Source organism: Lactuca virosa, chromosome 9, assembly GCF_052849685.1.
Source record: "Lactuca virosa cultivar CGN04683 chromosome 9, Lactuca_virosa_CGN04683_v6, whole genome shotgun sequence".
Lineage (NCBI taxonomy): Eukaryota > Viridiplantae > Streptophyta > Magnoliopsida > Asterales > Asteraceae > Lactuca > Lactuca virosa.
The window spans coordinates 40,850,977-40,923,065 of NC_136434.1; the positions used below are offsets into that span (position 1 = coordinate 40,850,977).

The 72,089-nt window shown below is 36.1% G+C and overlaps 2 protein-coding genes across 2 annotated transcripts; one reads left to right on the top strand and one right to left on the bottom strand.

Moving 5' to 3' along the window:
- Positions 1-23,926: 23,926 nt before the first annotated feature.
- LOC145137498 (putative serine/threonine-protein kinase PBL10) lies at positions 23,927-26,725 on the top strand. The gene is made up of 7 exons (XM_079071626.1): positions 23,927-24,111; positions 24,414-24,533; positions 24,762-25,084; positions 25,188-25,323; positions 25,419-25,561; positions 25,870-25,993; positions 26,075-26,725. The coding sequence occupies exons 2-7, from the start codon at positions 24,482-24,484 to the stop codon at positions 26,518-26,520; spliced, it is 1,224 nt and encodes a 407-aa protein (XP_078927752.1). The 5' UTR covers positions 23,927-24,111; positions 24,414-24,481; the 3' UTR covers positions 26,521-26,725.
- Positions 26,726-38,508: 11,783 nt separating this feature from the next.
- LOC145137403 (expansin-A4-like) lies at positions 38,509-39,965 on the bottom strand. Its single transcript, XM_079071528.1, has 3 exons — positions 39,672-39,965; positions 39,253-39,571; positions 38,509-39,146 (listed from the first exon to the last, which is right to left on the bottom strand). Exons 1-3 carry the CDS (start codon positions 39,820-39,822, stop codon positions 38,837-38,839), a joined length of 780 nt encoding a protein of 259 aa, XP_078927654.1. The 5' UTR covers positions 39,823-39,965; the 3' UTR covers positions 38,509-38,836.
- Between the last annotated feature and the right edge of the window lie 32,124 nt (positions 39,966-72,089).

Consider the following 72,089-nt stretch of genomic DNA (forward strand, 5'->3'; position numbering starts at 1 on the left):
TCGAACTATCTCTCGGATGTAGATTCTCGTGAGTCTCTCCATTTTGAAGTTTTCCTTGATTGGCAGGAAGTGGGCGGATTTAGTTAGCCGGTCGACAATTACCCAAATGGCGTCGTGCCCACTCGGAGACTTGGGTAGTTTGGTGATAAAATCCATAGTAATTCTCTCCCACTTCCACTCAGGTATCTCCGGCTGGTGGAGTAGACCTGAGGGCTTCTGATATTCGACCTTCACCTTGGCGCACGTCAGACAATTGCTCACGAAGGTAGCGATCTCTGCTTTCATGTTCGGCCACCAATATAGTTTCTTGAGATCGAGGTACATCTTGTCCGAACTTGGGTGGATGGAGTATCTAGTCTTGTGAGCTTCGTTCATTAAAACCTCTCTGTAACCATCGAACTTTGGGGTCCAGATCCGGTCCATGAAATAATAGACTCCGTCTCCCTTGATCTCTAGGTTCTTTTCCATTCCTCTCAAGGCTTTACCCGGCATGTTCTCTGGTTTTAAGTCTTCCAATCGAGCCTCCTTGATTTGTGCGGACAAGTGGGATTGGATAGTCATGGTTAGTGCCTTCACTCTATGACCTGAGTACTCCTTCCGGCTGAGGGCATCTGCCACCACATTGGCCTTGCTGGGATGGTAGCAGATTTCACACTCGTAATCGCTGAGTAGCTCAACCCATCGCCATTGTCTCATGTTCAGCTCCTTCTGATCGAAGATATGCTGCAAACTTTTATGGTCAGTGAAGATAGTGCACTTGGTTCCATAGAGATAATGTCTCCATATCTTCAATGCGAAGACCACTGCTCCCAATTCCAGGTCGTGCGTTGTGTAGTTGACTTCGTGTGCTTTCAACTGTCTTGAGGCATAAGCAATGACTTTTCCCCGTTGCATGAGCACACAGCCTAGACCCTGATTGGATGCATCACAGTAGACAATGAAGTCCTCCGTCCCTTCGGGCAGAGACAAGATAGGTGTGCTACATAGGGCCTGCTTCAACGTTTGGAACGCCGTGTCTTGCTTCTCACTCTAACAAAAGGGTACGCCTTTCTGAGTCAGAGTGGTTAAGGGTTTGGCAATTCTGGAGAAATTCTGGATAAACCTGCGATAGTAGCCAGCGAGACCCAAGAATTGACGGATTTCTGTGGGTGTCTTCGGTGCTAACCAGTTCTCTATCGCTTTGATTTTGGAGGGGTCCACGTGTATGCCTTCCTCGCTTACCACGTGACCTAGGAAGGTTACTTTGCGAATCCAGAATTCGCACTTGGAGAATTTCACGTTTAGCTTCTCCGTCCTTAGGGTTTCCAGCACCGATCTCAAGTGCTGTCGATGATCTTCCTCACTTCTGGAGTAGACAAGTATATCGTCGATGAACACGATTACGAACTTGTCCAGGAAAGAACGGCACACCCGATTCATCAGGTCCATGAATACTGCTGGTGCGTTGGTTAGACCGAAGGGCATCACTACAAATTCGTAGTGACCATACCGAGTCCGAAATGTTGTCTTAGGAACATCACTCTCATGGAATCGTAGCTGATGGTACCCTGATCTTACGTCTATTTTGGAAAAGTAGCTGGCTCCTTGAAGTTGATCGAAGAGGTCGTCGATTCGAGGAAGAGGGTAACGGTTTTTGACTGTGAGCTTGTTCAGCTCTCGGTAGTCAATGCACATCCGAAAGGATCCATCCTTCTTTTTCACAAATAAGATCGGGGCTCCCCAGGGTGAGGAACTCGGTCTGATGAAACCTTTGTTGAGCAGCTCGTTGAGCTGACTGGATAACTCCTGCATTTCTGTCGGCGCTAATCGGTATGGAGATTTGGCTACGAGGGTAGCTCCGGGGATTAAGTCGATGCGAAATTCGACTTGGCGTTCGGGAGGGATTCCCGGGAGATCTTCGGGAAAAACATCGGGAAAGTTTCAGACTTCGGGGATGCTCTCGAGGTCTTTAACTTCCTGCTTCTCGTTAATGACGTGGGCTAGGGATGCATAACACTCCTTTCACAGGAGTTTCTGGGCTTGGATGCAAGAAATGATACGGAGGTTCGAACTGAGTTTATCGCCGTAAATCATGAGAGTTTCATCAGAGGAGAGATTGAGGCGGAAAGCTTTTTCGTAACATAGGATATCAGCATGATTGGGGCTCAACCAATCCATGCCGATGATGACATCGAAGCTTTTTATGGAGACTGGCATAAGGTCGATGGGAAAAGAATGATCGTTTAGGGTAAGAGTACAACCTACATATATATCATTAGTGCTCTCTTTCTCACCGTTAGCCATCTCGACGGTAAATTTTTCAGTTAATGGTTGAGGTTTATGCCTAAGAAAATGTTTGAATGCATGGCTAACAAAAATTCTCTCCGCACCAGAATCGAAAAGAATGCATGCATAAGAGTTGTCGAGGAGGAACGTACCCGAAACAACGGTGGGGTCAGCCACGGCCTCCTCTTGCCCCATAGATTGTACTCTCCCGGTGTTACCGGTTGTTGTTGCCTTGGGGCAGTTTCTCTTGAAATGCCCGACTTCCCCACAGCCATAACAGGCTTTATCGACACCTGTTCCAGAGGCCTGATCGGTTGGTTGGACTGGTGTTCTGCAGCTTTGAGCCATGTGACCCTTCTTGCCACAGTTGTTGCAGATCATCTCACGACATGGACCAGGGATACGATGATGATAGTTGCATTTTCTGCACCAAGGGAGGGTACCAGTATATCCACTGGTAGGTGCTTGAGTGGCAGGAGCAGCGGCAGGAGTAGTAGCAGCGTGGACTGCCACCGTGTGCTATTTCTTCGAGGGATCTTGAGAAGACTGGCCCTTTCGCTGCTTCCAAAACTTTCTTTTCTCACCACTCCCTTTAGCTGGCTCAGGAGCGGTTGCCACTTTATCCAGATCAACTCCGTGATCTATGAGAGTTTGCGCCAGACACTTAGCGCTGTCAAAGGTGGTTGGCCTTGCAGCCAAGACATTTCCCTTGGTGGGTTGTGTCAGTCCCCAAATGTATCTCTCTATCTTCTTGCTTTCCGGGGTGACCATTCCCGGGCAAAGAAGCGCTAGGTCTTCAAACCTAGAAGTGTAGGCAATAATGTCTGATTCTTTCATCCTCAGGTTCCAGAGTTCGTGCTCTAGTTTCTGCATCTCGCCTCGTGGGCAGTACTCGGCTATCATGAGTTCCTTTAAACTTTCCCAACCCATAGCATTTGCCACTGGTAGGGTTAGGGATTTGACCCGACCATTCCACCAGGTCAGTGCCCTGTTGGCGAAAGTGCAAGCGGCGAATTTTACTTTGTTGACCTCAGAACAGGAACAGATTTCGAAAATGGACTCAATTTTCTCGATCCATTGAGTCAGGGCAATAACTCCTCCTTTGCCATCGAAAGATGTGGGTTTCGCGCCCATGAAGTCCTTATAGGAACACTCCTTCTGGTGTCCCTGACCACCTTCATGATTTTGGGGATGCGTACCACCTCCCTGACCACCAGATCCACCAGGATTCATCTGTGACATCACGGCAGCCACAGCAGCAGTAACAGCTGCTTGGAACATAACGGGATCGAACTGAGGGGGCGGTGGTGGTGGCGGAGTGTCGTCGTTTCTTCTGACGGGTCTTTTTCGGGGAGGCATCTCGTTCTAAAATAATCAGGAAGAAGATGATGGTAAGTCCTCAAGATATATGAAACAAAATATATCTCGTCCTGAAATAAAGTGTTCTACCAAGCGATAAGCAAAGAAAGGTTACTAACGCAAGTAATTTATCGCTAAGAAATGAATAAGTAGCAACACTTAGAAGTGAATTTCTACAATGTATTCGGCTCTGGCTAAAATACTCCTACAGTATTTTAAGTTGCACGTTTTGTTCTTTCGATACCTTGTTGAATGGATATTGGGTAAGTTTTAGGCCTGTTGCCACACCAAAGTCACTCCCAAGCACATGTTGGTCATGTCTTGAATAAATATAGTTGATCAGGCTATATTGACCCTAGACATGATTACATAACTGCCCAGGTTTAACCGCAATGTTCAACACCCAAAATACTTTTGTTTTGTTCTACTTATGATACTGATTCTGGTACGTAGGTATACTTGTACACTTTTTGAGAAAATACTTGTATTTTAAAAGTATACTTTTAGTTCAGAGCATTTCAGCCCCTTAGTGTTTATAGTTGTATACCATGTAAGGTTCGGTATACTTAGTTCACTATAAACAATAGCTCTGATACCAATCTGTCACACCCCGAAACCGATGGCGGAAACGTTCCGGGGCGGAGGACGTCATGTGTAGTATCGCAACAATTGTATCATAGTAAGCGTAGTAAACACAACCATTACATTATAATAAGAATATTCACATTGTTGAAAACATGGTTTATACATAACAGTATATATAGCAAAAGTAAAAGACGTGACTTCAGAATGTTCCGTCTTCTCCAAAAGTTGGCAGGAGTACCTGTCTATTGATGCCCTGAGAATACAAGCAGTTTTAAAATATCAGCATAAAGCTGGTGAGTTCATAAGCGTTTAGATCAGGTGAAAGAAATGTTTCTTTAATCCTTTGAAAAGTATTTCCCAAGAAAATCCTATATTTTCTTATGATAGAAGTTTGATTATCCATTAGTTAAACAGCCTGTTTACGAAAGATTTAGTTATCCCAGGAAAATCCTATATTTTTCTTAAAAGTTGATAGTTGGTTATCGATTCTGAAATGAGGTGTACAAGTATCTACCATACTTGTATCGTTAGATGTAATTTCCTTGAAAAAACCTGTTTACTCTCAGTGAGATGTATTAGCCTTATTACATAAATAAAACTAATAATTAAGTAGCGAACTAGATCCTAAGAGCATTGCTAATGCCCTCTAGTAATCAAATCGGTTATTACTCTGAGGTTAGTTCACTTGTTTCATTATTACAAAAGTAAATCTCTGTTATCTTGGTTGCGAGGTTTATAACCATACATTAAACTAGATATGGCACGAAACGGGGCCAGTATCCTTCTATACACAATAGTCACGCTCTCCCTACAAGAGATTTTGGTTATAAGGGCTAGTCATACACTCACGAATCCGGTGGAGTGTTACCAAGGACGTGTCTCCAATCCTAAAATAACAAACTTACAAGTAATAGCATCGAAAATCCTGTTTATGTTTTGTATAAATCCTTTAGAAAATATCACATTCTATGAAAAGATTTACAAGTTCCTTGCTTTAGTTTTGAAAATTGTTTCTACGAGTTGATTTCTTAATCGATTGGTAAAACGGTTTTCTGAGTTAAAAGCACACTGAACATATAATTATTTTAAACAAAATAATATACTTGAGCATAAGTTTCCTTGTACTTTCGCTTGTATTCCCCCCCCCCCCCTGAAAACATGAAAAACTCGGAAAAAGCGTAGGGGTATGAACTCACTGTTTGACGTGGGATTCGAGTGTAAGTTGCTAGGAGTTGCTGAGTGTCAAATAGAGCCTCGGACACAAACGGATCCTATTTAGCATGTAAAAGTACATATATACATTAGGTGAGGGCATAACACTATTTGTTATGGAAGGAAACCACCTTAGGGACTAGGAAACACTTAAAATTAAGTGTTAGAATCACATGAGTTTGAAGAGGGGAGTTTGCGGCCGTAATCAGGAGTTTACGGTCCCTGGGTTTACGGTCCAAGTGTTTACGGCCGTAAACACTTGGCGAAAAGTGCGATTTTTGATGTTTCAAGGTCCTTTCTAGCCTTCTGGAAGTGTTCTAAGCCTCGTTTCTAAGCTTAGGAGGGTGTTGTGGCAACTTTGCACCCTATAAATAGAGTTTACGGTCAAGGGAGATTGCATTGACCGTAAACACTCTTTTGGTCACGATTTCTAGATGTTCAGCAAGAGATTCTTGTATCCAACAAGCTGGGGGTAGTGTACTTACGTAGTGGAAGCTTGAGATGAGGTTTTTAGCCACCAAGAACTAGTGTGTGTTCTTGGTGTTCTTGGTGAGAGAGAAAATCTAGAAAAAGATGAGATTAATGAGCTAAGAACATGGATTTGCCACTAGAAATGGATTTGAAACAACATTCAAGGTGGAAAAACACTTACTTCTTGAAGATCTTGGAGAGAATTCGAAGTTTGTAGAGAGAGAAAGAGAGAGAAAGCTTCTGGAGTGTGTAAAGTGAGAAATGAAGGCCACTCATCCCTTATATAGGGGTGAGTTTACGGCCAAGGGGTGGGGTGGAGGGTTTACGGCCGTAAATAGGGTTTACGGTCGTAAACAGAGTTTACGGCCGTAAGCTATGTTTGCGGCCGTAAGCTCCTCTCGAAAACTCGTTTGGCCCGGATGCTATGCTTTGACTTAGAAAACCTCGTTTTTGAATACGAAACTCGATCGAACTAAGTTTAGAATATTCTGTTAGACCAAAAATAATACTAACGTGAACGGAAATAAATAAAAAAACCCCAAATTTTATAAACGGAAACTGGGTAAGGATAACGGAAAAAGTTTCGGGTTGTCACATCCATGGACATAAAGTTGCTCACTTTATCTAGTCTTAGCCTTTCTCTATGCCCCCAAACTTTGTATAAACCTTAGTTTTGAGTGTTTTAGCCTCTTAAGGCCTTGCATGCATGTAAAGCTGGCAACTTTACGTGGTAACTACACCCTAGGGGGCTGGATATGTAGTTTGGAGCCTTGGATTCCACTGGAAAGGATTGAACATGAAAATGGCTGAAGGGATCGACGAGTTGCTTAGCCAACTCGACGAGTCGGGCAAGGTTTATCCTTTTTTGGGATCCAGAGTGATCCCAGTGAGCTGATTAGGGATTTCGGTCTAGAGATTTCGGTTTAGAGTTTTCGGCCCGTGGACACTGAAGAACTCGACGAGTTACTCGGGTAACTCGGCGAGTTGACTCGGGATTTCAGTTTTATGGACCTTGAAGGAACTCGACGAGTTGCTTGATGCACTCAACGAGTTGGGGTCAACATGGACTGTTGACCTTGACTTTGACCAGGGTTTGACCAAGTTTGACTTTGAGGGAATTTATGGTATGTCGGGATTTTGACAAGTTAATCACATGATGGTTATAGGCAGTTGAGTTGGAGTTGCGCGTTCGGACTTATCTGATCTTATCTTATCAGTTCAGCATTCTTGAGAGGTGAGTCTTCTCACCATACCAATGGGTCTAAGGCACCAAGGCTGGCCCATTTTACGATATGTGGATTGTTGATTGATTATGCATTATGTTGGTATGACTCTTGCATGGAAGACCCCGGGGGGTCCCGTGGCAGTAGATTGAGACCATGTAGGGGTTTCCATGGCATTAGTGTAAGACCTTGGAGGGTTTCCATGACATCCTAGTATATTCGCATGTTTAGCTTGTATGATATTTCTTGGTAGTAAAGACCTTGTGGGGGTTCCCATGGCAGGAAGACCATGTAGGGGTTCCCATGGTAGGTAGTTAAGACCACGTGAGGGTTTCAATGGCACTAGGTGTAAGACCTTGGAGGGTTTCCATGGCATCCTTATATGTTGTATGCATGGCTTGTATGGTTTATGTAGCTTTTACAGCTAGTATGGATTATGTGATTATGTGGATTGTGTGGGGTATGCTCTGGGGAACTCATTAAGCATTAGCTTATAGTTTGTTGATTGTTTCAGGTAGATTCTGAGCCTAAGGGCAAGGGCTAGGCTTGATGGCGCGACATGCACTCTCTTAGGCGTCTTATGGGACACTCTGATATTTGAAATAAAAATGTTGATATTATGAATTTGAAAACAATTGTTCTTGGGATTTTGTGGTTTATTGGAAATGTTTTGATTATTAAAAATGAAAAAAAAATCTTTTGAAAATTTGGGATGTTACATCGTTGAGTAGGTTCCATAAACCACACGGCCTGATCCGTCTCTACACGACGAGTTGGGGCAGCCAACTCGTCGAGTAGGTCTAAAATATGAATATATAAAGCTTTAAATTTTATACCTGGGAGTCGGGATGTTACAAGATAGTTACCCAGATGTGAACAAACCGAAAAGGTAAGAGTAAATTACACGAATGATCCCTATGGTTTGGGTAATTTGTGTGTTTGGTCCCTAACTTATTTTTTAACTCGGATGATCCCTACTGTTTATTTTTATTATGCGTTTGGTCCATATCTTACCTCAAAAGACTATTGTGCCATTTTTAATTAATTTTCTTATTTATGTATTTAGTTTTTATATATTTAAAAAAATAATAGACCCCACATATCTATATATCCTCACTCTAAACCTGAAACCACATTTGGGTAACTATCTTGTTTTTGTACACATCTAGGTAACAAACTTTTTAGAAGTGTTCACATATAACCATTATGACCGGTTATGACCGAATGTAACATGCTACAGTCGGTGATAATAGTCATATGTGAACACTTCCAAAAAGTTCGTTACCTAGATGTGTACAGAAAAAAAAAGATAGTTACGCAGATGTGAACAAATCGAAAAATTAATTATCTTAATAAGTCTATTTTCTTAATTTCATTCTACGGCTCTACGTACCCCGTGTTTATTCATATACTATTTCATTTTCTGTTTCCAAAAAAAAAAAAAAAAAAAAAAAAAAAACTTAAATTATATAATCTAAATCGACTAATATGGAATATCATTTTTTTTAATCAATAGGAGAACATTTGTAGATCAAGAGTGTGAAAAGAAGCCTGGCGGTTTGTGAAGTCTTCGCTTTTATCAAACCATAAAGTACTTCATTTTTTTCGTGGCAACATTTCCCGCATGCTTCCATCATAACTCCATCATCTTCTTTTATTTCAAAATCTCAATCGTTTTTGTCAATTAACTAACTTAGTAATTTAGGCATGTTCTCCTTTTCATTTGTTGTATTCGTTAACGTAGTTTTTGTTTGAAGATTTATTATTTTTTTATCAAAAAACCAAACACTTATTTATTTTTAATATATTTATTCAACTCGTATATGACAATGCAAAACACGATAAAAATCTTATGTTTGAGTTTTTTTTACTATCATCTTCTATTTTCTTTAAAAGGTGTTTGTAGTATTAGAAGACATTGCTTGGGTTGATTCTATGTAACAACATATTTATTAAAGCATTAAAGGTGTAGGAACTCAAAAAATGTACGGAAAATAACAAAATTGATAGAAAATGGTTGAGGATCGTGTTTATTATTACGGTATACTAGAAGCAAATTCGTCTATTATCTGGTGTTTTGTCCCAAGTTACAACGAACTTAGAAATTGTCTAAGACCCGTATTTAATAAAATACTTTTAAAACAAATTCGTTCGTTATTAGGTGTTTGTTTTTCAATGGGAAAATGACGCAACGACCCTACTATGTATTTCGATTTTACTCTTTTAGTCCATAAAGTTTTTTCCGTGTCTTTTAAGGGAACAAACTGTTTTTTGTCGGGTCGATTTGGTCATTTTTTACAAAATGAAGGGGTAACCCGGTTACCCCTTTGCCACATAGATCTCTCTCTCTCTCTCTCTCTCTCTCTCTCTCTCTCTCTCTCTCTCCTTATTAGGAACCACCGTACAACTCATCTTCACCAGCTATGGCTCTGCCCCCACCAAAAACCACCATCCCGTTCATCATGGCCACCATCGTCTCCGACAGCTTCCATGGTGCTTGATTCTACAATTTTCACAGGATGAAGCTAATGAATATCAAACCAAAACAAACCCCAAACAAACCCAAATCAAAATTAACTTGTAATCAAAACCGAACAAAATCAAAGTTAAAATGTTGAAAATCAAAACCTGATGAAAATCCTGATTCCAAAATCAAAATCAAAGCTAAAAATCAAGACCTAATGAAAATCCAGATTCCAAATGGAAAATCAAAACATTGTGAAGATCCCAATTCCAAAGCAACCACCGGTTCCAAAGAAACCAACGATTTTAATATCTCAATTCCAAAATCAAAACCAAAGTAAAAAATCAAAATCAAACCGGAGGAGCTCGTCTCGAGGAAGCGACCATCGATTTCAAAGCAAGCTGAGTCCAATTGAACACATCGAACACCCATGAATACCCACTTCAGAAATCAGAGTGCTCAATCGATGAGATGATAGAAATAAGGGATGACAGAAGAATCCATGAATACCCACTTCAGAAAAAGCCTCTCATCCTTATCTCTCTCGTCGAGAAAAGCCACCTCCGCTCTATAGATTCCAGTTCTTAAGAAATCATCAACGATGGGTTCTAGTGTGAGTAATAGAGACAGTTCTTCGTTAGTAACGAAGACGGATCATAATCACCTTCCTTTATCCATATCTATCTTCCACAAAGGTTGCAGTGGTGTTGATATGTGATAGTGAAGGACAGTCAAGATTGTGGCCTTCGCTGATGGAGAATGATTTGGGTCTATGATGGGTGTATGAAAAATAAGATGAAGGTAGATTGTGGAGGATCGATATTGAGAATGGAGGCACAGGCGTGGTGATGTAGGATTATTATGATGAAAGTTTGGTGGGGGTTGTGATGGTGAATCTACCTAAATCGATGTAGGTTTCAAAGTTGGGGAAAAAGATAATCAGCCCGAGAGAGAGAGAGAGAGAGAAAGAGAGAGAGAGGGAGAGAGAGAAAGAGATAGATAGAGAGAGATGACTGGGCCCCAAGTTTTGTTATTCTTTTTTTTTACTAAAAAAATGCCAAATCATATAGAGAATGAAGCCACATCAACTTTAAGTGCTTACGTGGCTTATGTAACCTGGTATATTAGGTCGCATTGACCATAATGGCAAGTCGACATCAACTTTTTTCCCTTAAAGGGCAACAAAATAACTTTAGGGACTGAAAGAGTAAAGTCAAAATACAGATTAGAGTCGTTGTGTCATTTTCCCTTTTTCAATATACAACAATTAAAAGCGGCTCTTTAAAACTGTCGAACTTGACAAAGGTCCGAGTTTGCCTTGATAGCAGCAAGAAAAACATAAATTAATCACAAGAGTAAAGCAAAAAGGTCCCTAAAGTTTAAGTTTTTGTAATATCCATAAAAAACAACAAGAAATTTAAACTTTTTAAAACAATCCCAAATCATATAATGTTTACAAAATCATTGTTTTCAAAGTATTGTTCCATATCAAAGTATCCCATAGATCAAAAGTACATAAAATCGAGGATGTGTACGGTTACACCTTCGCCTTCCCGCGATCATCAGAAATACCCGAAACAATAACTAAAAAACCGTAAGCCAAAGCTTAGTAAGTTCCCCTAAAGTACCAACACATAAACAAATAACATATACAACAACATGTCGGGTCCAATCAACCATCGGGTTGGAATACCCCAGGCCCAATCAACCTTCGGGTCCAGTCATCCTCGGGATGGAATACCCCATGTTGGAATGCCAATATATAATGGGTATACTCAGTCATTAGACTGGAATACCCCCAGGCCCTCAGTATGATTCTTGCATGCCAACGGGCCCTCAGATCATATCTGGAATGCCCCCGAGCCCTCAATATGAGTCTGGCATGCCAACTGGCCCTCAGCTCATATATAGAATGCTTCTGGGTTTGTTGGCTACAACACAAAGTAGTACAACCTCAACCCACCACAATATGTCGACATATAACAGATAACAAACATATACAAATAATCATGCAGACAGAATCACAGGTAGTCCTACAGATCTACCAGACTAAGCATATCGGCAACTAGCATATAATCATGCAGATATATTCCATACTCAGCATATCAATGTATATCATGATATCAATCCAATGGTCCGGCCTTGGTGCCTTCGACCCGTAAGTACAGTGAGGAAAAATCACCTCACAGTCTAAACAATAGATGACGAGGTCCCGACTCCAAATCTCAACTCTAACCGTCACCTATTCATTTTCATTCAATGACCAATTCTAAAACACCATTCAAAATACCCCTTGGGTCAACTAGGTCAAAAGTTCAGAGAGTAAAATGTTCAAGAAAGTCAACTAGACCAAGTTACGCCACACGTACTTAGCTCGTACGTCCGACGTACATGCTATACAGATCAGGGGTCCTCTTTGGCGTACGCCCGACGTACAATAGGTTACGCCCATCGTACGTAGTGGTTTTCCAACTTCCTTTTAAGAGCTTACTACATTAAGCCACCACGTCCAAACCTTAGTCTTAGTCCCAAAAGTAGTTCCAAACCATAAAGTTTGCAACTTTATGGTTCTACATGGCTAAATCAAGCCCAACAACAAAACCCTAACTTCTCTTAATCACTAAAGCTCTTAATAACATGCATGAGGACAACTAAGGGAACAAGATCATATTTTTATCACTAAATACGATTTATTAGTGATTCTAGTATTACATAATACTGATTGATCTACTTACGTCAATGATGTGTAGGGTAGATTTAGTGAGGTGTTTAAAATGGGATTTCCAAACAGTATACTTTGTATACCAAACGGACCCTAACCTCCGATATGATCTTACTAGATTGTTCATTATCAGCTATATATCAATATTCATTGGGATTATTGAGGAATATAGAATATCGTTATTATAGTCACGAGGAATATAAAACTAAAACTTAGTGATATTCTTACCTAGGTCATATCAAAAGAAAATTTAAGGCGTTAGGCGAAGCGTTGCCCAAATCACCAGTCATCCACTTTAACAGGTGAGTGCATAGTTACTTTCAACTTACACATAGATACAAGTATTCTAAATGCTTAAATGTTATGTGTGTTGTTTAGTTGTGTTTAATGTATCTGTGCAATATGATATGGTTATTAATTTATTAAACTATATATTTATCATAATTAAAATGTTATTGGGGCAGTGAAGGGTTGTGTGAAGTAATAATGAGAGGTTATGACCATTGTACTATCGTAATAATGTACCCAGTCATCTAGAGGAGTATAGATGGAGACCACTGACTATTCTAGAAAGTCACGTCGAACAGTGGCAGGCTCATTACATGTAGGTGTTAATGAATTATACATTCATTCGTTGTACTCCATCCCCCACATGGTTTCCTCATTGACACTTATTGCTAATGTGACATCCCAATTTCACGGCCAGAAAAGACTTATTTGTTTATACTTATTTAAAAATCAGAGTATCCTTTTTGAAAAATAGTGTTGCGGAATTTGTTTCCAGAAAACATGATAAATATGTTTATCAAATCATTTCCGAAGAAATGTATTTTTTTTAAACATTGAGATGTCATCGTCAATACAGAAACATAAGCATAACGAAATATTACAAGTCTTACAGTAATTAAACTAGTGGCCTAATACTCCTTGAATCTCTGATCAACAGAATGTATCTTTCATATAGCCACCTGTGATACAATAAACTGAGTGGGTCAGGTTGGGAAACCTGGTGAGTACATAGGGTTTTCAACCCACAATAATATTGTTAATTTGTTTCTTCACATATTTCATATCAAACAATTAACCCGATTACCCATCCCGTTTTCTTTATCTAATATTCCTTAAAGATTTATCCCAAGGGTCATCTCCTACATCGTATTTACCTATCATCTCCTTACATCGCATTTCCTTATATGTTTGTTTCTAAGGACTTTCCTAAGGATCATCGCCTACATCACATAGACAGTACTGATTTGGGGATTACTCCCCTAATACGTGTCCAGTAAGGGTTATAATATCATTGCATGAATTCGTAGTTACTACATCGCCTGAACTCGTAATTCATCACCTACAGGTTATGAGCCTGCCGGTGTATCCACATGACTTGTTTAGATTAGTCAGTGGTCGCCATCTATACTCTGGTAGATGACTACATCGCAACATCGCTGGTCAAGGTGATGACATCTCCTAATAATCTCTTATGTCGCATCCCCTATTCATCATCACATATCTATCATCACCTAGTTATCATCACCGTTCTATCATCACCTATCTCTCATCACCCCTCGCTACCCAATACATATTTGTAAGTATATAATACTTTATATGATTAAATCAGTTAAACATCATCACATAATATCTTATCTAACACATAATATTCACAGCATAGATGATAAGCACATAAACATGTAATTATCTAGATACTTCATATCTATATGTAAGATGAAAGTAACTATGCACTCACTTGTTAAAGTGACGACTCAAAATTCGGGCAGCGCTTCGCTTCTAGCAACTGTATTTTCCTTCGACAAAACCTAGTATCATTATTACTAAGTCTTAGTCTATTATTTATTGTGACTAATTATTAGTCTAGATTCATCATTAACTCAAAGTCTACTTTCATGATCTATCAAGTAAGGAACAACTAGGTAGGATCATATCGGAGGTAGAGTCTGTTTGGTATACGAAGTATACTGTTTGGAAATCCCACTTTAAACACCTCACTAAATCACAACCTAGACATCATCCCCGTAAGTAGATCAATCAGTATAACAACTTGGAATCACCGATAAATCTTGTTTATAGGTTCATAATAATGATAATGAACTTAAATATAAGTTATACTTAAAATACAGTATGTATAACTCACCTATAGGTGGTTTAGCGATAATTTGGGCTTTGAACGGGTAGAACTTTTGAGCTGAAAGCTCTTCTTCTCGGGGCTTTCCGGCGCTCCGGGACTCGCTTCTAACACATAGGAGGTGCTAGGGAAAGGCTTAGAGGGTTTGGGGGTGTTTGGGAGAGAAAGGTTGAGAATGGTGTGAGAAATGAAGTGATTTGCGCCTCTATTTATAGGCTGAGAAGGGGACGTACACTGGGCGTACTCCAGCATTACACTGGGTGTAATGTGGCCATGTGTCACCATATGGTGGCAAGCCGTGGGGAAGAAGCAGTGGCTCAGATCGCGCCACGTGTCACTCGTTGGTTACTCCTAAAACTAATTATCTTCTGAAACCTGTAACTTTCGCATATGAGATCCGTTGTTGACGTTCTTTATATCCATGCATAGGTATCGACAGGATCTACAACTTTCGTTTAGACTCCGTCGGCTAATTTTGACTTTATTTTTAAAATTATATTTTAATAGACTTAGATAGTTAAAGTCCGTTAAAAATTCATAACTTTGTCATCCGATGTCCGTTTTCGGTTGTCTTTATATCGTTGAGCTCTTATTAACGAGATCTTCAATTATCGTTTAGGTTGTGTCGGCTAAAAATCGATTGATCTAAAATTCGATTTCCGAGCTGTGTACTGTTACGCTAAATCTTAGATTAATAATAATTTCCTCAAACGAAGTCAGATTTGGACGTTCCCTACATGCACGCTCTCGGTTTAATGTCTACTACAGCTTTCTTTTAGATTTTTAAGGCTAAAAAGTATTTCGTCAAAAATTCACTTTTTACGTTGCGCGGAGTCGTGCCGGTTTAGTCGCGAAACTTCGACGGGTCGTAACCTTTTCGTTATAAGTCGGATTTCAGTGTTCATTATATGTACGGAATCCTTGTGACATATACTATACTTTGGTTAAGATTATTTATTCTAAATAATCTTCTATCAAAAAGTCGTATTTAACATTTATTATCTCTAAATTGACTAGCCCGAATTTGCAGGTGTTACAACTAATGGAATCCCCGAAGCAGTATTGTTTACTCACCGTTGACAAAGATCCTTTAGGGGAGGTCCATCAAGATCATCATTTTAGGATCTTGAAGTGAGGATAACGGGAATAGGTAACCGGATTATATGATTGCTGTGAAATATATATTAAAAGATTATAATATTATGGGTTGAAAACCATATGTGCTCACTAGGCTCCCAAGTCTGAACCACTCAGTTTATTTGTATTACAAGTAGCAGTATGAAGGTTCAGGGATACTGATGTTTGAATCTGCTGAGAGATTTATGGAGTTTTAGGTCGTTAAATAAATTGATGTAAGGCCTGTAATGACTGGTTTATGCTTATGTTTCTGTATCATGCCATCCCAAGATTTTAAATATAATGAGAAACGTTTCTTCATGAATGCTTTTTATATTGATATCATTTCACATTAATAATGTTTTGGGACAAATTCTGCACTAATAAAAGAATACTTTGTTTTAAATAAGCATATAGAAAAAAGTTTTTAATTGGCCGTAAAATTGGGGATGTCACACATAACTTGTTCAGAAAGTGGTCATTGAATGTTATTTTGGTTGATATAACTTCCTCATCCTATTTGTGACCTCACTTCTCACCATATGCTACAATGGAGTCAACATCTTCATCTCCATACTCAGGTTCCTTAGGTTTTGGGTCTTCCATCTCAATACAATCAAACAGAGGTTCATGATTGTGATAGAAAACGACGTCAGTTTCTCACCTGGTTCCTACTGAACCCTCCAAGATAGAAAAGTTTGTTAATAGACTACCAACAAATTTCAGTCCAATGGTGAAATTAGCAACTACTTTCGAAGAAGGCATTCGAATTGCTAAATCTATTGAAGATATGATTAAGGGAAGAACCATCACCCAAGCAGAAGTTGGAGAGAAAATGAGTAATGAAGGATCCTCACAATCCAATAAAAAGGGTAAATTTTCAAAACCTAGCCCCAACACCAAGAGGTCCAGGGATAACAATGAATCCAAGTGGTGTGAAAGTGAAAAAGGAAACAATTCGGAGGATGCATTGAAGGAGTGATCTGCTTCAAGTGTGGGAAGGTTAGTCATTATGCTAGTGAATGTAGACACATTGAAAGGGTATGTTTTCAATGTAAAGAGGAAGGACATATAGTAAAGGACTGCCCAAGAAGGAAGGAAGTTGCACAAGCATCTCAGATGACTCTTAGGACGGTAAAAGGGGAAGCAAAAGTAACTTCAGGAAGCCAATAGGGGATGCTGTTTATCCAGAATGGCTATGTAGTCGTCCCATATAGTAGTATTGTATAGTGTAGCCTGAAGGCATGACGTATGATGAACTTGAATAGCAATGTAATCATTTTCATGAAATAGTATAATCCTTAGTTATATTATCTGATGTGTTAAATTGCTAAATGATTTTCTTATGTGGTGACTTGGTGAACTGTGAGACAATACTTGGGATGAGTATGAGTAGGTGTGAAAGGTAGTAGAGGTGTATACCACCGGCATCACATGACTCACACTTGAATCAGGGAAAATCACAAGGTTACCAAAGTACTTGCAGTTCAATTCATTTTATTCATTTCCGTCATTACGTTTGTTTCGGTAATGATTTATGTTCCAAATATAGCGGTCATATCGAATCGAGTCCGACTAATCTACGAAGTAAGTTCGACGTAGCGTCCGAATTTAGATTATATGAACAGATAATTGAAGCGATCAATAGATGCATCACGATCGCCATTAAGATTAAGCATCCTGTAGCTAGAAGTGCTACATGCTAGAATGTGATTATATCACATTAGAACATGAAGGAAGGTATCTTTCATGCTAAATTCTGACTCAAAAAGACTAAGGCCTGATCGTTGCATCATACGATGAAAACGATGCGAGGTCATTAGAACATGACCCATCGGTCTGTTACGGTAGCCAAAGTAAGGACCTTAATGTAGATTAAGTATATTCTAGGAAGAGCAGTAGTCTCCAATAGAGATTGAGTTTAGAAGGAAGAGTAGATGCAACACTTTCAATAGTCCAAAAGTCTAAGAGTTAGAAACTCGATAGAAAAGAAATAAATAGTTACGATTATCACCTAGGATGGAAATGTAACGTGCGGATTCATTATGCAAGCCATGTTTTGTTGATGATTTCGGGACGTAATCATCATAAGGGGGAGGTAATTGTAACACCCACAGATTCGGGCTAGTCAATTTAGAGATAATAAGCGTTAAAAATGACTTTTAATAGAAGATATTTTAGGATAAATAATCTTAGACAAAGTCATAGTGTACGTGACAAGGATTTCGTACATATAAAGAGCGTTAAAATCCAACTTCGTATGAAGAAGTTATGCTTCTTCGAAGTTTTGCGATTAAACCGGCACGACTCTACGCATCGTAAAAAGTAAATTTTCGAATAGGTTACATTTTTAGCCTAAGAGATCTAAAGGAAGGTCATAGTAGTCGTTAAACGTGCATTTAGAGAACGTCCCAATCTGACTTCGTAAAGGGAAGTTAAGATTTTTAGAAATTTCAGCGCAACAGTATACGACTCAAAAACTGAAGCAGAGATCGGTTGATTGTTAGGAAAAACAATCTAAACAAGATTTGAAGATATAGTCCATATAATTATGTCAATATAAAGACAGTCGAGAACAGATATCATATGAGAGAGTTATGAATTTTTAACGGATTTTAACAGTCTAATCCTATTAAAAATATAGCTTAAAAATAAATTCAAAACTAATTGACATAGTCTAAATGAAAGTTGTAGATCCGGTCGTTAGCTATGCGTGGATATAAAGAAGGTAAAAAACAGAGCTCGTATGAAAAAAAATATGATTTTTTTTGAAAAATTAAAAATTCACATGCATGCGTATGAGGGGCACGACGCGCAGTAGGATGCCGACATGGGGACGTGGACGAATCTGGACCTGACACGTGGCGGCAAGGGGCTGGATCTACGAAGCTCGACTTGTGCGGCTTGCTTATTGTTGGTGCACGACGCGCACTTATCCAACTATAAATACCCCTCGAAATCTTCTCATTTCTCACACATTTCAAACTCATTCTCTCTCAAACATTCTCCCTGCTTTCAGTCCGAATTTTTCGGACTTTTGAACCTTTTTAGCTAGACTCTGGGATAGCTAGAAGCTCGAGTAGTAGAAGCTCTCGGGTCGGAGTTCTACCGGTGAAATCTCTCGGTTTTTGCTAAAACCTCTATAAGTTAAGCTACACTCTTTTGCTTTCAGTGTAACTTATATTTATAGTCATAAGTTGTCATTATGAACCTATAAATAAGATTTATCAGTAATTCCATTTCATTATACCGATTGATCTAATTACGGGAGAGGTGTCTAGAATGGTCACATTGGCATGGTTGTTGGATTTCAGAAAAGCTATTATGCCGAAATGATCCTACCTCCCAACTGTCATGCCTGGATAATCCTAACTTGATAGATCTTGATGTAGACATTAGGATTAGTGAGGAATCTAGACTATAATTATTATAGTCATCAGGATTACGAAACTAGACTAAGATTTAGTACTCAATGTGCATATATCCTTTCAAAGTATGAAGCGAAGCATTTCCGAAATTGTCAGTCATCCACTTTTCTAAGTGAGTGCATAATTACTTTCATCTTACGCATAGCTATGAAGTATATAAATAATTAAATGTTATATGTGCTTATTATCTATAACCAAAATGTGCTATGTTAGATGGAATATTATAAGATGATTTTATATGATTTACCATATATGTATTTTTTTACCTATAATTGGGTAGAAATAGGTAATGAGGGTTGAATAAAATAGAGAAGGAGATAGGTGATGAAAGATGAAAATTCTTACTAATACATAAGTACTAGGCGATGTAGTCATCTATCAGAATATAGATGACAAACACGCACTATTCTAGATAGTCGCAGCCTGTAGGTGTTTTTGAACTATGTGTTCACCAGATGTAATCTAAAACCTATTGACATGTATAGTGAGAGGATTCCTTAAAATAATGTTGTCAATAAAGAAGATGATCCATACGATAAATCCTTAGGAATGAATATAAGAAAACCTACTGACAAGTATCACAGAGGAAAGTACTGTCAGCATAGATGATCCTTATGGTAGATCTTTAAGAATAAAGAAGATAATGGGGATGAGAAATTGGGTTAATTGTTTGATAATTAAACATATTAACTATATTATTATGGGTTGAAAACCCTATGTACTCAACAGGTTTCCCAAATTGACTCACTTAGTTTATTGTATCACAGATAGTGGTACAAAGTTACATGCATGATGAGAGATTCAAGGAGATGTAGACTGTTAGTATAAGATATTGTAAGGCATGTTTATGCTTATGTTTTGTATCAGTTATGACATCCCAACCCTTTTATAAATCAACGGGAAACATTTCTTCATAAATACTTTTACGGGACCAAATTCTGCATTAATAAATAAACTCTAGTTTTAAATAAGCATAAATAAAATTTATAAAATATCCGTGAAATTGGGGATGACACAGAGTAATTGAGCGGTAAATAGTTGTTCTAGTTAAATGAAGGTTGGAAGAGGATAATTATACATAATAGCCATGTAATTAATTTCGTATTTTCTTAAAATATCATAATACCCTAGATGACCGACTTAACCTAGTCTAACATAAGGATTGATTATGTAAAAGATAACAAGACGACAAAACTGCAAGAATGGTTCATGTGGTATGTCGAAAATTGCCACTTTGGTCCAAAAAAGTTTGGACTAACTGTTGTAAATCAAACTAATAGACACGCAAGGAAACTGACAAATAATATTGAGAATTATATGTCAATTAGTTGCGAATAACAAATCTAATTATTATTATTATTATTATATTTACCAAATTTCGTCCAAAAACAGATTAATCCTTCACGATTAGATTTGATTATAAGAAAGGAAGAAGAAGACTGTCCTGTTGTTGGACGAAATTAAATGCAAGACAGAAAAGTAAAGTTCGACCTGTTGACGGTTGATCTTGAACTTGAAACAACTGCACGGATCGGACTCCTGTCCTTAAAGGTTTTTACTTCGCTTCTACTGGCTGTAAGCAACATAGTAAAACCCCGGGATTTAATGCAGATTTATCGATCTTCCAACAACACTGGAAATCGACAAGCACAAAGCGAATACTCAGAAACCGGAAGAAAAACACAGAGAGATGGAGAGAGCTTTTAATTTTTCGTGAGTAGTCAATACGGCTCCTAGGGAGCTGTATTTATAGGTATTGAAACCCTAGAAGGCATGAAACAGGCCCCCATAGGCCGGCCCCAGAAACCCTAGGGCGACGGCTTGCTCTCCAAGCGGTCAAACCGGCTTGACCCAAACTCTTCAAAAATAAAAGCTCCTCAGCTCCCAGCGACCGATGCGTCGTGCAAAGTGCGCCTAAATAAAAGCTCCGCAGCTACCAGCGACCGATGCGTCGTGCAAAGTGCGCCTAAATCGCGCCATTTCGCGCACTCGCGGCGTCGGCTAGTGCTAGGCTAGGCTAGGCGCGCCAGTGGGCTTGGCCCATTCCTTGATCCACTAAAGCCTTTGAAGGTCTATCAAGGGATTAGGCATATAAACCCACTAAAAGTTTCTTCCCCCACCAACGTGGGATAGAGGAAACTTGCCAACTTGCAATTTTCCACTATAATTTCCAACACTAACACCACTGGTCAAAAACTTTCAATTTGTTGCGGTTTTGGTCCAACTTTTTTTACAAAAATATTTAAGTTGACATATTTACCCTTAGTATTTTGTTTTTCTATTTTTTTTTATTAATTTTAATATTTTTTGATTAAAGTAAATATAAAAGAAAAGACATATGTAGTCACCCCTCATCCCTTTTATCCGTGCATCACTTAACACCACCATCACCATCACCTGTCAGCAACATCACAACCACCACAACCGGATGCCGTCGTCAAAGAAGAAGCGAAACGAAGGGACACCAACGTTTTAAAAATTGGTTTTTTAGTTGAACCGGTATGGTAACCGGGTTCCGGTTTAACCGGTTCGACTGCCGGGTCAACCGGAATCTATAATTTTCATATTTTTTCCTATTTTCATACAAATACATGCATATATAAATCATGAATTTGACGTTTACTAGTTCAAACATTAAAAATATACATAAAAATAAGTTGTTATTCAATCAAAATACATTAAAATAACACATAACTATAAGTTTTAGTATTTTACATCAATCCATATACGTCAAAAAGAAAATAAAATATAATACCGAAGCAAAATATAGTTTTAGGTGAATACAAACACATTAAAAACATTATAACATTTATCATATGTTTTTATTTAGAGAAAAACTAAATAGATTTGAAAAAATCACCAAAGTTTATTATGCAAATGGTTCTTTCCCATGTGTTTTTATTCGGTTTAACTGATTCAACCGATTTATTTTGACCGGTTCAACCAGGTTTTTTTAAAAACCGACCGGTTCAATCCGGTTCAAAAATCGACATAAAACCGGTGATAGTTGAACCGCTCTCTCCTTCGGTTCCCGGTCTAACCGGTTCAAACCGGTTTTTAAAACATTGAGGAACACAGACAGAACTAGGGTTTGCAAACCCTAAACCACCTCAGACATGTGAGAGAGAGACGAACGACAATAGGGTTTGCTATGAAATGCGGCAACACTAGGGTTTGCTATAAGAGGTGGCTCCGACGGTGGGTTTTCGGAACCAACAAGGGTTTGAGATATGTCCGTTACCCGAGCTCAAACGAGAGGTTTAATTTTCAGATCTGAAGGTTTCCTACCGTCACCGCCAAAGTTACATCAAGAGAGGGATAGAGAGGGAGAATGACGATGACATTTATGGAGTGAACCCCATAAATCTTTTGGGTAGAAGATGACTTATATGGCTTCGATGGGTGCGAAGAGGCGACGTTTCGGCAAACCGATCCGGAGACCGACGACCTTTATGGTTTCGTCGTAGGGAGGATGCGTCATTTCGAAGAGAAATGTGGCGTTCCGGCAAACAGATCCGGATACCGACAAAGGTTTCTCACTCCCTCCCTCAACTCACTTTCTATTTCTCTCTCTCTCTCTCTCTCTCTCTCTCTCTCTCTCTCTCTCTTCATCTGGTCTGACTAGATCTGAAAATCGAGCAACCAGAACTCTGGTAACCAAAAGTCAAACTTTAGAAGAGAGCTGTGGAGGCGGCGAGCTATAGTGGATATGGTGACCGGTGGTGGCGATGGTGATGTTTACCGAAGGGAATAAAAATGAAAATTTGGGAAGAATAAGGATAAGCACAAATATCGAGTACCTGCTTTTTATACCAGAACTGCCTCGGGACTGTTGGTTTTGGAACCGGAACTGAGGTCACTGGTTCTGATTTTCATTTTTTAGGAATCGTTACTCGCTGGGTAACCGCCGGAACCGGTTTTGAAATATTAAAATTTAAAAATACTTAATACTTAAACGAATTGACTGTAACGACGTTGATGACTAAGATATTTGTTGGGACTATCTAATTGGATTTTGGAAGTAACATGCTAATAAGTCATATTTGCAACATTTTTTTCTTCTTCAAAACAAATGGTATGATATAAACGTGAATGCATTACTGTAAAACAATTTGAACATACGTGATGGTAATATCTTTTGAAAATATCTGATGTTAAATAACATTAACACGTTGATGATAAGAACATGAACTTTGGTTTATGACATATATTTCGCAACTTGGATTATCATTTAAATCGATTATCTTTTTGCTGTTTGGAACTTTCATCGTAATGAACTAGTTCTATATTTACTTTTTGTTTAAATAGCTAAGAATCATCTTGCATTAAAGAAACTAAAAGAATGATGTAACCGGGTTACTCGCTTCCGGAACCAGAACCGCCGGTTTCGAGATTGGCTCCAAAAATTTTAAAACCGCCTAGACCGGTTTTGATTGCGGTTCTAACTTGACAGGAACCACTGGTTCCGATTTTGGTGCAATGAAGCGGGTACACACCTATGTTGAAGAAAAGTAATAGTAGAAAAGAGGGGGGGGGGGATAACACATTTTTTTTAATTTCATTTTAAAAAGATTCAAAATAGATTAGACTAAACTCGCAGCAATATTAAAGTTTGGACCGGTAATGTTAGTCTAAACATTTTTTAAACAAATGACAATTTTGACATACCACAATGATTCTTACACTTTTGACTAACAATTAAAAAAAATTCAGCAAACAAAAATATCTTACCATTATAAGTAAAAATTTTCCTTAAAATACCGATAAAGTTAATCAACAAATTATCCATTATCAATTTATCATGACATAGAAAAATAATTCGTTAAGTTGGTGGGCGAGTTTTGAAATAAGCCAAGCTTTAATAATCATGCATGATGCAACTATGGAAACCCTTATCCCCACCACAGTATATAATGCCAAAGTGGGGGCAGCTCCGCTATTAATGTCCTCTTATCTTAACCTACATCCACCACTCCGACAGCCCGCCCTCCCTCCCTCACCCCCACCTGACTCATTTGATTAACCACCCAAAAACTTCTCAATTAACCATAGCCACCGACCACTACCCTTTTCTTTCTCTTTTCTCTCGGAGGACACCAAATTTCCGATTCTTTCAAAAAAAAGAGGTACAGATTCATTGTTTTGCTGTTGAACCTCGTTGTGGGTTTGTGTGATTTCATCTTGTTTACCACAAATCGTTGTTTTGCTGTTGAACCTCGTTATGGGTTTGTGTGATTTCATCTTGTTTCCCACAAATCGTCAAGGAAAAAAACTATCTTTTTCATCAAATCGTTACGTGGTTAATGGTGAAACGTAGTTCCAGTGCACAAAGCTTTTTGCTCCGTGGGATAACCAATCTTCCAGCTTTTCACACCCAGATCTGCTTTTTATCTTATTCTAATCTTGTTTTACCTCTTAAAAACTGTAGCGAGGTTCTTGTTCTTCGAATAACCTTGTTGAAGTGAGAGAGACCCCTTTCCAAGAAGAAGAATTTCGATGGGTATTTGTCTGAGTGCTAGAATCAAAGCTGAGAGCCCCTGTCACACAGGTACACTTTCAAGTTTCAATTTCTTTGTTAACGATGATAAACCAGCAATAATTTAATTGCATCTATTTAAAGGTTTATGATAATTTAACTTTCCCTAATTCCCTTTTCCGGGAATCTGAATATACCAATTAAAAAACGACACAGATGACAGAAGTTGCAGTTAGAATGTTTCGAAAAGGGAATCAATCAATAAATCGTCTAATTTATGGTATTGTATCCATAATTCAGGGGTAAGTTCAAGAAATGTAAGTACGGATGGAAATGGAATTAGCACTTCCTTTAGCAGCAAGGTCTCATCGGTTCCTCCGACTCCCCGGAGTGAAGGAGAAATATTGCAATCAACGAATCTGAAGAGCTTTAGCTATTCCGATCTTAAAACAGCGACCAGAAATTTCCGGCCAGATAGCGTGTTGGGAGAAGGCGGTTTTGGTTCGGTTTTCAAAGGGTGGATCGATGAGCAGTCGTTGGTCGCTACAAAGCCGGGAACCGGAATTGTTATCGCCGTTAAAAGACTCAATCAAGAAAGCTTTCAAGGTCACAGGGAGTGGCTGGTGAGCTGAGCCTCCTTCTAATTACTAATTACTCTTTTTCTTTTTCTTATTAAAAGGAATCGTTTTTTTTTTAATGGAATCGGATTTTTGTGTTGTTTTTTAGGCGGAAGTGAATTATTTGGGCCAATTTTCTCACCCGAATCTTGTGAAGTTGATTGGATATTGTTTGGAAGATGAACATCGGCTTCTAGTTTACGAATTCATGCCACGTGGCAGCTTGGAAAATCATTTATTCAGGAGTGAGTTTTATGATTCTTTTTGAATTAATATATTAGTATTAAAGATGTTTTTTAAGAGATGATTCATGGGTTTCTGATGATTCTTATTTTGATAGGAGGATCTTACTTTCAACCACTCTCATGGAGCCTTCGTTTAAAGGTTGCTCTTGGAGCCGCTAAAGGACTTGCTTTTCTTCATAATGCCGAAAACAAAGTGATTTATCGGGATTTCAAGACTTCTAATGTTTTGCTTGATTCAGTAAGTTATCTTGATTTAAATTTAGATCTTTTACATTTGTTGTTTGTTATTCTTTCTGTTGGTTCCCACAACGCAAACCAAACCGACATATTCTCATTATTTAACATGGTATCAGAGCAAGCTTGAACTAACTTAAACGTGTATAAAACTTGAGGACCTCAACACACATGGAATTTTTGGGCTTCTAAAATTGAAAATCACAGACTCCATATATATTTAAAAGTCATCCATTTTTTTTTTTGGTATTCTTGAATAAAAAGGATCAAGGACTTCATATATCTAATAGTCTAATTGTTTCTTTCATATAGGACTATAATGCGAAGCTCTCGGATTTTGGGCTAGCCAAGGATGGACCAACTGGAGATAAAAGTCATGTCTCAACCAGGATCATGGGGACCTACGGATACGCGGCTCCCGAATATTTAGCAACCGGTACGTCTCAAAATAGCAATCAACTTCCAATTTTTAACCAAACTTGATGCTTATATATTTCACATTTTCCAACAATTGTAGGCCATTTAACCGCAAGAAGTGATGTATATAGCTTCGGTGTGGTCCTTCTTGAAATGTTATCGGGCCGAAGGGCCGTAGACAAAAACCGGCCCACAGGCGAACACAGTCTAGTCGAATGGGCCAAACCGTACCTTCCCCACAAACGTAAACTCTTTCGTGTCCTCGATAACCGCCTCGAAGGGCAATACACGTTAGACGGGGCCCACGCGGCTGCAAATTTGGCCCTACGATGTGTCTCAATGGACCCACGGTTTAGACCCAGTATGACTGAGGTGGTCAAAGAGCTAGAACTACTTCAAGATCCAAAAGGAATGACACGGATACGAAGACATTCTGCTAATGAAACACAAACACGGAGATTGGTCCCACGTGAGGGTGTTGATGGTAATAAGTCGGGCCCCACGGGTTACCCGAGACCTTCGGTTTCTGCTATTTATAGTAAATGAGTTGGTGAAGGAAATGTTTGAATTGGTATTGAATTTGGCTGAATGGTGTATAGTTGTTTTTGGGTTTAACCTTGTTTGAGAAGAAAGGATTAGTGGTTGAGATCCAATTTGGAGTTGAGTTTGTATTAAAGCAAAGCTTGTGTGCTTGTGCCTTGTAGGATACAATACAACTTTAGTTTATATGGAAATATAGCTTTTTTCCACATTTAGGGATATCCGATGCCCGGTGGTTATTTGATATTAAATAATCAGAATCAAACAATTAATCATAATAAAAGGGGTGGTAAAAAGTGGTGTTTAGATGTGATGCTTATAATTTTGTTTATAGGTTACTTTGAATGTTTGATAAATCTTAAACAAAATCATTAAAAGTAACATTCTTATTCGTATGTATTGTTGATTGACTTAAGTTTAATATGAAAATTTATTTTTATTCCGTCATAACAATAATTTTCAGTATTATTAAAAAATATTGTTGTTTATGATTTTAAAAGTTCTATTTTCATAAGGTAAATAGTTTTAAATATTTTTTTTCTTTTCCTTTATAAAAACTTTTTGTTGAAGAAGTTTTAAAATTGGAGATGAAACAAAAGTAAATATAGTGTCTTTTCTTTTCCTTTATATAATTTTTTTTTGTCGCATACATTCCCAAACTTATTATTTAACTTCAAATAATCAGATAAGCATTATTATAATTACTTTATTTAAACACTAAAAGATAATTTTGTACAGGTACGGCTTGAAATTGTAATAATCAACATTCCTAATTTTTATGATCACATGATGACAGGTATATTTAGATTTTAGAGGACAATAATGATTGTAGATAGTTGATTGGTGCCAATGGAATTGATTGGTTTCAGTGGGATAGAAAGCACTTGGTAAGGATGGTCGACTAGTTGAAGGCCAGAGTACTATTGTTGTTGTACACTTCTGTATGAACGGGCGAGTATATGTACCTCAATGTTTGATCTTTTTATATGAGCGAGAGTACATATATATTAACACCCAAAATTTATACCATTTTTTTTTACATTTGGTGGAACTTGGAAGCCAATTTCCTTAGGCTAAACTCTAAAGGGAGTGGTGCCAATGACAACTATTTCACATAGGATCCACATCATCTTGTCATGCTCTTGTTATATTTTAAGAGTGGTGTTTGGTGTTTGTTGTGTGCCTAGAGGGAAAAAGGTGCAACAAATAGATGACATGCCTTCATTTTTTTAGGCATGCCGTCCCTAGATGGCAGTGTTCCAAAATTTTCATCCAAGCCATATGGGATGTTCGTCCACCACACTTTGTGTAACCTTATAGATCTTAAAAGAATGTGAAAACCTAGAAGATTTAAAAAATCCTCATCTTGGAAGCAATGTTGCAAAACTCGGCCTAGGCGGCCCATAAATCGGAATCGGGTAGGGGCCGAGACGTCTAACTAGAAATCGGCCAAAAAACTCGAAATCAGTCAAAATCAGCTCCAATTCAGTCAAAATCGAAAAAACTCCATAATCGGTCAAAATCGGTAAAAATCGGAAAAACTCAGAAATTTTGACTTTTTTTTTTGGAAAAAATCTATAATTGTTATTAATATTCATCTATTTTGTTATAATTTTTAGTAAAATTGTTATATTTGTTATATATATAATTTTCCTAATATTAATTTTATATAATTTATCCAATCTAAGTACTCCCCGCCTAGACCGGATACTCGTTAGGCGTTAGTCCGTCGCTCTGGGAACGTCTAACGAGTTTTGCAACATTGCTTGGAAGTATTGAGAGATACATGTTCCTTTATTGGATCACGAAAAAGTAATGCTAACACATATATGACTAATATGAGTTATTCACTAAGATGACAATTTAGAATTTTTTTCCTATCAATTCATAAGCTACATTTTAGAAGATATCATAAAATGGCCATTTACCTCATTAAGAAAACCTCTCGAAATTCACAACCATTTTTTTTCAATGATCCCCACTCTTAAGACATTCCCTTTATTTCTCTCTCAGTCAATGTCCTTTGCTCCCTCTCCTTAACAATATCCCAAGCTTGTTACACATCTTGATGAAAATACATTAATCCCCAAAAATTCATTGTTTTCGATATGTTGGTTTCCATTAGTGCCTCTTATGTCTATAGGATGTAAGCAATGTTCGTCCAAATGTTGTGCAAGCTGGGTGAACGCCTAAGGGTCATCCTTCCCAGGGGACTACAATCTTTAATTTTTAGCTTGTATGTGTACGAACCGGCCATTTAGTGGCAACGACATGAAGATGGAAACTCGAAAACCAAAAAGAAGGTAAGAGGGATGTCAAGAGGTAGGAAATAAAATGGAATTAGAAGTTGTCTAAACCCAAGGTTGTAACGCCCACAACTTCGGACTAGACAATTAAAATATAACAAGCGATAAAAACGACATTTTGATAGAAGGTTATTTAGGATAAATAACCTTAACTAAAGTTATAGTGTATGTGAAAATGATTCTGTACATATAAAAAAAACTCTGAAATCCGACATTGTATGAAAAAGTTATGTTTTTCGAAGTTTCACAATTAAACCGACACAACTATGTGCATCGTAAAAAGTGAATTTTAGATAGGTCGTTTATTAGCCTAAGTAATCTAAATAAAAGTCGTAGTAATCGTAAAACTAAGAGCGTGCTTATAGAGAACGTACAAATCTGACTTCGTAAGAGGAAGTTATGATTTTCCTAATATTTCAGTGTAACAGTGTTAGCACAGAAAACGAATTTTAGATCGGTTGATTGTTAGTCGAAACAATCTAAAAGAGAGTCGAAGATCTCGTTAATAGGAGTCTGTTGATATAAAGACAGTCAAGAACAGATGTCATTTCATAAAGATAATAATTTTTAACGGACTTTAGCAGTCTCAACCCTCTAAAACTAATAAATTAAAAATAAAATGAGAATTAGTCGACGGAGCCTAAACGATAGTTGTAGATCTCGTCGATAGCTACATATGGATATAAATAATGTCAAAAGCGGAGTTCTTATGAAGAAGTTACGAATTTTAGAAGTTTCCCGAAATGCGCCACGCGCAAAAAGTCGTGGCGCGCAAGCTTCTAGGAGCCGTCTACGTGGCTCCAGCGAAAATCTACCACGTATCATAAGCAGGAAGGCCGAATAGGCCAGGGCATGACACGCCTCTGGTCTGGGCGCGACACGCCTCCCACAAATCAACCCTATAAATTGCTTTGAACCCCCTCACCAGAGCAATTCCTCTGGATTTCTTCTACGAAACTCGAATTTCCTTAGCAATTACGTTATTCTAGCGGGGCTCTAGAGTCCATGAGATCCCAGCAAGTGGAAGCTCTCGAGTAGGGATTCTGCCAGTGCAATTTTCGGATTTTTGTCAGGAAAATCTCTGTAAGTTAAGCTACACTTATATAGTTTTTAGTGTAACTTATATTTATGTTCATAATCGTTATTATGAACCTATAAATAAGATTTATCAGTGATTCCAAGTCATTATATTGATTGATCTACTTACATGAATGATGTCTAGGCCGGATTTAGTGAGGTGTTTAAAGTGATATTTCCAAACAATATACTCTATATACCAAACGGACTCAACCTCCGATAATGTCATACCTGGTTGTTCCTTACTTGATAGATCTTGATGTAGACATTAAGATTAATGATGAATCTTAGACTATCATTAGTCACCAGGAATAAGAGAGTATGTCTTGTGGTGTTAATGAATCACTGATCAAAGAGTATGGATTAAGTATAATCATTTATCACTGATCTGAGATTATGGATTAAGTATAGTCATTCATCATTGATCCGAGGGTATGGATTAAGTATAGTCATTCATCACTGATCCGAGAATATGGATTAAGTATAGTCATTCATCACTGATCCGAGAGTATGGATTAAGCATAGTCATTCATCATTGATACGAGAGTATGGATTAGGTATAGTTATTCATCACTGATCCGAGAGTATGTATTAAGCATAGTCGTTCATTACCGATCCGAGAGTATGGATTAGGTATAAGTATTCATCACTTATCCGAGAGTATGGATTAGATATAGTCATACATCACTAGTCCGAGAGTATGGATTAAGCATAGTCATTCATCACTGATCCGAGAGTATTGATTAGGTGCAATCACTTATCATTGATTCCGAGAGCAAGGATTAGGTGTAATAAATTGAGTGTTCCATTATTTCCCCTACTGTCTCTATTGATCCTCGTTTACTGCTAAGGAATCCCCAAAGCAACATAGTCAAATTATTGTTCACATTAATTCTTCTGGTTAATTGTCGTAAAGTCGTTGTATAGGATCAATATGTGAGGATCGGGATGGGATGGATTGCTTATATGAGATATATTTGTGTTAATGATAAAAGTTAATCTTACAGGTTCTTAAGATATATATATATATATATATATATATATATATATATATATATATATGCTTAGGTTATTTTGTTTTTAGTAACTATTGTGTGCCAGAATGCACAGATCTGGACCAACGGATAGAATTAATCAATGGATATGATTTGAGAGTGTATGATACTACAATGGGATAGCATGTACCATATAATCACATAATTTTTAGTAAAAATGTATTTTGGACAATTAACTAAATTTATAAAAGGAATTTTTCGGATTTTTAGGGATAATTAATTATCCTAATTTAAAAAATCTGATTTTTTTAATTAATTCAATTTTAATTTTAACTTACTTTGTAAACATAACCGATTTTATTTTGTCAGAATATTTTTTTGTTAGAAAGATGTTCTTTCAGAATTTTATTCTATTAGAATATTATTGAAGAATAACAAAATTCTTGAATCCGGGGTTGAAAAATAATTACATTCTAATATATTCTTATACATCCGAACTTAAATACAAATTCATATATATTCTTACAGACTAAAAGTCTTATACATTTTAATATAATTATACATATTCTAAAAGAATATCAACAAAAATGAATAAAATTCTTAAAAAATAACAACATTCTTACATTGTGAGTATGATCAAACTTTATTCATTCTTCACGTTATCCCTATTAGGTCTTCAACGCATTCTTCCAGCCATTCCTATCACAAATACAATAAAAACTAATAATGGTTAAAAACATTTACTTGCAATTAACTATCACTTTATATATTCTGGTAGAATACATAGAATACATTCTGGCAGAATACATAGATTTTATTCTGGCAGAATACATTCTGATAGAATACATATAATACATTCAAAAGTATTGTATTTACTGTTAATACAATTTTAGATTCCAAATATACAATAACGAAGGAGTATAGAAATTGGAATTCAAAATCACAAATTGAACCAACATAATACACAGACAAATTAATTACCTTTTTAAACAATTACATAAAACATGTGTTGTTAGTAATTCTGACAGAATGCATACCACAAGGTTAAATTCGTTAAATTCTCTTTCAAGCATTTCAACAAACACTTGTTAGGCATTATCATCAAACAAGCCAAAATTCATCTAAAACAATTAATGAAGTTAGAATAATAATGTGGATGCTAGGTGTGTATCAACAAAGACCATGATCCTTATAAATAGACAAAGAAATCATAAAAAATGTTAAAAACCAATATGCGTATAATATATGCAATACAATCATGTAATCCTAAAACTGCAATGAAAAGATGGAGTCTTATATATAGGCATTTCATCGAACATTTAGAGGGCAACATGCATGTTATATGACAGAATACATATTGCATAAAATATATGTTACTAGTAATTCTGACAGAATACATGTTATATGACAGAATACATTCTCACAGAATATGACATAATACATAGAATATTACAGAATACATAAAATACATTTTGACAAAATACATAGAATACATAGAATATGACAGAATACATAGAATATAACATAATCCATGTCTAAGATTACTAGAAACTATGTTTTAAATATGGAATTAGTAAGTTTTTGAGAATTTGGCTTGAAACATCTCTTATGCATTTTATCAAACACCTTCTGTGTATTATCAAATTATCCTAGCTTTACCTTGAAATATAATGTCAAACACCTTCAACAAGTTGTATTAAACACCAAACACCTTCATAACACCAGAAATTGAACCGAAAGCAGGAGAAAGATTCATGATATCATGGGAAATCGATAGAAATCGATTACAGATGTTAAGATAATCAGAAATCAAATGCAGCTATACCAAACTTGAATTAAGAGAACGTATATCCGATTCCACTAGTGAATATTCAGAACTGGGAGATCTTAATTGGAAAGGACTTACCAGCTTGGTTCAAATATAATGCAAAGAAATACATCCAGACAGATTGCAATCATCGATTTTTCAGAAATGTCGTTCACAAAATCATTTATCCAAAACAAAATACATAAAATCGATTAAATAAAAAAAACGAGTTCAATAGAAGAAAAAGAAACTTACAGGCTGATTGGAGAAGAAATTTATCCGTAGTCATGGGTCTGGAAACTTGATGATTGATAGTGGAGATGATGGTCGCCATGATGGGTTTCTTCTCCTGGTATCATGAAGGAGTCGATGGTGAAGATTGAAGAAGCAATTTAAGGACGAATGGTGAGTGTTTTTCTAGGGTTAACAAACTACTTTCCCTGGACATTAAATGTTTTAAATATTTACCAAAATTAAATGTAGCCAATATTACTATTATACCCTTTTCTGATTTATTATTGAATTTATTTTTGCTTAATTCTGATTGGTTGTTAGAGGCACACAATATTTATTGAAAACATTTGCACCTAGCTCTTTCTCTCTCTCTCTCTATATATATATATATATGTATATATATATATATATATATATATATATATATATATATATATATATATATATATAAACATTGTGGGATCGAAAATCTTTTGTATCTCACCAGGTTTTCCAACCTGACCCACTCAACTTCTTTGTATCACAGGTAGTGGTATGAAGGTACAATCCACTAAGAGATTCAAGGAGTTTAGGCTATTAGTACAATAAGTAATGTAAGGCTTGTAATGTTTATGCTTATGTTTTCTATCAGTTATGACATCCGAAGTTTTAATAATCAATGAAAAACATTTACTTGGAAATACTTTTATGGGACAAATTTCGCAGTTATAAATAAACTCTGTTTTAAAATAAGCATAAACAAAAATGTCTTTTCTGATCGTGAAAAATGGGCATGTCACAAAGGTCAACCAAATGGTAAAAACTAATATTTTTTATTCGTCAATGGTTGAATCACGTTCGTCATGTCTTAGTTTCAATCAAGACAAATTAATTTAGATTGGTCAATTGTCTTAGTCTAATATTTAGATTACAAGATTATCTAGAATTTAACCATTCACTTTTGGATTTGTCAATAGTCTTTAATCTTTATGGGTTTCAATATAACTCTCTGTTCGTTCTTTGTTTGGTCTTAGGATGCTTGGATTGTTTAGGACTAAGGTTTACTTTTGCCCATTTTTCATTTGTTATCATGTTGGAAATTTGGATGGTCACATGGTCTAGAGGTTATCTTGTTGTATCATGATGTTTGTTCGAAATTTACAAAACAAAACAAACAACATAAACATTTAATAAAAAGATCATGATCAGAGTACTAGATCAATGTTCATAAATTCAAGCTAGATAGATTAAACTACAAGAGGTTTGTGTGGTTTATCTTATTCGAAGATCAAGAAGAAAACCAAAATGGATTCAAGGGGAATCTCTCTGTCAAGTCACACTAGACAACTGCTATCTATGAAAAAAAAAATCTTCAAGCCTTCTTTGCTTGGTGAAAAAGAAAAATTCGAAACCCTTGTAGGGTTTGTGGTGTTTAACTGTCAAAGAAAAGAGAGGGAAGAAGAGATGCAGAATCGAGATTTGGGTTATCTTTTATCAAGGGTTGGCATGTCTTTATATTTGCATAATCCCTTGAGTTTTTCTTTCTCTCCAAAATTAGTTTAGCTGTTGTAATTATCCAATTAAGATAATCATCTTAAACCCATCATATTTTCATTGTTTAGTTGTAAATAACCATCATTTAGTGAACAAATAAAACAAAAACAATCTTATACAAAATGGTTTTGTCAAAAATAATCAAATTATGATTGTGCTTTTCTTTGTTCATTCATTTCTTCACGCTATCATCTAAAATAAATTATTATTACCAAAATATATATTATACTCAGTCATTTGTCGTTGTCTCCTGGATGCAAACAGCAAATGCAATATTCCATCTGATTTATGCTTCAAATGTGTGATTAAAATATTATTTAAATGACTGCCGATCATTTGACTTTAGATAGTTATTTTTGTAAGTGGGATGTAGATAAAACCTAAAAGGTGTTAAAAAGGTAAGATAAAGGTGGTTTTGTGGGTGCAGGTAGGTTGTGAATAAAAGGGCCAATCTTAAGTGTTCCCCCTCTGGCACTTACCTTGCTACGTTATGACTTTTGGGGTGTCTTTTTGAAACTTTATTCAAAATTACACCTGCCCTTTCCCCCATTACATGTTTCAGGTGAGGTGTCACTGTGATGGTGCTAGGGCTGTTCACTATTTGGATAAAACCGAATTGTCCAATCAGATAATTTGGATTGGACTATTTGGTTCGGATATTCGGATTTTTGGATTGGTTTACAACAAAACCGAATTATTATTTTGGATTTCGGATTGGTTTTGGATTATAAAATAAGAACCGAATAGTCCAAAAAAACCGAATAACAAATTATTATTTATTTATTTTTAATATATCTATAATTATTTATTAATTTTATAATTTATTTTTTCAAATAAGTTCAAAAAGTTTCACCTAATAAAAAAAACATTAATATGAATTTTCTCTAAAAATCTTTTTTATCTATTAAATGTTAAACTATAATATACATTGTTAGTAATTGTTTATAAATTTTAAATCATAACTAAATAATTTTTTTTTACTTCTTATGTAAAAGTTGGATTATATTATAATTATACGTCGTTTTAAAATGTTCTAGTTTTTGAAAACCGAATAAAACAACCGATCCAACCGAATTGTAATTGGATCGGATCGGATCGGATTTGATTTTAGTTTGGACTATTCGGATCAATATTTTGAAAACCGAAATCAATTTGGATTTACTTAATTGGATCAGATCAAACCGATCCATCCAAACGAACACCCTTAGATGGTGCGATAAACACTAGATGGTGTGGTGAGTCTCTCTGTGCAAGACCATTTCGCCGCACTTGCTTCTCCATTTTCTCTATTTTAAATGTTTCTTGATTTTATACAATACAAACATGTATTGCTACATATTATGAGAGGAGTAATAACTATTTCCTACATGTGAAAGGGGTGAGAGGAAATGATATGGTGATGATGTGACAGACAGAAAATGAAAGATGGTGAGAAGGTAGACTTACCAACCTAAACCGAAATAGATTTTTAACACCTAGTTTATTATAATGATGTAACTAATTCCAAACTGTCTTTCAAATGTCTCTAGGGTTTGATCTTAATGCATATTGATCCCCATCTTTAAAAAAAAAGTTATGTATTTATTATCTTTTATCTGTTTTCTAATATATCATTATTAAAAAGAAGAGTTAGTGACATTATAGAATCATTATTTAACTTGTTTTATAACTTGTTTTAGTGGTCTTCCTTATGAACTCCCTGGCTGACATAAAAAGAAAAGCGGCATGAATTGATGGCCATCACCACCAAACTATAATTGAAAAAAAAAAAAAAACGGTATAATGTTTAATAATATGTTTTATTATTACAAAAATGATGGTATCAAAATTGAAAGAATGGAAATTGCATCGATCAAGTTTTTAACCCCGTTAATGTTTAAATAATAATGAGGTCAATGTCATAAAAGATTTATATATTGAGATTTTCTAAGATTAAATTCAATTTTATTTTATTTTTTCTAAAAATGACATTGCAATTTTTCCGAAAAATCCTCATCTTTTTTATTTTTATTTTTCGAAAAAGCATCAACTTTTATTTATTTATTTTTTCCGAAAACCTCTCAACCTTTCAAATTTTTTCTTAAAAAAACTCTCACATTTGACAAGTTTTTCTGGAAAAATCTGTTAAAAAGTTCAAATCGAAAAAATGAAAAAAAAATAGAAGGGCTTTTTCAAAAAAAAAATGCAATTTAATCCCGGAAATATATATATATATATATATATATATATATATATATATATATATATATATATATGGTTTTTTTTTTTATGATATTAGCCCTAAGAGATGTCGAGATACTTTAAGAGTTGTGCCAAGTCAAAGTGGGTTTACATATCGCTATTTATAATAAAATCAAGTTTATTTTTCATATTTTACGCTTAAAACTAGCTATGTTAATGAAGAGATAAATATGCATGACATCGATAACCGGTTGCAGAATACTGGAATAGCATATGGGTGTGGAATCGGAGACCAAATGTGAGACGTGGAGCTGAAAATACTCAACTTTTGGATCTAGAAACTTTACTCCACGAGTTTCAATTTTTTGAGCAAAGAGATAAATATGCACGACATTGATAACACAAGTTTAATCATGGTTAACGTGACTTGAAGATGCATTGATGACTATTTGTTACATGATAGAAGAACGGCCTACTAGATAGAATCGTGTACTTCCTCTGGAAATAAACATTTTTTTGTGGAGATTGTTTTTGAATCGTCTTCCAACAACTAATAATCTTCTTAGTAGAGGAATTTATGTATTTTCACGATATGCCCGGTTTCTTTTAACTACTCAAAAGGTTTGGAGTGATATAGCATGGTAGATTGGTCATGCTTTAATGCTGATACTAGATATTGATTATGTGCTCACGTGGGCTAATTCCTTGTGGGTTATTACTAGTCAAAAAAGAAGTTTCTCGATGTCATTATTATAATGGCTTGGCGGATGTTATGGTATTATCATAATTCTACACTCTTTGGTGATAAAAAATGAGGAAGGAGGCGATTTTAGATTCTAGTTTTAGTCATTCGTTTGATTGTTATTAGTTTAATTGGCATTCTAGTCGAAATCGAAAATTTATAATTCATTGGACTGATAGGCTAAAAACCCTTTTGAGTTATATAATGATGTAATGGCTTTTTGCTAAATACTTGCTACTTGGGTTTTATATATAGAACATTAAAGTGTTAAAAAAACACATAAAACTTGCTAAGTAGCTATCACTTTTCATAATGACACAGAAAATAATAAATTTAGGATCCATAATGACTTAGCCCATCCGTGTATGATCTAACCCAACTGTTCATGTATTAAACGAACCCGGTTTACTTCGCCACCAAACTATCAACTATCAACACTCCTGAGCCCATAAATATTAAGCCCATCAGTTATATGATATACACCATAAGGTCATAACACAACCATTATATTGGTTTTTTTAGTACAACCACATTTACAGATTTACTCCCGTTGTTTCAATGTCTTCATTTCCATCACTTACGCTCACTTACCTGGCATTTGAGTACATTCAAGTTTAATCAATAAGACTTGTGATAATTATTATAATAAATCAATAGAGTAGAGGTTTTCATTCAAATCTTAATATCCATATTCTTTCAATAGTAATAGTAACAATTCAATTGTCCTAAAAAAAAAAAAAAAAAAAAAAAAAAAACAAGTAACAATATGAGTGTAGGGTGGGCATCGAGTAAAAGATACCCACTTGATTTGGGATGCTCAATAGTCAATTCCAAATTGTGACCTTTATCTTGAGTGGTTGCAAAAAGCAATTGTCCCAAGAGAATTGAAATTGACCCTTCATATAAGTTGTTTAGTAAAGGACAAAGCAACATAATTAAAGGGTATCCCATGCTCTTCACTTTCTTTTTCCTTTCTTCCTCATGGGTTAAAGAATCCACCATTTTCCATTTATAAGTTGTATATTTTAAATGATTCTATAATCCAATACGATACATTAAAGTTTAAACAGTTTTTCAGATATAATAAATTTATAACATTTCTATAAAAACAAACCATAGTTGACAATAACTCTTATCAATTTTATAGAATTGAACCCAATCACCCCATAACCTCACAAAAATGACTCAAAGTTATAAAACCAAACAATTATATATATAATTTTTGCTGCGGGCAACATGTTTTTTGCAGCCGCCTCAGCCTACAAACCTAAGTATCCCCAAAAAAAAATTAAAAATCTTTCCAGGCATGTCATTCTGGTCCTCCATCTTTTGACATATCAGCTTTTGAAGCCCCTGATGAAAACAAGTAAGAACCCACTACAAGAACAGTCAATGACGAAAAGGGTAAAAGTGGATATTAATTTTGGCGGCAAAACAGGATCTGATTTTACACTCGGAAATTCTTTCCGGTGAAGGTTTGACCAAACTGCCAACTCGCCGGAGCGATGTTCCATGAGGTGGAGGTGCGCCGGTCACTACCGGTGACCCTGAAGGAGAGTGCTTGACCGACGAGGACGGCGTTTGACTGCCAATTTTGACCCCAGTTACGACTCATGCTCATCCAATTAGTTTTCGTCCCTTTGACCCAGACCTTCTGGACATCCCCTGCACCCGCGACGTTGCTGATTAAAATCAAGTTGAAGTAACGGTGGCCGTTGATGGTGAACCTGATCCCACCAGCTTTCCGGCATGGCACTCTGTAGTAATAAATCACAAACACCAAGGTCACTTTCGTCATTTCCTCAGAAATATCACGCAATGCAAGTGTTTTTAGAAACAGATAATGGATATGTGTAAATTTACCGGCGATAAGAAACGGGGACGATTCCGGCGCGGTATTCGGCGATCTTGAGGAACATGGGCATGGCGAGGTCGAAGTGGGTACGAGGAGGGTTACACCATCCACCATTGTCGTTAGGGAGAGCGAAGTTCGGAGGGCAGAAGTTAGTGGCAGTGATGAAGATGGAGGGGCTGCCGGGATGGCACCACCTCGGATCTTGGCTGCACTTGATTTCGAAGCACGCACCGCAGCTAAACCCTTTGTTGAACAATGCCGTGCTCAGCGCCGCCGTGTTAACGCCGTAGCCTTGGCTGTACAGGTTTCCATAACCACAAGCACCTCCTGCAGAGACAAAAATACAAATGTGCATCAGAGGCGGAATCTAGGAGCTTCTGGATTAAGTGCATCAAACAGTATAAATGTGAGAGAATTGAGGGAATACCCATAGTGCCAGAGGCGTCACTGCCACCATAGAAGGTAGCATGAGCACCTTGCCATGAGCCACCGCCGTAGTTTCCAGGGATTCTGGCGTGGGTCACTGAGAAAACCGAGATGGTGACGATGATGAAGAGAATGCCGCCGGCGAGACCCATGTCAGTCCGGCACAAGAGAGCAGATCTGAGCTCTTCAGTTGGGTTCAGAGAGAGAGAGAGGGTGAGAGTGGTTAATGGTGGGAATGTGAAGAAATGGGAGGTAGTTATGTTGGTATTTATGGAGGCGATTCAGGTGGATGTTATAAAAGTAACGACTTGTAAGAGTTTGTCATTTTTACACGCTGACTCCTCTCTCATGAATTTATGCATTTTTTTTCCTTTTATTGTTCGTACAAAGCTCAAAACATCATTTATTTGTGGCAAGCACAACCAGAAAGGTCACCTCATACCTAAGTAGTGTCACGTGTGATGTCACGCTTAAAGCAAATACCGAGTGACACAAACTTTGATCCAAAAATGTTAGTGCTGAACGAGTTTTATCTTTCGATTGACTTCAAATTAGAACTAGGTAGTTTGATTGTACTATGATTAATGATTGAAAAATGATTATAAAAAATACAAATTATCATACAGAATCTAAATTAAACATACATTATTTGAAATCCAAATTCGGAAATTGAACTATTTAATGGCGTAAGTAAATAGTATAAATACATAATATAAAATAATCATTCAATAGAAACATGTTATCGTAGTTTAATCTTCAAGCATGTTGTCTAAAGAAAAACTTTGAAATTTTATTCTAAAATTTTCATTTGCTGCAGAAAAAACATAACACTACAATGTACATAAGCTTATTATTTAAGTTGACCATGCCAAATCACATTATAAACCCATACAAACTACAAATATCAAAACTTTCCTTCATAATCCATCATTTACTAGTTCAATCACTTTTTAACCGGTAAATTTTGAAGGATTTGATAAATTGTTTACTCTAAAACTTAGTATCATGTGAGCCATACAGATCAATACATCTACATCACTAAACAAGAGTTACAAACAAGATTCAAATTTGTTAGGAAATCAGACGATACTTGTCAAGACCCAGAACAAATCTGGTGTCACTCGTTAAACTCTGATACCACTTGTTAGGAAGTAATACGGATAACAAGCAAAACCAAAAGCACACAAAGACACAATATTTACGTGGTTCGGTCAAGGTGACATACATCCACGGACAGGAGGGGAGTATTCTTTATTTCAGAGTTCTCAAACAGAGGTTACAAGTACAATTCACCAGAGATTCGTCTTACTCACTAAGGATACAAAAGACACAAAATGACTTAGCATGCATCCCTATTTATACTTAAGGGGTCATATACCTAAAACCCAAATGGGCCAAGCACATTGGCCCATAGGCCCATGAAAGGTGACAACCAATCATATTCTGCCATGCAATATCTTTTAGAACATTCATCCATGTCATACAACCCATGAGCATCATCAACACACATGACGGAGCACCTTGACCCATAGTGATACAGCATGAATACTAGTGGCCCAACATCCATCATGGTGGCATAACATGGTGTATTCCTTGAGCATCATCAACTTCTAGCACTATAGAGGACTTCATAGCATACGTGAATCATCAGAAATATCATGGCTCATCAAGAAACCGAGATGGCGCATCTTGCACCAAGATGGCGCAACATGTACGATGTTGGCCCATCTTGTGCAAGGATAACACAACATCCTTCATGTTTGGCTCAACATCTTCATGGCACATCATGTTAGACCATGTTGCTCCAAGTTGCCCCAAGTTACTCCAAGTCACTCCAAGTTTCTCCAAGCCACTCCTAGTTGCTCCAAACCCCATTTTAGATGATTCGTTCCTTTGACACTTAATTCATTCTTTTTTAGATGATCCAAAGCCATCTCAGATGATCCGTTTCTTTGTCACATGCTCCATGAACCTCAACTGATCCATTTAGTTCTATGTGCTCCAAATGCTCGAGTCACATTTAACAATCTCCACCTTGACTTGAGAATCCTCCGAACTCCACCTCAAACAAAAACTTCCTCTCCATTCCTATCATCAAGCCCTGCAGGGGCTTACCTCCTGCGAACAAGAACTTCCTCTCCCTTCCTGCCACAACTTTCTTTTATCATCATACTGATCCAAGGGTTGGGATACAGTCAACTTTCCCCTAATCTTCATGCCTTCTAGGATATAAATTCCATGATTCAGCTTCCCCTTCATAACAACAAGAGCACCCTTGGAGACTCTTAACCAGTCACCATTTCCAGAATACTTCAATCCATCCTTCGCCAAAGTGCCAAGAGAAATCATATTCTTTCGAAGCTCCGGGACGAACCAACAATCTGGTTTCCTAACCATACCATCGTGCATCTTGATCTACACCATGTCACTACCATTGATACTACTCATCCATCTTGATTGTGTCATCCCATTATTAGAAGGAGTTGAACCATTCATGATTGCATGTCATATGATAGGATGCTCCAGAGTCCAAGATCCAAGCATCAGCAAAGCTAGATGTACATATTATTAAAACTTCACCATCATCCCCTTCATCAGAATTTCATTGAACCACAACAAGATTGTTGTTGCTTGCTCCAACACCATTATTCCCTTTCTTCAACAATGGACAATCTCTTTTGAAGTGCTCCTTTCCTTACAGTTATAACATTTGATGTTGGTTTAGATTCGAAACTTGACTTCCCTTTGTTACATCCACCTATATATGATGTTCATCCTCTGCCTACGAACAAACCGGAACGGGAAACTTCTTCTCCAACTAAAACTTTTCTTTTCAGTTCTTTGGGCATCAAAGAATCCTTTACATCATTCATAGTGATAGTTGTCCTACCATACAACATGGTATCAATGAAATTCTCATAAGAATTCGGCTGTAAACATAATAGGATAAGTGTTTGATCTTCATCTTCAATCTTTACATTTACACCTTGTAAGTCCAAGATGATCTTATTGAAGTTGTCCAAATGATTCTTCACTTAGGTTCTTTCTGACATCCTAAGAGTATACTAAAGTTTCTTCTGGTATAGCCTGTTCGTCAGAGAATTGTTATGATACTTGTCACATAATTTCTTCCAAAGCCCAGATGCACTCGATTGATCTACGACCTCTCTCAGTACTTCGTTTATCAAACTTAACATGATAGTGTTATGCGCTCTTGTGAGAATATCCACCTTCCTTTCAGCTGCCATGTCCTTTGGAAGTTTTGCTTCTCCTTCTACTGTCGCTGCACATCCTTGTTGAACCAGAAGAGCCTTCATCTTCACCTTCCATAAAGTTACATCGTTTGAACCATTGAACTTCTCCAAATAGAACTTGTGAGATGCCATCTTCAATCAAAATAACACAAACCGCAACTCTGATACCACTTGTTATGAAATCAAATGATACTTATAAAGACTCAGAACATATCTGATGCCACCTATCAAGCTATGATACAACTTGTTAGGAAGTAATGTCGATAACAAGCAAAACTAAAAGCACACAAAGACAAAGTATTTACGTGGTTCAGTCAAGGTGACCTATGTCCACGGGCAGGAGGGGAGCATTCTTTATTTCAGAGTTCTCAGACAGAGGTTACAATTACCATTCACTAGAGATTCGTCCTACTCACTAAGGATACAACAGACACAAAATAACTTAGCATGCATCCATATTTATACTTGAGGGATCAGATCTAAAACCCTAATGGGCCAAGCCCATTGGCCCATGAAAGGTGATAACCAAACATATTTTGCCATGCAACATCTTCTAGAATATTCATCCATGTCATACAACCCATGAGCATCAACAATACACATGATGGAACACCTTTATCCATACTGGTACAACATGAACACTAGTCGCCCAACATCCATCATGGTGGCACAACATGGTGTATTCCTTGAGCATCACCAACTTCTGAGCATCGTAGAGGACTTCATAGCATACGTAACTCATTAGAAATATCTTGTCTCATCAAGAACCAAGATAACACATCTTGCACCAAGATGGCACAACATGTACAATGTTGCAAGGATGACACGACATCCTTCATGCTTGGCTCAACATCTTCATGGTGCAACATGTTGGATCATCTTGCCCCATGTTGCTCCAAGTTGCTTGATACTTTCATTTTATTTACTTCTTTTTATAGTTTATTTTAGTACATTTGATTCATAGTTTAGCTAATTTTCATGCACATTTTCTTTTTTATTATTTTATGACTATTTCGGGTATTTTCTAGTTTTGTGAGCATAATTGCAAATTTTAAGGAGACTAGCGGAGCGGGATCTTTAGGAGGCGATTGGACTTGGAGGACAACAAGGATTTTTGGCTTGATAGCTAGTGGAGATGATGCATGGAGTGGGCTTGTTGGTGATTTGAAGGCTTTGAGAAAATGAACTTTAAATCTGCAAGAAACAAAAGAATTTTTGCGCATGCGAAGATTATTGATCGGGTGATTACGTGAGCTATTGATCATTTGGAGAAGCCAAATTGGGCTTAAAATGAATAAAACTTGAAGAAAATGGGCTAGGAGCTGATTGGAATCAAACTAGGCTAGTGGAGGCCCAAAACTCAAAGAAACCCATAATCAGGGACCACCCGTGCAGGGCTGCGCGGCCGCTCACAGACATGCAGGGGCAATTTCTGAATTTCGTATTGAAAGCTATTTGAGGAAGGTTGGTGTGCATCTTTTGCACACTTCTACATCTCCGAAATTTGAAGGTTTCTCTAGAGATTTTGGAGTACTTTGAAGGCCAAGAACACCTTGAAAACATCATATTTTTGCTCTTGATTCTTGCTAGATGTTTGGTACAATCTAGTCTTACTTTGTTTTCTTGAGTTTAGCCATGCTAGGCTAAACTAATATTGGTTGACTTTGGTGAAATCATTTGAATGTTAGTTGAATGTTGAAGAATTCCATGAACTTGTTCTTGAATCTTTATGAGAATGTTTTATGTTTTAACATCTTACTACTACTTGTATGTTTTTATTCACAAGTTTAAATGTATTTGTAGTGATTAGTTGGCTAATTTATTGATTAAGTAAAGGATCCTCAAATTATCAAGAAACAAGTAGTTCTTATGTTAGTTTTTACTTCACACAATCGCTAACACATTTTCTCCAACTTGGAAGTGAAAGACTTTTGACTTCTCTTGGATTTGGTGACTTTTTGGTTCTTAATGCTAGTTAATTTTCACTAATTACATGCTTAATGGAAACTGTGACTTTAACTAAGGAAATATGTTATGAGCTTCTCTAGCTATTTTAATAACTAAGAAAAGTCTAGGTCATCTCAGGCTTCTTGGATTACTATAACCAAATTAGACATTTAAAACAAGAATTGCACCTTGGGTTCTAATGATATGTTCACCAAATGTTTAAGTGAGGAAACCTTAAGTCAACCATCTTTCTCTTATTGATTTTACATAAAACTCTTGTTTTTATTGAATTGTCTACTTGAATCTTAGTTTAATTCTAGTTTTATTTCAAGTATTTCAAAAGACTAAAACTTCCATTTTGTTTTTATTGTCATTTTACAAGTATTTTTTCAAAGAGATTTTCATAGAGTGTTAAAATTGAACCAATCTCTGTGGATTCGACCCCTTTACAACGATACACTATTTTGTTGGCTTCGACAACCACCATTGCTCCAAGGTTCCCCAAGGTACTCCAAGCCACTCTAAGATGCTCCAAACCCCTCCCCCCCCCCCCCCTTTTAGATGATATGTTCCTTTGGAACTTGATCCGTTCCTTTGTCAGATGATCAAAATGCATCTCAGATGATCTGTTTCTTTGTCACATGCTCTATGAAACTCAAGTGCTCCATTTAGTTCTAAGTGCTCTAAATGCTCCAAATGCTAGAGTCACATTTAACAAAATCAAATCATAATTTTTAAGTGTTCCATGATTTACAGTGATTTAAAATCTATCATTCTTGACTCTATATATGTGTGAGATTTAAAATCTATCAATGTACTTATCTTGATTCAGTATAAAATCGGTAACGAAAGAACTATTCAGAACCAAATACAAGTGAAAAGACAGAGATAAGAGGCACATCCTTCATATCAGGCTCTATTTTTCTTTTCGTAAAATTTGAGCATACCCAATTGTAGTTTAACCAATAAGTTCTTGAAATCAACAACTGAAAACCTCACATTCACAATTCGCTTGAAATAAATCAATAATATTTTGTTCAATTTTGAAGATACCAATTACCGTTAAGCTACATAGACGTTGAATCAACAACTCCCCCCCCCCCCCCCCCAAAAAAAAAAAAAAAACATTTATCATGAACTAAACCAAGAATTTTGTGTATAATGAATTGGAATTAATCGAAAAGTGTGTACTTTATTGAAGCTATCAGAAAGAAAGCATACCAACTTGGAAAAATGTCGTTTGGTTTGCAGTAATGCCAACTAAGAAATCAAATCGATTTCAAAGTTCAAAGCAATAAGTTCTTGAAATCAACAACTGAAAACCTCACGTTCACAATTCGCTTGAAATAAATCAATAATATTTTGTTCAATTTTGAAGATACCAATTACTGTTAAGCTACATAGACGTTGAAATCAACAACTTGCCCCCCCCCCCCCCCCCCCCGAAAAAAAAACATTTATCTTGAATTAAACCAAGAATTTGTGTATAATGAATTGGAATTAATCGAAAAGTGTGTACTTTATTGAAGCTATCACAAAGAAAGCATACCAACTTGGAAAAATGTCGTTTGCTTTGCAGTAATGCCAACAAAGAAATCAAATCGAGTTCAAAGTTCAAAGCAGCTGGTGATCAATTAATAAACTCCCTAAAGCTGGTGATCAACTCGATAAGGTCCGACCATGCATACATATCAGAGGTGGGAGGAGCAACTGGAAGAAGTTATGGCCGAGGAAGAAGAGGGAAGAAATGGCGTCACAGAATGAGAAGGAGAAAGGGCAAGATGGATATTATTGAGTTTGTTCCTAATCCTTCACATTTACACAACATACCGAATTTATGGATTTCTATGGACCAAGTCCCAAGTTTGGACCGAGTCGAAGGTTTTTGAAAGGAAAACAAGCATGATGATTAAAGATTGAGGACCAATCCAACTTTGGACCCAGTTAGAAGGAAAATCAAACACACCCTTAGTAAGAGTTCATTTTGAAGGAGTAAAAAGAGGCTCTTTGTTTCATCTTCTAAATATTCAATGAAGAGACAATCTTTTAACCATTCAACATTTATAGGCGGTTTGGTTTCTAATGGACTAAACGATCTAAATAACCATTTTAACATTTTGAACTAATTTATATTTAATGAAATGTTCACGTTTCATAAAATATCTTAACCAACTTAATAAATATTTATAAAAAATACAAAGCATTACACAAAGTCCAAACTAAACATAAATCTTTTCAAATCCATGGAAACATATTGAAATCCAAATATAACATAATACTTCCATCTTAATTCTAAAACAATTAAGCAATTAGGGTTCTTGGTGGGAAAAAATAAGGATGGAAATGGGAAAAAATAGTTTAGACTTATTTCCATTGTTGAATCGTTTAGGGTTTCAACCCCACCCATCTAATCGAGTCAAAGTTTTTTTTTTCTTTTTACTAAGCAATCTGAGTCATAACCATCCAGAAACTACCTCTTAACTGAATGGTTAATAGTCCTGCCTAACAATTGCTTGGTGTGTATGGTAAGTTGAGCCTCTAAATGATTAAGAGGCACCTTTAATGATTTTGTACTCAACCCATCTCTGAACTATTCATTTTGATAGAAAAAAATCATATTTTCCCTCAGCCCTAGAAGGAAAAAATTGCGACCTCATCCTCACAAAAAAAATCATTAGTGTCCTAGTCTCTATTTTCCTTCACTGGAACCCTCACCTTCGTCCTCCTTCCCTGAAGTCCTCAACGTCGCCCTCTTTCCTCGAATATGTTTTTGTCATCGCTACCGGTAAGTTTATGAAGCAACCCTTACAACTATTTATCAAAAGTGTATGTAGTGGTTACTGTATCAGGTAGCTCCAATTGGGCCTTCGTTTTGAAGAACCCCACTTCATTTTGAAATTGTTTCCTTTTTCTTCCACATCTACAAAAGGATAAATCATTTCCAAAAAAATGTTGAAATGTTAATATGATTTTGTGTGAAATGTGCAATCTTTTGATGAAAGAAATGCGTTTTTTTTTTTTTTTTTTTTTTTTTTTTTTTTTGCTTTTTCTTTTTTTACATTTTGATTTTTTTAAACTTTGAAATGTGAAATATGTTCTATTTTTTCGAAGTATTTTGTTGAATATGCTTTTTTTGAAATCTATAATGAGAAATGTGTTTGCTGGAATGTGTTTAAACTTTGAAGTTATTTTTGTTAAAATGTTGAAATAGTTTTTTTTGTCTCATTCAACAGGTCCATTTATCAATCTTACCAAACAACACTTAATCATTTAGACATCTTAATGGTTTATTACTAAATGATCAAGTTTCTACCAAATAGCCCCTACAACCAAAAAACTATCTTATTGTCATTGCTAAACTTGAATTTGATTATGTATATATTTGTTAAAAGACGATACGTGTTTCATTTTAATTCTTCTCATGAGATACTTTTGGGGCTAATCACAAAATAGCAAAAATGGAAGGTTGACATAAAAAATAAACATATTTCAATACTTATACAAACCTATCATTCCATTCTCTAAAAGTGGTCTCATAATATGTAAATCTACATTAATTAGAGATACCACTTTTTCTACACAAAGTGATATTGTAACATCTGGTTCAAGTACTAATCAACTTTTATGTATAAATCTTTATTGGGGTGGCCACGGCGTGGTGGAGCATCACCCTGACGTGGCGGAGTGTTTCGTATCACGAGTTTTTAATGACCATCACGGCGTGGCGGCCTATAACCACAACGTGGTGGTGATTAAATGAGAAACCCTAATCTCCAGTGTTTGCGCCCCTATTTAAGGGAATATGATTGCTAGGGTTGCTCACCCTCAGCCTCCATCACACTCTCTCAGCCTCCAAGCAAACCCTAACCTCTAACTTTTTGAGTATTTGGTGGTGATTTTTGGGTATTAGAAGAAGAAGAAGGTGACATTTGGGATTGGATTCAATAAGGGACTCTTCTCATCTTCTTGTTGGGCGTCTTCTGGACTTTTGTAAGTCCTCAAGTTCCATGCTTTTTAGTTCTTTTTGTATAGATCTAGGTTTCTAAGCCTTATTCTTCATGTTGGGACTTATTGGAGTGTTGAAATTCCATAAAGTTGCCAGCTTTAAGGATTCCCAGTGTCCCTTTGGGGTTAGGTTTGTTGGATCTGGAATTTCTTAGAGTTTTGAACTCTTGCATGTGATCTTGGCCCCTTTTGCTCTATTTTAACCTAGTTTGAGTTCAAGACATGCAGTGGACATGCATATCTATAAAGCAACACTTTTTATGGTTCATTGGATGAGAGAATGAATTACGGAAAGTTTGAATGGTTGGTTTGATGGATTAAGAGCTTATTAGAAGAAGTTGGTCTGAACAGTCACCACGACGTTGTTTCATACTCTAGTCACCACGGCGTGACTGGAGCTAACCACGATGTGGCGAATGGCTGAGTTGACTTGGTGACTTTAACCTTTGACTAAGTTTGACATAGGGGTATTTTGGGTATTTTGAGCTGTATTTGAGAATTGGTCATTGTTGGATGGATAGGTGACCGGTAGAGCTGATATTCAGAGTTGTGTCATGTTCAACAATCATTTCAGACTGAGAGGTGAGTTTTCCTCATTGTACTTGTCGGTCGAAGGTACCAAGGCCGACCCATTGGATTTGATATCCTGGTATATTGATAGATATTATGTTGAGTATGCGGTAGATCTGTATGATTACCTGATGATTACTGATACGCGTTAGATTGGTAGAACTGTATGATTACGTGTATTACTGGATATGTGTTAGATTGGTAGATCTGTAGGACTACCTGTATTTGTTGGCTATTGATTGTTATGATATATGTTGATGTGTTACAGTCGGTTGGGTTGAGGTGGTCCTGCTTTGTGCTGAAGGCAAAGATACCCAGGGCGGTCTAGTCAGGCCGAAGACCCGGAGAGCGGTCCAGATAGGTTGTAGGCCCGACATGGCGGTCCAGTCATGCTGAAGGCTCAGAGAGTGGTCTAGATAGGCTGTTGGCTCAGTACGGCTGATATATGTATTTTTATACATATTTTTATATATCATATTCTAATATTTTAGCCTTTATTATTCTTATTTAGAACCAAAAGGTACTTATAACTCTTTGAATTATAATTTACAGCTATTAGTTGTCGATAGAACGGAAAAAAAAAGATTGGAGCGGAATTCGGGCTTAGAAGCAAAAGGAGAAAAAGATTGTTGAAGGCTGCAATTACGCCCAACGTAATATAAGTTACGCTAAGCGTACTGACGAAACAAGGAGTACGCCCCGCGTAGATTTACTTACGCCCAGCGTACTGGGCTTGGTGTCCGGACTTCCTAATCGCGATGGGATTCTTGTTACGCCCAGCGTACACCGACTTACGCCCAGCGTACGTAAGTCGATTCCAAAGGTTATAAAAGCGAATATCGGCCAACCAGAAGGAGGAATTCGGACCACCATCGATCCTTAGTCGACAAGTACCACATATTTGGCCGTTTTTAGGGTCTAGGAGGTGGCCGGAAGGCCGTTAAGCTGACAGGAGCGAAGATCCGAAGGATTAGAGAGCGAATTCGTGTCGGTAATCATGTGGTTTGTTAATGTGAACATGCTTAGCATTCCGTTGTGATACTATTATGTTTTTACTTTTTGATTTTGGTGTCAAAACCATTTGCTTTGAGTTTATGATTAGATAAAACCTTGATTTGTGGATTAATTGTTATATTGGATTGTTTATTTATGTTTAATTTATCTTGCCAAGCTTGTTAAAAGATCCTTATGTGTTAATGACAATTATTTTCTGTTAATTATTAAGTATATCGAGTTGTATGACCATCTGCTTGATTGCTTCTCTCTTATGATTTTGATGACCATCAAGATTATATGCCTAGGAATAGCGAACGTGAAACTAGGGTTAACTAGGAAATAAGTAAGTTAATGTGTGAGCCTTATGTGACGAACCATCAATAAGAGGTTAACTGAACGACCAATTTGATTAACTGTTATTAATTACAAGTCTTGCTTGATACGAACTGAACACTAGGAAACCTGTTAGTTTAATCAACTGATCACTGCTTGAATTGACTTGTTTGCTAAAGGGTTAGTAATAGCGAACGTGAATCTATTCATTTTAGAAATCGGTGAACATGAATAAATAAATCTATGTGTGCAATTGTCTATGATTTTAAGGTGCAATTTGTCTAAACCAAAGTACCTAAAGAGATTTGTCTTCCTATCAGTCTATCGAGATTTGTTATTTAGTTATTCGTTTGAGATTTAATAATACATTTCTTTATTCCTTTCATGTGCTTTGTAACCTATAAACAAATATTTTAAATTAATTCACTACCGTTCCCCTTGTGTTCGACACCCTTGCTTATCAAAGCTATACTATACTCGATCGGGTTCACTGCCTGTAAGGTGTGGTTTAGATGCGATAAATTAGGAATTCTAAATAAAAAACTAGTGCATTAAATATTCACATTAACGGCAGTCCGCTCAGGTTGTAGGCTCATGTATGTATGTTGTTATCTGTAAGGTTGTGTGTGGTACTTTGGGAGAACTCACTAAGCTTTGGCTTACGGTTTAAGTTTATGTTTCAGGTACTTTAGATGATTGGGGCAAGGCGAAGGCGTGATCGTGCACATCTTCTTGTTTTTATGATATTGGATCTTGGGATACTCTAATTATGATTATACTTTTGAAACAGTGGGTTTTTTTGTAAACAATTTATGGTTAATGAGTTGTTTTTGAAAAAATTAAATTTTCTATGATTTTTGTGAATGGTAGTAGAGGCCTATACTACCGAAAGCACAAGACTCACACTTGGATCAGGGAAAGTCACAAGGTTACCAAGGCGCCAGTAATTAATTCTATTTTATTCAAGTATGTCGTTACCATCATTTCGGTAATGACTAAGAAGAAGATTGTTTTTCCGACCCTAGTGGTCATATCAAATTGAGTCCGACTAAGACGAGTATGTTACGTGGTTCAGAGAACCAAGATTGATGTAACATCCGACTTAAGCCAGAAGATTGAAGTGAAAGATAATCGAAGCGATCAATAGAAGTATCGCGATCACTGTTAAAGTAAGAAGCTTGTAGCTAGATGTGCTACATTCTAGAATGTGATTATATCACATTAGAATATGAAGGAAGGTATATTCCATTATGGAATTTGACTCTAAAAGACCTGAGTCTAAGTGTTACATCATACGATGAGAGGTCATTAGAACATGATCCATCGGTTTGTTACGATAAATGAAGAAAAGAACTTATCTTAAGTATTTTAAGAAGAATGAGTCTTCAATAAGGATTGATTTTGTAACTCGAAGGCTACGATTGAAAGTCCAACGCGAGATAGAGAGTGGGTGCAAGATTGAGCACCGCCTGCAGTCAAGAAATCAAAGAGTTAGATACTCATTCGAAGGAACATAGAAGTTACGGTTATTACCTAGGATGAAGAGATAACGTATGAAGTCATTATACAAGCCCTGTTTCATTAATGATTCCGGAACGTAATCATCTTAAGGGGGAGATAATTGTAACGCTCGCAGATTCGAGCTAGCCAATTTAGAGACAATAAGCATCAAAAATGACTTTTTGATGGAAGATTATTTATAATAAATAATCTTAACTAAGTTATATTATATGCCACAAGGGTTCCGTACATATAAAGAACGTCGAAATCCGAGTTATAACGAAGAAGTTATGGCCTGTCGAAGTTTCGCGACAAAACCGACACGACACCGGGAATCCTAAAAAGCGAGTTTGTGATAAATTGCTTTTTAGCCTTTTTGATCTAAACAAAAGTTGTAGGGTACGTTTCCACCTACTCGTGGATATAAATAACGTCAAAAACGGAGCTCGTAGGCAAAAGTTATGATCTTCCGAAGATGTAGCTGTCTAAGGGCATGACACGTGGCAGAAACCCTAACCACCTTAAGTCCACGACGTGAAATTAGTCAAGGACACTAATCGAGGCTATAAAACACATGGTAAGGCTACGAGATGACTCATGGAATTTCACGACGTGAACTTAGATATTTCACGACGTGGAAATGTCATCCGGACACCTTTCGAAGCTAGAACGTAGATGGCAAGCCTACGAAGTGATTCAGCCATGAACCACGACGTGGACATGTTTTGGGCAGCCTATAAATAGCAAGCTCGACCCTAACCATTCTTACACCTAAACATTCTTTCTCTCTCGTTTGTTGAAGGCATTCCACGTCCTGAGCCCGACGATCACGAACTGCTGACCTTTTTTAGTTAGATTCTATCAACTCACGCTACTAAGGTGAGTGCATAGTTACTTTCATCTTACTCATAGATATGAAGTATTTAATATAAATTACGTGCTATGTGTGCATATTATCTGTGTTCTTGATATCTATGTTGGATGAACGATTTATACATGTTTTAAATGATTTAAACTGTATATGTATTTTATATCTACGAAAATATTGGGTAAAACATGGGTAGATGAAATAGTTGATGTGTGATAAAATGATGAGAGGCCTCATTGATTAAGTTGATCCAGTCATCTAGTAGAGTATAGATGATGACCACAGACTATTCTAGACAGTCCAGTGGAACACTAGTAGGCTCACAACCTTTAGGTGTTGTGAACGATGTGTTCGCCTGATGTACTCTAAATATCCTGGCAGCTGCGCCTAAAGGATAATATTGGCAGTTGTGCCTAACTTTTGAACTACATGTTCACCAATTGTAATTTAAAAACACTGGCAGCTATAGACTTAGTGCCCTATGAATGAACATTGGTAGCTATGGACTTAGTACCTAAAGGATAGTTCTGGCAGCTGTGCCTAATAGATAACATCGACAGCTATGAACTTAGTGTCTGTTAGATAAACCCTGGCAGCGATGGACTTCGTGCCTATTCCTTAGGAAGATCCTTAGGAATGAATGAATGAAGGATAAATGATTCTTAGGATAGATCCTTAAGAATAAAGAAGATAATGGGGATGGGTAATTGGGTTTATTGTTTGATTATTAAACATAATAATTATATTATTGTGGGTTGAAAACCCTATGTACTCACCAGGTTTCCCAACCTGGCCCACTTAGTCTATTTGTATCACAGGTATCGATACGAAGACACATTGCACTAAGAGATTGAAGGAGATGTAAATCACTAGTGTAAATGAGAGTAAGGTATGTTTATGGTTATGTTTCTGTATTGACGATGACATCCCAAAGTTTTAATATAAACAAATTACATATCCTCGGAAATGCGTTGATAATATATTTATCATGTTTTCTGGGAACAAGTTCTGCAATATTATTTTTACTCTGATTTTCAAATAAGCATAAATAAATTTTTAAAATGACCGTGAATTTGGGGATGTCACAGTACTCATTGTTGTTAATTTTTTATTTCAACAATTTCTAAAATTCCAATTAATTCCAATGATTTCTAAAACTAATTTCTTAATTTCGCAGTTCATTTTGATTTTTTTTTCTTATAATTCTACATTGGTTCAATTTATACAACTCATGTCATTTTCTGGTGGTGTTCGATCTAGTGTAAAAGGATCAGGTGCCTTTTTGATTCCCGGAGAAGGAAAATGGTAACTTAGGGGAATCAATTTCAGAAATCGAGAATGAGAAGGTGTGGGTAGGTGGTGGATGGGATGAAAATGGAGATGGTGGATAGGGAGACTTCGGAGCTGTTTGGTAGGATCTGAAATTTTAAGATATGAGTTTTTAAAAATTCTGAATTTCTAAGAGGGTCTGAATTTTTAAGATCTGAATTTTTTACATGTTGTTTGGTTGGAACATCTGAATTGCTATGCTGAATTGTAAAATTAACCATTTTACCCTTCCGTATTATTTTTCAATGAATTCAAATGCTTGTTTATATAAAATCAAAATGATTTCGTAAATAATTATTAAAAAAATCATAAACATCATATAAAATCCAAATTGAACATCCATCAAAATGAAAACAAATCCAAATCAATCATAAAAATAAATATTTTCAAATTCTAAAAATTATATTGAAATCCAAATAAAATCCTACAAGCACATCAAATTTTCAGCACATCAACACATATGATATGAGCTGTGATTTTAGAAAAAAAAATAACATCAAATCAGATTTTCGTGTCCAGACATTACCAGATCAGATTTCAACATTAATACATCAAGGAAAGGTATTTCTGAAAAAAAAAAGACCAAAACAGCCCTGATATATTGCATCTTCCACTCTGCTCAAAGGATGTGTAATCAAAATTCCTCAATTCCAAATTGAAATCATCAATCTTTATGTCAATTTAGTGTCATTTTAAATTAAAACATGCTTCCTGAAAACAATTCGAGTAAAATAGAATAGTGGAGCAAGAAAACATTGATTTCATCGTATTTGGGGAGAGAAAAAATCACCAAATATCAGCAACAATTACAGATTCATTACCGATTTTAGCAAGAAAACATTGATTTCACCCTGAAATCGTCGATTATCATATTTGGGGAGAGAAAAAAGGTGTAACACTCCAATCCAGGTATTTTCCTTTTAAATGAATTTTCATTGCAAATTTGGTCCTTTTCGTAAGTTGGGCGTACTTATGAGTACGCTTAGCGTACTAAGGAGGAATGATCGCAGAGGTGAACCACGTACGCGGGGCGTACGAGTAGGCACGCGGGGCGTATGTGGCAGTTGGCTAAAAACCTTAATTTTCGGACTTGTGACCTATTTAAGCAACCTTTCACTATTTGGACAAAACCCTAATCAGTCTCCATAGCCTCATTTCGTCCCTTAACCCCATATTTTCTTGTGAGAGTGATTCCTTGAGCTTAAAGAGTGTTTTGGTGGCCATTTTATAGAGCATTCAAGAGGGAGAAGGTGGTGATCAAGTCTTGGGTGTCATTGAGCTTCTAGATCCTGCATCAAGTTCATCTTGAAGAACCTATGGAGGTATAAAGTCATATCCTTGCCATTCCTTTTGTTAGTTTGAGCTAGGGTTTTGCTAAGAAGTCCCTTTTTGGTTAGTTGTACCCTATTTTGTGAGTTGAGCAACTCCAAAGGCTAGGATTGTTAGATCTAAGCTATTTAAGCATGATCAACGCATAAAGGTGACATCTTGAAAGTTGTATTGAAACCATGCATGAGTTTGAGGCCTCATATGAAGTCTTAATGAGAAAAATGAAGTTTTGGAGTCCCATACGACATGCAAGGGCATAAAGTTGCCAACTTTATGCCTTAGGACGTCTTAATGAGCTCGGATATGAAATCGGACGTTGAAATCCCAAGTTTTAAGCTCTTAATGATCGATGGTGCATTTTCTATTTGTACGTTGGGTGTAACCTAGTGTACCTTGCGCGTACAGGCACGAGGCTCGGTATACTAAGCATACTGAAGTGGTACGCTGGGCGTACGCACCTCATATGGGTTTGGGCTTCGTGTGGACTTGTGAGATTATTGGGACTTATTTAGCGTTGGGCCTGGTCCCATTAGTGATAGTAGTTTGTTATTCCGAGTTTGGCCAAAGTTGTATTGGTTGGGCCTTATTGGGCCATATAGTCTATTAATAGTTTTATCTTGGTCCTAGGCCCATTTGTAAGGGTGAGACCTTTGGGTCACCATGAGAGGACTTAGGCTTAGGTATTTGGACTCTTTGTCTATGAGGAGTTATAATCCTAATTTAGGTTTATTTGTTCCGTTGTTCAGTGTGAGGTATCAGACGGTTAGGCGAGCCACTTTTGTGTTCAGCAGATTGAGGCGAGTCTCCTCACCATACCAATGGGTCGAAGGCACCAGGGCCGAACCATTACTTGTTATGAAATCTTAATAGTCGTATGTGCAGTAAATGTGTTATTTGTTGTGTTATGTGTTTATGTGAAGACCATGGAGGGAGCCCATGGCAAATAGTTAAGACCATAGGGGGAGCCTAGACCCACGAGTGTGAGACCATGGGGCAGCCAATGACATTTCAGATGAAGACCATGGAGGGAGTCCATGGTATTCTTATGTGCATGTTTGCATGGCATTATGTGGATATATGGTTGGGTATGTGTTGGGAAAACTCACTAAGCATTAGCTTACAGTTTGTTGGTTGTTTCAGGTACTTTGAGATCTAAGGGCGAGGGCCCGGCATGATGGCGCGGCGTGCACTTTCCAGTATTTTCCCCACTAGTTGTTATGAAGACTATGATCTTTCTGAATAATATGATTATGTATTGGAATCTTGGAAACTAATGTGACTGGAATTTCTAAATATTAAATGGGAATTTTTAATTATTAAATGAAAATTTTTTACTTGATTTTTGGGCTGTTACAAAAGGAAAAACTAAAGAACGGTACATACCTGAAGGCGACCTTTGATGTGCGACAGTGTCATCGGAGGTGTGGGAGGCTGACACCAGAGATACGAAGGGCAATGATGGCAGCGACTGACGGAGGTGGAGCCTCTGGCGGCAAAAGATTGTAGGTAATCGGAGTGTGTTGGGAGGGAAAATGAGTCGGTGTATAAAATATAAAAGAGAAGAGGGAAGTCGTGTAGGGCAAAATAGGAACACATGCCTCTTGTTCTTTTTCAGATACAATCCCATGTCTGAAATATTAACAGACAAAAATTAAGACCCTAACAAACAGACTAAATCTGAATTTTTAAGAGGATGCCTCTTAATTTACGCAAACAACCAGCCCCTTAGGAAGGTAATGTCATAGATAACATCATGTGGCTGCTATCTTATTTGAATTTTTGTATGAATTATTATAAATGGTTTTTGAACTTGTAAGATTTCATTAAAAAAAAGTCAAAAAAAGATGGATAATTTTGTCATTTGATTTGTACTTAACTTAAAGACAACTAACGGTAACCAAGATAGGGACCGAATGTGTAATACAAACCTACAATAAGGACCATTCTTTATTAATCAAGAGACTAAGACTAAAACTATAAAACCGTGCCAACAACGAGGACCATTTTGTAGTTCGCTCTTAAAAGATATAGAACAAATTACACGAATGGTCCTTTAGGTTTATAGTTTTTCCCTAAAATGGTCCTTACGAAACTTTTTTTCCTGAGATGGTCCCTAAGGAGCAAACCTTGCACACAAAAGGCCCTTGTGACTAACTTTGTTAACAGATTCCGTTAAATGATTGTGAATAATGAAAATACCCTTTGGTTTTTTGCACACAAATGGTCCTTAGACTCTCTCTCTCTCAAACACATACATACATACACAAGAACACATACATAAGTAAACAAGAACACATATACCCCCTTACTCCTTCGTTTTCACATTCTTTCCTTCAACAAATCACTAGCTTCTCTTCGTTTTAACAGAATAATCGATGCTGAAAACTCAGATCAACAAGGAGTGATACAAACATCGATCAAACAACCCCAAAAATTTGGAGGGTGCCCTCTTTCAGTTTTTAATCGATGTTTCTTCCCCAAAAATTCACCACAAATTATGGTGTCTCAAAGCTTCTGTCGATTGGTGATAATTTTGTGGTTAATCGGATCTCCCTTAAACCCAAAATCAAAGATTGAATCTGAGTTTAAAGTCACCCTATTGGAAACCAACCTCTTAATCTAAATTCATTATCAGATTTTGATCGAAGATTACATCCAGGTTTAAATCGTTGTCGCTGAAAACCTGCATCACCCACCTTCATGTTACCCATCGGATTTTGTGATTGGATCAAACTTTGGTGGAGGACCCAAATCATATTGGAAAACTCGATTCTCTGTTCAACGTGTTCTTACAAGGCATCATCGAGATGCCAAGAGACTTCCCAGGAACACAATTTTACAGCTTGAAGAAACCGGTATCACTTATTTGAAAAGAATTAATGGTGATTATCACTGATAATGGTGGGTTTGGAAGAACGAAAAGCATAGTCTTCACCAGATCTCCTGTAACATTGGAGTGAATCCCACCGAATTCACCAAGAGTTCTCTACCTCCCTCATAGAATTTTGCCAATTCGATGATCTTTTACCATTATTGTTTCTTTTTTCTATATGAATGAATTTGTTCCGACGATGGTAGTTTCAGTGAGGAGACAGTGACAAGTTTTGAGGTTAGGGATTTGGGGAGTGATGGGTGGATATGTGTGTTTGAGAGAGAGAGAGAGAGAGAGAGAGAGAGAGAGAGAGAGTCTAAGGACCATTTGTGTGCAAAAAACAAAGGGTATTTTTGTCATTCACAATCATTTAATGGAATTTGTTAACAAAGTTAGTCACAGGGGCCTTTTGTGTGCAAGGTTTGCTCCTTAGGGAAAAAAGTTTCTTAAGGATTATTTCAAGGAAAAACTATAAACCTAAATGATCATTCGTGTAATTTGTTCAAAGATATATAATGTATATGATATTTTTTTCATTATTGTTATATTTTTATATTAAAGGAAAAACTATTACTACGTTTTACATTATGATATTTGGCGGGATAGAAAAGAACTATTATGTTTTACATTAGAGAAATTAAATATCTTCCTACTTTTCCTCCTAATTATCTTTCTACCCACTTTAAATGATGATAAATGTTTTAAAATATAATTAATTTTATCAAAATATGACACATGTCACCATTTCAAAAGGATAGGAAGATAAGTAGAAAGAAATGATAAAAGATATTTAATTTCTCTATTTGGTGGGATAGAAAAGAACCAACCGTAAAAGTTGTTTTTTTTTTTTTTTTTTTTTTAGGGTTTGGTAGGGTAAAAGACAATTTCCATGTGGACAAAAACATCCGTACAATCAATGAGGGTGTCGCTGCTACTTTTCAACACCATAAAATCATTAAAGTTACCTACTTTCCTTTTTAAGCAATAACTTCCCATGCATTAAAGAAATGTACATTCTGCCGTCGAATTGGTACACCTGTTGGCCGTAATTGAAGGTTTTTGGGGATTGGATGCGTTAACCCCGTGATTAGATGAACTAAAAACAGTACTTATTTTCTTTATTTATAAATATAAAATACAAAAACAACCATTACATGCAATTTCGTTTATTAGTACACTATGAAAATAATTCAGAAACAAAACTCAATTTGACGTCCTCTTAGTTTATTTAAATCATTTGGGTTGTGGTGACTTGGTAAGACATGTGGAAGATATAGTGGATAACCTATTGACCCATGTTCAAATCCTGACACCACTCAGCCTTTGTGGCCATAGAGGTTCGCCTGCAGTGACTCCAGGACATGAAGCAAAGCCTTATGTTTGCAGTGGGGATTAGTCGGTGCGCAAAAGCTGGCCCGGAAACCCTCGTTAGGAAAGTTCCTTTCCAAAAAAAAAGTTTATTTAATATTTACATTGTTTTGCTTAAAAAAACAAAATTTAATTTGACGTAATCTACCTTTTATTAAAACAAAACTAAAATACCGAAAAGTATGATTAAAACTAAAATGTGTTTGGAAATAACCAGTCCATAATGTTTTGTAGTAGATAACTTATATAAACATAATAAAAATATATAAATAAATTGATAAAATATTCATTCTATTATGGAGTTTTTTTAATTTTTTTGAATTAATGAATTATTTTTAATTATCATAAAGAAAAACTCAACATATAAACTGTACTAGTACGGTTGAAACTCTTAACTATTGATGATTTATAATTATTTTGATACATTCTATTATAAATTATATTACTTAAACAAATTACTAAAATTTGCTTGGTTTGTTTGCAATAATCAATAACGACTAATCAATTAAGAGTTCAAATGCAATTGGTTTGGTTGATTACTTTTGTAAACAGAATTTTTGTTGAAAAAATGGGACCCAATTATCACCGTGATCGGCGGCTCCATATGCGGCAGGCTTTAATGACAAGCATACGAAGACATCACGCGCGCCCACCTACATCTCGAGCCTCACGCGTCTCCCCCACTTTTTCCTTTGTTTGATAAGTTGCCCCCGCACTCAACTCCCTTTAACAAGATTAACTTTTTCACTCTACACTCCAACTATTACAAATTACTAAAATCTCCCTTATGTTTTCTTAATTATAGTCGCATCTTTTTTGGGTAAAAACTCGTAAGCAAGTATTATGCCAATTGCCAAGGAAGCAGGAAATCCATGTTTCTCTATCATAGTTATTTATATTTTAACTGTAAGATATATAGATACACGTGAGGTTATTGACATAAAAGTCTGTAAATTTTGTCGTTTTTGTTCTTCTGATGATTTTTGATATATAAATGTCTACTATTTTGGAAATCTTGTTCACATTTGCCATTTAGCCCGTTTTTTGTCCAAAGCAGGTCATTTCCGCTTAGATGACGCCCGTGACGGTGACATAGATTTGTGAAGCTAATGTGGCGCTTCCCTTTTATCTGAAAAATCCAAGCAAAGGTTGGACCAATGCAGATCGTGAAAATCAAATGTAGGACCTATCGGCTACTAACACTCTTCCTTACCACTAGGCTAGAAAGATTTTGATATACATAACATTATCTTTATTGTATATAGGCATGTCTGACACAGAGTGTTTAAGAGCATTTGAGAGTTTCTAGCTTCTAGCATTTTATCGTTTGACAAAACGCTCTCGTTTGAAATTCCAAACATTTAGCGTTTAATTTAAACAAAACTCTCATAATCTAAAAGCTACATCACGTAATGTTTAACAAAACGCTACCAGCTACCCACTCAACGCTACATGCTACCAATTAGTTTTGCCAAACACGCCTATAATTTGTAAAATGATGGTAGTTTTACAAAGATTATTATTATTATTAATTATTAATATATTTATACACACATAAAAATCTATATAATTACGTATTTAATATATATATATATATATATATATATATATATATATATATATATATATATATATATATTAAAATGAATAAATACATATACACACATATATATATTTTTAAAATGTATAAATATATATATATAAATACATTTTTAAAATATATAAATATACATATAATACGTATACACACATTTTTAAAATGAAAAATTACATATACGCACGTTTATATACATTTAAAATTATATAAATACACTTTTATGAATGCCGAAATATTATTTTATTTGTATAAATTCGTATCGTACCTCTATAGAAATGTATTTATACGTTTTTAATATATACAAATGCATATGAAATATGTTTTTAATGTGTGTCTATATATATATATATATATATATATATATATATATATATATATATATATATATATATTGATATATTTAAAATATAAAAATACTTTAAAAATATGTATACACACGTTTATACGGTTTCAAAATAGGTAAATACATATAAACATAATTTTAAAATGTATAAATACATAAAAATTCATATTTCGGTATTCATAAAAATGTATTTATATAATAATAACCTATGTAAAACTTCCAGCATTTTACACATTATATAAAAAAAGTTTGCGAGTTAATAATTGAGACGTCGTGGGTTCGATTCCCACAGATTGCATTCGACCCTCCTTTGCTAGCATTTTTTTCAAATATAAGGGAAGCGACTACATTGATAAAGGTGAAGCGCTGGCATTAATTAAAAAATAAATTAATAAGGGCAAAATAGTCTTTTTAGGTAAGACAGGGACCAAGTGCACAATAAAAATAAACAATAGGGACCATTCAAGTTAAAAAAAATAAGTTAGGGACCAAACGCATAAATTACTCCAAACCACGGGGACCATTCGTGTAATTTACTCTTGCTTTTCGTTTTGTTCATATTTTGGTATCTATTTTTTTATACACATCTAGGTAACGAACTTGTTCGAAATGTTCACATATGACCATTATGACCGGATGTAACCTGTTACAACAGGTCATAATGGTCATATGTAAAAAAATTTCAAAAAGTTCGTTACCTAGATATGTAAAAAAAAAAAGTATCCAGATGTGAGCAAACCGAAAAGCTAATTACCTTAATAAGTCATATTCCCTAACTTATATAAACATTTATTGTACTTGTCACACAGATGCACTGATATTAACCAGCATAACACAATAAACCTAAACCTATAAGGCTATCCGGTATGGATACGCGTGAGAGACATGCCACATCATCAAGAAACTCACTCCACCACATACCCATTAGCTTTGGGGGTGTTGTTCACTAGTGGACTTGTAGTAAACAAGAGAGAGAAGGAAGAGAGATAGACACAATCAAGCTCAAACACCTCCGTGAACTTCCGTGGATGCACCCACTCCACAAGACAACCACTAGGTCTTGGGGTGGTGGTCACTAGTGGAAACTCCTCCAGATAGGATCCACATAGGATTAAGACACGTGAATATGCCTCCATACCGGAAGGCCTAAGGTTTAAAAAAGATTGATGTACTCAAGACAAGACAACATTATTCGAAGAAACCTTATTGATTTAATGATTTGGGTATGACAGGTAAGTCAAAAACTAATTGACATGATTAATCATACGTTTACCCGATCCAACACATCGACTTAGTTATGGGTGTGGGATTATGTACTCCTCCCTTTTTTTATTTCTTCATACATCCTTTATGACTTTTTTTTTATTATTATTTTTTTTTAAGTTCATAACCCCCTTTTTTTTATATGACTTGTTTTGTCTTGTCATATATAATTATTAAAAACACTTTATAAAGTATATTTAAACATGTGTAAAGACCTACAAGTTTGTCTTAAACAATCTAAGTGTAAATATTTTATAAAACTAATTATTCAACACTTTATAAGAAAATGTGGTAGAGGATAAAAAAATTCAAATGTTGGCCATTTAAGGATGGTCCAACGTTCCCTTTTGGAAGTAAAAAATCTCAACATTCTACTACAAGCAAAAAAGAGATTTGATTCTTAAAGGATCAAAAGTCAAAACAATGACATGATGATATAGTTGATTGTTAAGAGCATAAAATATAGTTGGTTGTTAAGAGCATATACAATTTGAAATTTAGATGAACCATTCTACATTATGGTTTTTGGTTTGAGATTATCTTTCTTATCATATATTTTGTACTTTAATATTTATTTGTTTAATTATAGTTATATTACACTTGACTTATGTAAAACATAACAAAAAGATAACCACTTGGGTTGTTGTGATTTGATAAAACATGTGGAAGATATGATGAATAACATATTGACACATGTTTAAATTCTAACACTACTCAGTCCATATGACTATGGAGGTTCGCCTGCAGTGATTCCAAGGCATGAAGCATAACCTCATGTTTGCAGCGGAGAATTAGTCGATACACGAAAACTGATCCGAAAATCCTCGTTAATAAAGTTTCTTTTCAAAAAAAAAAAAACATAACAAAAAGATATCTTTAATATGGGCGATATACTACACCACTCTTCACCCATGATATGTCTTTAGACATAATGTATTTTCTTGCAGAGCATGAAGAATTTTATTAGGCATACATTCATGTTGAAATGATAGAAAAATAACAATTTTTGCAATTTCACTATGATGGACTTGTTTTTTTATCACACATCTGTCACATCAAGTAATATAAAGATAAATGTAATTGGCTTAGATTGATATATGGAATTGGTTTAGGATTCCAATTAATATCGTGTTTTTTTATTAATATATCGAATATGCCGAATTGGTTTATGTTCTAATTTATGTTGTTATTTTTGATAATCTATCAAATTATATTATATATATATATATATATATATATATATATATATATATATATATATATATATATATATATATATATATATAGTTTGATATTTTTTGATTTTTGGTATTGGTTTCATAACATATATTGCAAACTAATTAAAATCATTAATAATTATTGAAATTACATCATAAAACATAGTAGAGAACAAATTGTTATATCCACAAACAATAATAAAAATTACACCATATAAAGAACAAGTGCTATAGAACGAATTACTACATCTACAAACGAAATTCTAGCAAGTATATGTTACGATTTTAAAACACAAGCCTTTCCATTGGTATATCTAAAAAGTAAAGTTAATTAATAATCACATTGCACCTCCTAGCATGTGCACTAAGATAAGACAAGACTTACAACACCAACGAGACTTTTTAAGTTCTATTTTGGTTTTTAAGTCTCTAGTGCTATGGTGCTAATTATGCAGATGATCCCATGAGAGGAAAATTGTGGTCCCTAAATATATAATCTCCATCATGATCTTTAGCATTCTTTTGTATCCTTAATTAATGATTTTCTACTCTTTGAAGTCTTTGATTTCCTCCTCTTTTTTCATTTATTGATTTTTAAGTTGTTTGTTGACCTTCTCTTACACACTAAAAAATAAGAAACAAAGTTAGAACTAATGAATTCGAAAATTAAGAACCAAATCACGAAGCATATAGTACATCACGAAATAGGAGAAAAGATTTTGCAAAATACATAGAAATTCCTTAAAAAGGCCAAAAGTAAAAAAAATTTAAAAGTAATTAATTTAACATGTGGTTGTGTACAAAGAAGTAAAACATGTTAGAAAAATTTGCGGGAAACTTCTACAAATTTGTGAAATAATTGTTGAAGTAAAACTGATTATTAGATAACTTCAAACGATTTCGAGCTTGTATTTTAAACTCCCTCAGCGTCAACAACGATCAAACTTGGAGTTACTTGAACATAATTCGTGATATATGTCTATGTTTACAAAATCCATTATAATTTGTTGATCATCGCTTTTCGGTGGAAAGAATGTTGGCATGGGGGAAGGGAAAATGTCCGAGTATTGTGAGAATAACGGGTTCAAAAGTTTTAATATGAAGAGTCAATTATTTAATGCACTTCACGAAATAGAGAACATAAAATTCATGAACAATAGTAAGTTAGTTACATGCTATTTGACAAAATATTTCGCGAATTAACAAATACGGTGAAACAGTTGTATAAGGGGTTTTTTTTTTTTTTTTTTTTTTTAAATTGAGAAATGTTACTTCGCTAATTCTTTGAGACTATTTTTGTGAAATGGTTAGTTATTTTGCGGTAGAAAGGTTTTGGGTTTAATGGGTTTTAAGTTGATAAATAATAATAATAATAATAACTAAAAAAACACAGTAGATCACTTTTGTTAAAGTCAAATTGGAATATTTCTGGAAAGGAAGATGTTTTTGCCTTTGCAAGCTTTCAAAAGGTTTGACATTATAATTATTCAAGAGTTTTATTGTTGACTTTGAATGCATCACAAGTTAACATATAATCATATCCCTTTTGATCATGATCCATATGATTGAGGCCACAAATCTTGGCTCAACTGCCGGAAATAGATAGAGATATTACGTAATAAACATTTAAAATATAGTTTATCTTTTTATAGCCGACGGGAACATTCCTTGTTATGTGTTCTATGCAGGCGGTCTAAAGGCCATCCTAAAATTCTCATCGGGAAGTGCGGCGGAAGGTTACTTGAACATCAAACACTCTTGGAACAGATGGTTCAAGTGGCTCAAGCTGGGTATTATGGAGGACGTGCAATTTGAAAGGGTTGCCTGGGTCAAAATTATCAGGCTTCCAATTCACCTAAGATCAGAAGAAAATGCAAGTTTGATTGTTAGTAATTTTGGTAAGGTCATTGAAGTGGATGGATATCAAAACTGGCGCAACATTGACTTATCTTCTTCGTATGCAAGAATTCTTACATCAACCAGAAAATTAATCAATGAAGAAGTTAACTGCTCCTTCAATGGAAGAATACACTATGTGGGTGTGGTCGAATGCGAGGATATATGGAAGCCGTTCTCCAAATATTACGAATCTGACTCCGAAACTTCCAATCACGATTCTGAGAAGTACAGAGACGTTGAAGAAGGTGATTTGGAGTTGTCTGATACCGAAGACGAGGGTATATCAGAAACTTGGGAAAACAACACTGGCGATCAACACGATGTAGAAGAAGGCGAAATAGTTATGGAATCTGTGGAGAATAACGTTTCAGAAGGCGTCGATGATCATGAACCCTCACCGTCACCGACGACATCGAAGAAGATGAAGGTAACTACTGGAACTCCAACTACTGCAATTAATTCGGAACTTGGAAAGCCGCCTATAGAGCACGTGAAAACTAATGATGCAAATCCCAATAAGGATAATAACGTTGGTGACGGCAAAGTAGCGGGTGTAAAATCGGATCTTGAATCTCGCCCCATGCCCTCTATCAGGCTTAACTCTAAAAACGCAGCCCACACTCCTTCTGGCCCACCAATAATACATTCGGTTACGGATGTTGGTATATCTGACTTTGACTTTGGGGGATCACATTCCAAAAAAAGAAAATTAGATGATATTCACAGAAGTAATCTCGCCTTTTCGCTGACTCCTCGAAGATTAGTAAATGAATTCTCTGATCCAGTCTTCTCAGCTCCGCTGCCTTCTCTTCCTCATTTTTCGATTTCGGTTAGTGCTCGGAACCCAATCATCGATTTAAACATCTCTGCTCACAATCCTAGCTCTCTTGATTCCGATGACTGCTCTTCCTCAAATGAGATTGATAGTCTCATTAAAATCGAGAATGATGTGGGTTTTCAAATTAGTGAAGAGAATGTTGAAATATTGGATGGAAAGAAATCCATGGTTATTGTTGGTGATGGAGTTACATTCGGTTCTCAATGAACGCTCTAAGCCTTAACATCAGGGGTGTGGGAGAATCCCACAATGTCGATTGGATCAGAAAATTTAAACAGGTTCATAATATCGACTTCATTGGAATACAAGAGACTAGAGTTATAGACTTCAACCGTATAGATGTTGCAGGTTGTTGGGGATCACTCGATTTTGGTTTTTTTGCTGTAAATCCTACTGGCAGATCCGGTGGACTAATGTGTATCTGGAACCCTTTAATTTTTTCAACGACAAACATCACCACCAACAGACACTATATTGCAATTTCTGGGCATTAGAAAGGATTCCCAGGTGTAACCACTTTAGTGAACGTTTATGGTCCTCAATCTGTTACGGATAAAAGAGCCTTGTGGTCTGACCTTGTTGTTCTGAAAAATGGGATTGCTGGAAACTGGGTCTTTCTTGGTGACTTTAATGCAATCAGATGCCCTCAAGATAGGTTCAATTCTTCTTTTTGCAAAACAACTGCAACAGATTTCAATCACTTTATCGTTGTGGCTGGCTTACATGAATTTAATATGGGTGGAATGAAATTTACATATCTTAGAGACGATGGGCATAAGTTGAGCAAAATCGACCGTTCCGTTGTATGCTCAAATTTCATCAACACTCAACCGATTTCTTCTGTTATTGCACTTCCCAGAGAACACTCAGATCATTCTCCCCTTATATTAAAACCATCCATTTCTGACTTCGGTCCTCCGCCATTTCGATTCTTCAATTCTTGGCTCCTGAGAGATGACTTCAATGAAACATTCTGTAATGCTTGGGTTTCCTTTCAAGGTTTTGGTGCACCCGATAGATTCCTTGCAGCAAAGATTAGATTTGTTAAAAACACTATTCGGGAGTGGAGGAAAGCGAAAGTGAACAAGGAACATGAGGCATTATTACAACTCAAGAATAAGGTGGAAAATTTGGGAATAATTGCTGAATCTCGAGTGCTTAATGACTCGGAAAGGATATCAATGCGGGATGATAAGCTTAAAATTATTGAACTTGAGCAATTTGCAAAACTTGATCTACAACAGAAGGCTAAAATCAAATGGGTCTCGGATGGAGACGAAAATTCACGGTTCTTTCATGGCACTCTGAAGCACAAAAATCGGAAAAACAAAATCCACGGGCTCACTATTAATGGTGTTTGGAAGTCTGACCCTAGAGATATAAAGCTTGATGTCTATAAATTTTATGCAGAAAAATTCCATGAACAATGGCCCAACAGGCCAAAATTCATCAACTCCAAATTCAAACAACTCTCACCAAATCAGTCCTTATTCTTGGAATCGGGTTTCACAGAAGATGAGATAAAAACTGTTGTATGGAGCTGTGGTGGGGAGAAAGCACCTGGTCCTTATGGACTTACTTTCAAGCTTATAAAAGCAAAGTGGGATATATTAAAAGGAGATATAATTAACTTTGTAAAATATTTTGAATCAACCGGATCTCTTGCATCTGGTTGTAATTCCTCTTTCATCACCCTCATTCTAAAAGTACCTGACCCGCTCTTGTTAGCTGACTATCGTCCCATTAGTCTCATTGGTTGCATGTATAAGGTGGTTGCTAAGCTCTTAGCAATCAGATTAAAGGTGGTAATTGGATCAGTGGTGGATGAGACCCAATCAGCATATATTCATGACAGGAACATCCTCGATGGCCCACTGGTGATGAATGAAATTTTCTCGTGGGCCAAGCATCAAAAGAAAAAGATCTTCCTGCTCAAAGTCGATTTTAAAAAAAGCGTTTGATTCCATTAATTGGGGATATTTGGACTCTGTAATGGAACAAATGCACTTCGGATGTAAATGGAGACGTTGGATCATGTGTTGTCTGTCCTCTTCAAGAGCATCGGTCCTTGTTAACAGATCGCCCACCGATGAATTTCCTATATCCAAAGGAGTACGACAAGGAGACCCGCTATCACCGTTTCTCTTCATTTTAGCAATGGAAGGTCTGAACATCGCAATCAAGAGTGCCTGTGAGAAGTCTCTGGTTTATGGGGTCCAACTACCGAGAGGGGGTCTTTCTATTTCACATCTATTTTATGCTGATGACGCGATTTTCGTTGGGGAATGGGATTGTGTTAGCATCAAGAATTTGTCCCGTATCCTTAATTGCTTTCACATATCATCTGGTCTAAAGGTGAACTTTTACAAATCTCGTATATTCGGAGTTGGAGTTTCTAATGCTGAATTACACGCAACTGCACGTATTCTTGGCTGCTTGGAGGGTTCTTTCCCTTTCAATTATTTGGGTGTCCCCGTTGGAGCTAATATGGCATTGAAAAAGAACTGGAAGTCAATTATTGATAATTTTAGCTCCAAATTATCGGTTTGGAAAGCAAAATCTGTATCGTTTGGTGGTCGTCTCACTCTCATCAAATATGTCCTTGGTTCCATTCCGACCTACTACATGTCTTTATTCAAAGCTCCCCAAGGGATCATTGATAAGCTTGAAATGATCAGACGCATATTTCTTTGGGGGAACTGTGGTGAACCCAAAAAGAAAATTCATTGGGTGGAATGGTCAAAAGTCATCGCACCAATATCTGACGGAGGTCTTGGAATCGGCTCCTTACTTGCACAAAATACAGCTCTCCTAGTCAAATGGTGGTGGAGGATGATGAATAAAAAAGACAGTTTGTGGAAGATGGTTATTGATAGCATTCACAATTTGCATAATAAACCAGCCTCTTATATTTCAAGGAAATCCACAAGTGGCGTCTGGTGCAAGATCTCCAAGGCTGTAAAATCCATCTCGAACCTAAATATTGATGTGAACGAGATATTTAAGCTTATTCCAGGTTCTGGTGTCAAAATTCTGTTCTGGAAAGACAGTTGGTGTGACGATATTTCTTTTCAAAAAAAATTCCCTAATTTGTACTCGTTAGAAACAGTAAAATGTTGTGCTCTGGAGGACCGACTATCTAGCAATGGCTTCTCATGGATGTGGAAGTTTGAGCCGATGGGCGATATCGAGACTAATGAACTTCTACAATTGTACAAGGATATTGGAATGTTGACAGTTGTGAAATCTTCCAAATATGGTTTTGAATTCACTCTGAACCCTAATGGGGAATACACCGTCAATGTCATGAGGAGGTTGCTAGAATCTAAATTAATTATGTATAAAGGTCTATCTATCTGTTGGTCAAAACTGATACCTTTGAAAGTAAGATGCTTTATTTGGAGAGCTTCATTGGCTAGAATCCCTATGGCTGATGCTTTGATGGTCAGGGGTGTTAACACTACAAATATTACTTGCCCTTTATGCAACAAGGAGAATGAATCAACAGATCATCTGCTCATTACTTGTGATTATACTCGGGAGGTACAAGATTGGATCCTTAAATGGTGTGGAATACAAAGGAGAAGATTCTTGAATGTTAAAGAATTCATTGATTATGCAGTTATTTGGGGAAACTGCCCTAGAAAAAAGAGATTTTGAACTTGGTGTTCTATTGTCTTCTGTGGAATATTTGGTTGGCCAGGAATGACAAAATTTTTAAGAAAATTGTTGCACCACCGACAAAAACTGTGGACAACATTATTCCATCATCCTATGTCTGGTATAAGTATAGAAGCAATTGTGGATGCGGAGCGTGGACCGATTGGTGTATTTCACCTTTCTCTCACTTTTTTTCGTAGTTATGTTTCTTTGTCTAATACTTATTATCTTTATTTTTCTACTTGTACTTGTATTCCTGCATCGTTTTAGCTTCTTGCTTGCGAGTGCTTGTTTTTCTTTTTTCATTTTTTAATATATTTGCCGTTTCCAAAAAAAAAAAAAATTGATCGTTTTTGTATGTCAACGGTATCGGTTTATGAACACTTAACTATATAAGCTATTAAAACTTGTATGTTATTGGTATTACAAAACTTCTAGTATATCTGGTTTGTCATAGACTAAAGAGCTTTAACACAGCGGTATCAGGTGTTGTCATTTTTTTGTTTGAGATATTGGTGAAATCAGAAGTAAATTAGATTTACCATTGGAAGAAAAAATATATATTTTGCGTAGAAAAAGTAAAAGAGGGCCACATTCTCATGAGATGTATTATAAAATAAAGTATAAAGTATTTATATCTGACATATGCTGAATATGTTTCATTATATTGACATAAGATTTATTTTATCATTATTAATAGTGTAAACCGCAAATTATGTTTCATTATCTGACATCAAAATACCTAAAATAAATGATAAATTGCATCCGCTGTTCACAAATTATGTTTCATTATCTGACATCAAAATACATAAAATAAATGATAAATTGCATCCGCCGTTGAAATACGTACGTCTCTTTTGTGATAGGTGTGACTTAAGCACAAATAAGTTTTTAGATAATACAATAGAAAAATGTTGCAAATATTCACAATAGTGGCTAAAAACGAATTAATAAAGCCTACGGGCCTTTACTGTATCTTTATAAAGCCAAAAATATTATAAAACACTTCCCTCCATTTCCCCTCTAAAATAAATAGATTCCCTCCATCAAAGGCTTAAGAATCCAGGCCATTTGAAACCTTTTACGAATGGCCTTCGTTGCCAACGTGGCAGCCCACCATGACTGTGTGTAGGGGTGTCAAACATGTAAAATTTTCGGGTTTCGGGTAGATCGGGTCGGGTAGAATGAATATTTCCTTAAGAAAATAATACCCGATACCCGACCTATATTG

Excerpts from the sequence above, each read along its gene's own strand:
- LOC145137498 (XM_079071626.1), top strand. The coding sequence starts at position 24,482 with ATGGGTATTTGTCTGAGTGCTAGAATCAAAGCTGAGAGCCCCTGTCAC. Across the intron at positions 24,534-24,761 it reads TGAGAGCCCCTGTCACACAG|GGGTAAGTTCAAGAAATGTA; the intron begins GTACACTTTCAA and ends TCCATAATTCAG. Across the intron at positions 25,562-25,869 it reads CTAATGTTTTGCTTGATTCA|GACTATAATGCGAAGCTCTC; the intron begins GTAAGTTATCTT and ends TCTTTCATATAG.
- LOC145137403 (XM_079071528.1), bottom strand. The coding sequence starts at position 39,822 with ATGGGTCTCGCCGGCGGCATTCTCTTCATCATCGTCACCATCTCGGTT. Across the intron at positions 39,572-39,671 it reads TGACGCCTCTGGCACTATGG|GAGGTGCTTGTGGTTATGGA; the intron begins GTATTCCCTCAA and ends TTGTCTCTGCAG. Across the intron at positions 39,147-39,252 it reads GTCCCCGTTTCTTATCGCCG|AGTGCCATGCCGGAAAGCTG; the intron begins GTAAATTTACAC and ends TTATTACTACAG.